The sequence below is a fragment of the Pristiophorus japonicus genome, chromosome 12 (genome assembly GCF_044704955.1).
Source record: "Pristiophorus japonicus isolate sPriJap1 chromosome 12, sPriJap1.hap1, whole genome shotgun sequence".
Lineage (NCBI taxonomy): Eukaryota > Metazoa > Chordata > Chondrichthyes > Pristiophoridae > Pristiophorus > Pristiophorus japonicus.
This window is the reverse complement of record NC_091988.1, coordinates 21,839,633-21,911,721: the sequence shown is the minus strand read 5'-3', so window position 1 is coordinate 21,911,721 and position 72,089 is coordinate 21,839,633.

The following is a 72,089-nucleotide window of genomic DNA, read 5'->3' as shown; positions in this document are numbered from 1 at the left end:
ATTGCTAACTAATAACAAAGTAAGAATATCTCAAATTATTTCAGGATCATCGCTTGTTAATAGATGAGATCAGGTTAAAAACATTTTAGGAGGCATTTCTCAGATGGTAGTAAATTTATGTAAAGTAAAAGGTCAAGTTGGCAATCCGATTACATTATTAATTTTAAAAGCTAACTGAATGTGAACTGATATTGCTGCAGACAAAATAACTGCCACAGAGCATACTTGTCGCATGGCCAATGTGGCAACAGTTTTTTTAAGTGAGCCATTCCAGGAATTGAGCCTTCCCAAAATCTCTTTAACTCATTAACTCCATAAACTTTATTGAAACTAAGCAGAAGGGCATGATGCAACATAACATCTAGGTTCTCTGGAAGGAAAAGAATGTCACACTAACAGAAACAGGTAAAAACTAAAAGAAACTTTGATAATGAGGAAACAAATTCAGTGAGCTTTGAAATATAAATGTTTATCTTTTCTGGAGTGTTGTGGTAATTAAGTGGATTTAATATTGCAAATCCATGCTATCTTTACCACAAGTTTAGAATTTCCACTCTGTTCCAGTCACTGTCCATGTTTACTCCCAGAACAATTTAACTTCTAATGCATGGGCAGAGCAGTAGGAAAATGTTACTTGTAATTTTACTGATAACTTACAGCAATAATGACTTCCTGTAGTGTAAAACTCCATTCAAATTGCTTATGTTACAGATGCTGCAAATCAACAAGATGATGATAAACCATAAAAGAATGACTTGCATTTATATCGAGCCTTTCCCAACCTCAGGACGTCTCAAAGCACTTTACAGTCAGTGAAGTACTTTTGAAGTGTAGTCATTGTTGTGAAATGACCAATTTATAAGTTCCTGGGAATTGCCATGGCTCACTTGGAAAGCAATGTACAATAATTGTTAGTTTTAGTACGACATTTGGAGTTTATGTTTAAGAATTGCATAATGAGTTAAATATAATTTCTACTATTTTTCGGTTATCCTCAATGTACCATCAGCCAATAATTGATGTGTTATAAAGGCATTAGTCACATAAATGAGAGAACGAGAGGGAGACGAATAATCTGTCACATTGCATGCCAGTCCTAACAGTGAAAATACTTCCACCATGGAACACCTTGGATCCTGGAACTCCTGTCCAGAAGATAAATTATTTCAATTGAAAAAAAATAAATGGTGATAAAACAACTGTGAAGTGGAGTTTTGAAACTATTTTATTTGATATACAATAAGGGTTATAGAAAACTAATTATATATTTTTTAATAATGTGGCAAGATAGGTGATTGTACAGTGTTGGGTGGAAGTATCAGAGTTGACCAAAGTCACACTTGAGACTGCTTTGGCATTCCCTCCTGGAAGGTCATCTGATCAATTATGGATATACTTATTGGCAACATAGTTTAGATGGGCGGGCTAAGATGTCCTGTAGGAATCCAATTCAGTCAGCATGCTAACCAGTAATTCAACATATTTGCCTATTTGTTCCCAGTGAGTTTGCAAGGATGCATGCATCTCTTCCAAGGTGTTGTCCAACTGCATGCAAACTGTTTACTACTTTTCTGAGTTTCATGTCATAGAAGTCTGTACTTCTTCCATAACACAAAACTCAGAAAAGTAGTAAGGAGTGAAGAAGATATCAGCAGACTTCAGGAGGACATGGACAGATCTGTGAAATTGGATAGTTCTTTCAAAAACCGGCATGGGCCAGATGGCCTCCTTCTGTGCTGTATGAGTCTATGATTCTGTGAACCATAATGTGGTTAGAATTTCTTGCCTTCTGGAGGATTACATATCTATTACCAAAGTCATAACAACGCCTGCCTAAGTAGCTAAAATGCCCTTTTCTTAAGTAACTTCACAATGCAATGCTGATATTTACATACTTATTTCAACCTGGAGATTTCTTCTACTGATTCACCCCCCATCAGTCTGGTTACATCTTCATAGTGCTCTCACATCCCACAACTTTCCTGCCATTCTTCTGGAACCTTTCTCACATTTCCAATACTCCCACACCCCATGATCCCCACTCCCAATCCCAGGATCATCCTCTCAACACTACTAATCCACACTCACCTCCTCCCCACTAACTCGCTACTACCGCTACACATTGTGCCTATAAGGTACCTACCTGAACTTGGAATATCTTCCCTCCAATCCTCCTGTGTGTCTTGAACTTTTAAAAAGCATCTAATTGTCACACACGAGACATCATACTTTGGAACAGATGAAAAACAGTCTTAAAGGAAAGAGAGACGGCCATTAATCTGGAATGAGAAACTTGAAAGTAGTTTCCAATCTACAAAATTCTATGACCAAACAACAAGTAAACTCTGATTGTAAAATTGAAGAAATTAAACTTTAAATATTTCCCTTTTGTTGCAGACATGACCCTGTATTTACCTAAGCTCACAATCGTTTACCCATATGGTTGCATGTGTATATGTACAAACATTTGCACATAGGGGGGCCAATTTCATCAGCCCACTCCCACCGACATTCCTTGCAACGATCCGCCCAGTGCCTCTTTCGGGGTGGCCTGGAGTGGGCGGGAGGGGAGAGACGCCGGGAAGCGCCCGCTGACATCAGCGGACGGCCGAGTGGCGCAACTGAACTCCCGCCCGCCGAGCTCCCAGATTCCTGCGGGCGGGAGTCGGCGGGACCTGGCGGCAGAACGGTGGTGTTCACTTACCTTTTTTTCCAGGTTTTTCAGACTTATCCCCGACGATAAGAACCTGAAAAAAAGGTAAGCGAACATTTTAAAATCTTTTTTTAACAGCGACTTACCTGCATGGGATCCCCTGAAGGTCTTCGGATAGTTTTTGTATTTTTTATTTGTTAATTTCTTTTCAGCTCTTCGACCCTCCGTGGGCCCGACTCCATCCTCGACGGCACTTGGGCGGCAAGCGCCTCTGCCACTGAGAATGAGACCGCCCGCCCGCTGCCGCCCAGATTGGCGGCGTACATCTTCCATTTGCCGCCCGCCGACCTTCGAGGGACCTTCTTCGTGAATATCCCGCCCAAAGTACCGTCCGCTACCTCGACGGCCATTGGAGGCACTTTGGGCAGCACTTGGGCGGCCGGAGGCCTTGCTGAAAATTGGCCCCAGGGACTTTAAAAACAATTTTTGGGTTAAAATTCTTTTTAAATTTTCATTTTAATTTCCTTCTGTACATTGACTATATGCTACTAAACATAAGGACATATTGCTCCCAAATTTACTCATCATTGTTGGTGAGTTTGTGGCTCAAAATGAGCGCACTGGTATTTTTTGAGCTGTAACTCGTTTCCAGCACATAATGAGAGTGCTGAAGTTTCCATTGTCATCTGGAGCTTTCTATGGGAGGGCTTGCTGATGCTGCTGGGAACTCATTAGGTTGAGGAGGAGTGTGGTGTTGGAGTGCCCAAATCCATTACATCCTTTAGATCTTATATATGGGCCAGAAATTCGGCGACTTTGCGACCGGGTTTTTGGCAATATTTCACCATATTCGGCGGGAACTTCGGGCACCTTTATGCGATGGCACTTTCCACGTACCGCTGGGCGAGGAGTGCAGTCATGCAACAGTCGAAATAGCGTTTTCGCCTGAAATCTGGCTCTCTCCGCACCCGTATTCTGCGCCCAGAATATCGACAGGGTAAAACCTATCGGTGCAGCCCTGCCAGCAGCAATAATTATGAAGACATGCAAAAAAAAGTAAGTTAAAGTTTTTATTTTTTGATTATTTTTTAGCGATTTAGTAGGCAAGGGTTTTATGAATGTTTTGTGAATTTATTGTTCCAATTTTTTTCTGTGTTTTTTCCCCCCTCCCAAGGCCTCTCTCGCTATTGGCCTAGAGTTGCCGAAATTCACAGCTTGCGCCGCAAATCCTCGTGCAACGCCGATTTTTACCGCTGCACAAATTAAAGGCTGAATATCTGGCCTACTAACAGTAGCGAAGCAAAAACGGTAATTTTGGCAAAAAAATACTGTTTTCGAAAATCGAATTTCTCACCCTATGAATCAATTAGGAATCGAGGAACATAATTTTATAAGATTTGTCACACTTTTCAGGCTATTGCAAACTATCAGATAGGATAAACAATTGTCCAAAAATTAAACTGATCTGCCGCGATTTTTCATCAGAACTAGTATATCATACCAACAAGACTGGTCCCTAACTTAGCTGTACTGTTCAAAGTCACTCCTTCCTATAGGGACTGAGACATGGTAAGTTCCCAGAAGCTACAGAAGTCACTGATTTATATATGGTAATAAGTATACTAAAACAAATGTCTTTACAGCAACTTCGTGTCTCAGCACATAGATACAGTGATAACGGTAATTAAACATCTGTCTGTGCAGTTAAAATGCATCGGTATTAAAATATACTTTTATATAATTAAAAGTCTTTCCTATAGCACTTATTAAACTTTATGAACTTGTCAGACTGCTTGTCTGACATCCAGTCTTGGATGAGCAGAAATTTACTCCAGCTAAATATTGGGAAGACTGAAGCCATTGGGCCCGAAATTGCCCCTTAAGGCCTCTTAACACCGGAAATCAGCGGCCACGCTGCGGAGTGCGATGGCCACTGACTGTTCATGTAATGGCCGCCATTATCAAAATTCCGTTCCTGCGGTATCCTGTCGGTGACCCGCTTTTGCCCCGCACAGCTGCTGCCAATCCGTGCTAAGTGTGTCATCACAGTGTGCACTGCCGATGTCCCCCCGCACCCCCAACGGTGGAATTCCGCCATGAAAATCTTCCTCCCGCCGATGCCAAAAGCTGCTTTTCTCAGGCGGTGCAGTGAGACTGTGGCCTAAAATGGCGGCGTGGCTCCCATTAAAGGGAAGGACACACTGCCGCTGCCAACAAGTTTTTTTTTTGTTGGCCAACTGCTGTGTCGGGCCAGCAATTATGCCCCCGGGGTCGGCCAGGCCGCCAACAGGCAGCATGGCACGCCTTCTTGGGTGCCAGGCCACTGGCCCGGCCAAAACCCTCCCTGGTGGCCCAGTGGACTGAACTTTTAGAAATCATACATGCTCTCCCCTTTAAGTGACAGGGAGAGCCGTGGTGAGGCGGTGCCGTGATGACATCATCAGTGCTACACTGATGACTGACAGCGGTGGCTGCTCCGCACCGACCCTCTCGTGTGCTCAACGCCGCACTTCTGTGCCCATTACGGGCAACTTCGGGTCCACCTGAAAACAAAGCCAAAGAGCGTAATTTTGCTCAAGAGGCCACCTCAACCACCGTGGCGGTAAAAACAGTAGAAACGAGGTGCGTGCACCCCGTTTCCAGCGGGGGGCAATTTAGGCCCTATTGTCTTTGGCCCTGTTACAAATTCTGTTCCCTAGCCACTAACTCCATCCCTCTCCCTTGCGACTGTTCGCAACCTTGGTGTCATATTTGACCCTGAAATGAGCTTCTGACCACAGATCCATGCCATCACTAAGACCACCTATTTCCACCTCTGTAACATCGCCCGACTCCGCCCCTGCCTCAGCTCATCTGCCTCTGAAACCTCATCCATGCCTTTGTTAATCTATAGACTTGACGATTCCAGCGCACTCCTGGCTGGCCTTCTGTCATGTATCTTACATTATTATATATAACTGTATCCCAACATGCTATACATGACTGTAATAAGAAATGACCTGTTACCACCAGCATACCTTACCACCGGGGGTGCACTTGCAAGAGACAGGTATATAAGCACAGGTCTCAGGCAAGTGCAGCATTCCAGAGCTGTGAAATAAAAGGTGCAGGTCCAGAGTGACCTTGACTTCACGACATGCCTCGTGTGAATCTGTACTGAGGGGACAGGACTTTACACCTTCCACATTCTACCTTCATAAACTTGAGGTCACCCAAAACTCTGCTGCCTGTGTCCTAACTCGCACCAAGTCCCGCTCATCCATCACCCCTGTGCTTGCTGACCTACACTGACTCCCAGTTAAGCAACACCTTGCTTTTAAAATTCTCATCCTTGTTTTCAAATCCCTCGCCCCATGGCCTCGCCCCTCCCTATCTCAGCAACCCTCCGATATATCTGCACTCCTCCAATTCTGGCCTCTTGAGCATCCTCGATTTTAATCACTCCACCATTGGTGGCCATTCCATGAACTGCCAAAGCCCTAAGCCCTGGAATTCCCACCTTAAACCTCTCTGCCTCTCGTTCCTGCTTTAAGATGCTCCTTCAAACCTACTTCATCAGGCCTAATATCTCCTTATGTGGTTCAGTGTCACATTTTGTTTGATGACGCTCCTGTGAAGCACTTTGGGATGCTTTACTACGTTAAAGGCGCTATATAAATAAAAATTGTTGTTATGGTATTTATACCATGCCATTCACAGACATAGGGCATCCCAAAGTGCTTTGCAACCTATGCATTACTATTGAAATGCAGTCATTGTTACTATATCAGCATTTGGGATGTGACTCAAGTTACCCAAAGCGTATCTTTGTCCTGGTGGAAGGAAGGTCCTCCTATACATATGTAAGGATGTCCTGAGAAAGAGCCGTATACTTTCTTTTTCAGTGATTAAGCTAAGTAGCTTAAAAGCTAATCAAATTTGTTGATGGTTTGAGAAGATGCTGGGGTGGAGGTGGTGGGACTGGTGACATAAAATAGATGTCATCTGCATAGAGGATTATTTTGTACTACACTTTGTCATATATTTCATCATCTTGCAATGACTATAGGTATGTAACTGTAACTCATGCATACTGTATCTGTACCCTTGTAATGCACACCCTGACCACAGGGAGTGAGCTCCTCACCTGGGCTTCCAGGTATAAAAGGGGAGGTCCCACCCAGGATCAGCACTCTTTAGTCCTGGGAATAAAGTGAAGGTCACAGAGTGACCGTGTCTGATATATCTATGTCTCGTGTGAGTTTGTAACAAGGTGCAGAGACCCAACATCTGGCGACGAGAAACGAGAATCACCGAACCACGAGGATGGCCACCGGCAGCACAGAGGAACGCTACTGTGTGGTTGAGGACTGGGACGACGTTGTGGAAAAACTCCAGCAGAGCTTTGTCACAAAGGACTGGCTGGAAGAGGCAGCGGCTGACAAGCGGAGGGCGCATCTACTGACCAGCTGTGGTCCACAGACGTATGCGCGAATGAAAGACCTGCTTGCACCCCAAAAGCCAGCGGACAAATCCTTCGAAGAGCTCAGCCAGCTGATCAGTGAGCATCTCAAACCGGCAAGTAGCGTATACATGGCCCGGCACCGGTTCTACTCTCACCGGCGTCGGGAGGGTCAAAACATCTCGGACTTCGTGGCGGAACTGCGCCGTTTGGCCAGTCTCTAAGTTCTCCAATGCCTGCAGGGGGGAGATGTTAAAGGACTTTTTCATCGAGGGCATTAATCATGCCGGCATTTTCAGGAAGCTCATAAAGACTAAGGATTTGACTTTAGAAGGGGCGGCGTTGATAGCTCAGACCTTTATGGAATGGGAAGAGGAGACCAAGCTAATTTACGCACACAGCCCTGGTTTTAAAGTTGCGTTGAACCATGGAATCAATGTTATAAATATGACACAGAACCCCACAGGCAGGCAAGGGCAATTCGACACCACCCAGGTAGCAACAAGCTCCTGGCAACAGGGACAATGGAAAGGGGATCGGCAATTCACGCCATCACGAGGAACAATACATCCTGTGATGGGACAATTAACATCCCTCATCAGAGTGCTTAGAAACAGCCAAAAGGGCCATCAGAGCAGAATGCCTGGGAATAGTCCTTTTGTTAACAGCAATCTCAGCTCATGTTGGAGATGTGGGAGCAGGCACACTGCAAAAATCTGCAGGTTCCAACTTTACACCTGTCGGAGGGACACCCAACGCCAAGGGACACCCGGCCAGGATGTGCAAAAAGGCAGTAGCGAGGCTAGTCTGCGAGACAGAGGAACCAGACGAGGGGTCTGCAATGCAGGATGAGACCTGGGGGAACAACCATGGATGCTGAAGTTCAGAGAGTTCATGTGGCTGACGTCCACAGCTCATACACCAAAACGCCACCCATGATGATGAAAGTCTTACTGAATGGCATCCCGGTGCACTTGGAGCTGGATACCGGAGCTAGCCAGTCACTCATGAGCGCCCAACAATTTGAGAGACTATGGCCACACAGAGCTAGCCGGCCCAAATTGGAACGCATTGAGACGCAGCTACGTACGTACACCAAAGAGATCATCCCAGTGCTGGGCAGTGCAAACTTGGTGGTAACGCATAATGGATCACAGAACCGGCTGCCACTCTGGATTGTTCCGGGAAATGGCCCCGTGCTCTTGGGGAGGAGTTGGCTAGCTGAGATGAATTGGAAATTCATCCGTGGAGCGAAGTTCATGCTTGCAGATATTGCAAAAATTCGAGTCACTCTTTCAACCCGGTGTCGGAACGTTCAAAGGCACCAAAGTAGTGATACACATCACTCCGGATGCCAGACCAGTGCACCACAAAGCCAGAGCGGTGCCGTACGTGATGCGTGAGAAAATTGAATGTGAACTGGATAGGCTGCTCAGAGAGGGCATAATTTCGCCCATTGAATTCAGCGACTGGGCAAGTCCCATTGTTCCCGTCCTCAAAGCAGATGGCTCAATCAGGATTTGTGGCGACTACAAAGCCACCATCAACCGAGTGTCGCTGCAAGACCAATACTTGCTCCCGAGAGCGGAGGACCTTTTTGCCACGCTGGCAGGTGGTAAGCTGTTCACGAAGCTGGACCTCACTTCGGCCTACATGACTCAGGAACTGGCTGAAGAATCCAAGTTATTGTTTACAATAGGTGCCCGTTTGGCATTCGTTCAGCAGCAGCTATCTTTCAGCGAAACATGGAAAGCTTGCTCAAGTCCATTCCTGGAACGATCGTTTTCCAAGACAACATCCTTATAACGGGTCGAGACACTGAGGAACACCTCCGCAACCTGGAGGAGCTGCTACGCCGATTGGAACGAGTAGGTCTGCGGCTGAAAAAGGCCAAGTGCGTGTTTTTGGTCCCAGAGGTCGAGTTCCTGGTCAGGAGGGTTGCCGCAGACGGGATCCGGCCCACTGAATCAAAAACTGAGCCGATTCGCCGGGCGCCCAGGCCCGGCAACACGTCGGAGTTGCGATCATTCCTGGGACTCTTGAACTATTTTGGGAACTTCCTGCCGAACTTAAGCACATTATTGGAGCCGTTACACATGCTCCTCCATAAAGGTTGTGAATGGTCTTGGGAGGATTGTCAAGAATGGGCTTTCAATAAGGCAAGGAATCTGCTGTGTTCCAACAAACTGTTGACTTTGTATGACCCCTGTAAAAAACTGGTTTTAACATGCGATGCGTCATCCTACGGGGTTGGGTGTGTTTTGCGGCAGGGTAACGATGACGGCCGACTCCAACCAGTGGCTTACGCCTCCAGGTCGCTCTCCCAGGCAGAGCGAGAATACGGTATGGTCGAGAAGGAGGCACTCGCGTGTGTGTACGGTGTGAAAAAGATGCACCAGTACCTTTTCAGTAGACGGTTCGAGCTAGAGACGGACCACAAGCCGTTAACATCCCTGTTGTCCGACAGCAAGGCTGTCAACGCTAATGCGTCAGCTCGCATACAGTGATGGGCCCTCACGCTGGCTGCGTATGACTACACCATATGGCACTGGCCAGGCAGTGAAAATTGCGCTGACGCGCTTAGCAGGCTCCCACTGGCCACCACCGAGGGGGCGTCGGAGCAGAGCCGTTGAGGTTTTTGACACTGCGGGCTCCCCCATCACAGCCCGCCAGATTAAACTCTGGACCAACAGAGACCCCCTCCTATCCATGATAAAGAAACGTGTCCTGACTGGGGATTGGGCGCCCGCACACAGAACGTGCCCCGAGAAAGTCAGGCCGTTTCAGAGACGGATGGATGAACTCTCCATCCAAGCCGATTGCCTGTTATGGGTCAGCCGGGTAGTCATGCCCCAGAAAGGAAGGGAAGCGTTCATCAGGGAACTCCACAGCGAGCACCCTGGCATCGTGTTAATGAAGGCCATTGCCCGGTCACACGTGTGGTGGCCGGGGATTGACTCAGACCAGGAACACTGGGTTCGCGGGTGCATGACATGTGCCCAGCTGGGCAATGCCCCCAGGGAGGCCCACTCAGCCCATGGCCCTGGCCCACCAGGCCATGGTCACGTATTCACGTGGACTATGCGGGCCCGTTCATGGGAAAAATGTTCCTGATCGTTGTCGATGCATACTCGAAGTGGATCGAATGCATCATATCGAACTCGTGCACGACATCCATCACTGTGGAGAGTCTGCGTACGGTTTTCGTGACCCACGGCTTGCCGGACATCCTGGTCAGCGATAATGGCCCCTCTCTTACCAGCCATGAATTCCAGGAATTTATGTCGGGCAATGGGATCAAACACGTCTGGACAGCGCCGTTCAAGCCGGCCTCCAATGGCCAGGCGGAACGGGCGGTCCAAATCATAAAGCAGGGCATGCTACGCATCCAAGGACCCTCCCTTCAGTACCGCCTATCGCGCCTCCTGCTGGCCTACAGGTCCCGGCAACACTCGCTCACGGGAGTCCTGCCAGCGGAACTCCTCATGAAATGCACGCTCAAGACGCGGCTGTCCCTCATTCACCCAGCCCTGGCAGACATTGTTGAGGGCAAGCGCCAGTCCCAAACCGAGCTCCATGATCGAGGCTCAAGGGGGAGGTGTATAGAAATAGATGACCCGGTATTTGTTCTTAACCATGCTTTGGGACCCAAATAGCTTGAGGGCACCGTAATTGGCAAAGAAGGAAACAGGATCATGGTGGTCAGACTAAACAATGGGCAATATGCCGCAAACACTTGGACCAAGTTAAGACAAGGTTCAGTGCAGACACGGAGGAACCGGAAGAAGAGCATGATGAGATAGCACCCACACCACTGCCAGCGTACGAGCAGGAAAGACAGCCCTCAGCATGCACAGTCCCTGCGGCCAGCCCAGACAGGCCGGAATCACCTCAAGTGACAGAGACGCGTGCTGAGGCTCAGCCACCAGAGCCACAACTGCGGCGCTCCACGAGAGAGCGTCGACCACCCGATAGACTTAACCTCTGAAACTAAAAGACCTAAGGGGGGAGGTGATGACATGTATTTCACCATCTTTCAATGACTATAAGTATGTAACTGTAACTCATTCACACTGTACCTGTACCCTTGTAATCCACAACCTGACCAAAGGGAGTGAGCTCCTCACCTGCGCTTCCAGGTATAAAAGGGGAGATCCTACCCAGGATCAAGACTCTTCAGTCCTGGAAATAAAGTGAAGGTCACAGAGTGACCGTGTCTGATATATCCATGCCTGGTGTGAGTTTGTAACAAAGTGCAGAGACATTACACACTTCATCAACTATCTTCCACTGCTTCAGTGTGAAAGGTAACTGTTTGTTGATGGGATTACTTTGTAGGTTCTGTGAAGAACCATTACATCTGTCCATTCTTTCTTAAAATAAATCAAGATTTCTTTCTTCCTTTAGGGATACTATTTTAACATCCGCCCTATTGATGGTAAGTTTGATTTATCATGATTGATCTGGTTTATGAGAATCCCGCAGATCCAATGACCAGGCCCTTAGGGCAAATGCCCCTTAACTGGGGCCTCTTGGCATGTTTTAGTCTTTTGTTCCTCGCTTTGCTATTCCCCTCTATTCTGGATGCTGGGCCCCTTGTTGATTTGCCTGAGTGCCTCTATGAGTGCAAGCAAGTGTTTGTTGATCTCAAGAAAGCATGTGTAGTTGATTCTCAGTCTCTCTCTCCTTAACTACACTTATCTGTGCTACATGCCTAGGTGTGGGACTCTCTCCTGAATGCTGGGCAATGGAAAGTTATCCACTTTTGTTCAGTTCTCACCCATCTATCAATCTGATACAGGTAGTGGGCTGATGCATATATGAGGGCTTGAAAGTGACTAATGGGACATGGGGACCCCAGCCAACATTGTTATTTTCTGTCACCACATATGAGTTTACACAGAGATGTGGTTCGATCTTACCCTCAGGACACATTCAAATATTTTCTCTATAATGTAAAGAGTTGTCAAATCAGGCATTATTCAGTGTGTTTCTATGTCAGTCAGCAGTATCAATACATAGGCCAGGATGTTTCACCTTCTCATAGAATGGTTATAGCACAATAGGAGGCCATTTGGCCTGTCGAGCCCATGCTGGCTCTTTGCAAGAATACTTCAGCTAGTCCTAATCCCCCGCCCTTTTACCCTGCAATTTTTTTTCCTTTCAGGTACTTATCTAACTCCCTTTTGAAAGCCATGATTGAATCGACCTCCATCACCCTCTCAGGCAGTGCATTCCAGATCATAACCACTCGCGGAGTAAAAAAGCTTTTCCTCATGTCGCCTTTGGATCTTCGACCAATCACCTTAAATCTGTGTCCTCTGGTCTCGACCCTTCTGCCAATGAGAACAGTTACTCTCTATCTACTCTGTCTAGGCCACTCATGATTTTGAACACCTCTAGCAAATTTCCTCCTAACCTTCCCTGCTCTAAGGAGAACAGCCCCAGCCTCTCCAGTCTATCCCCGCAACTGAATCCCTCATCCCTGGAACCATTCTTGTAAATCTTTTCTCTACCCTCTCTAAAGCCTTCACATCCTTCCTAAAGTACGGTGGCCAGAATTCGACACAATACTCCAGTTGTGGCTAAACTAGTGTTTTATATAGGTTCATCATAACTTACTTTTGTACTCTATGCCTCTATTTATAAAACCCAGGATCCCGTATGCTTTTTTAAACCACTTTCTCAACCTGACCTGCCACCTTAAACGGTTTGCGCATATACCCCCAGGTCTCGCTGTTCATGCACCCCCTTTAGAATTGTATCCTTTGGTTTCTATTGTCTCTCCTTGTACTTTCTACCAAAATGTATCACTTCGCACTTTTCTGCATTAAATTTCATCTGCCACGTGTCCGCCCATTCCACCAGCCTCTCTCTACTGATTCCTGGATGAAACTGGGGTAGAAAATATGTCACTGGAAATGTTCATGCCTTTATTCCTGCATGAAGTGAGGGGTGATGTGCAGTACATTCACCCATATATGGGTGGGTGAATTGAAATTAGATTCAAATGGCAGAAATACATTGTCGGGTCGATTGGTTATACAGACCACAGTGCCAAAATGAAAAGAAAAACTTCCCAGGGAGTCCACCAAAAATATTTAGAGGATCCCCAAACCATAAGGTCAGTCGGGCTCAGGGCTCTTCACTGTGTTGCCATGCGATAGGTACACCACTATTCCAGAAAAGTAGAATATATGGGCCATTAACTCACCAGATGGTAGTAATGTATAAAACATACCATGATATATTTTGTACTAGGAATTAGAGCATGTGTACCTTTTTAGTGACCAGTTACATAAAGGAAAAAATAGTGAAACAGAACAATTGAGCAAAATAAGATACCACCTTAAGCAATTTTCTCCCAAATAATTGCTAAAAGTTGTTGATAGATGACAAGGTATGTCAGTGCAGCTCAAAGTGTTCTTAGATTTCCCTCTTGTTTCACTAGATCCATGCTTGGTACTTCTTCCTATTCCCAAACATCAAAAACTCATTATGTGGATTGTAATTGAGCACAATTCCAAACTATCTGGACTGTCTTACTTCTCCATTACTCAAATATCAGTGCTGGGCTCCTACTGTGTAGATCATTTTCTTTGCAGACCATCTATTAAAAATTGTGCTTTTTAATAAAAGGTATACATTCTTATTCCAAAAAGTATTTTAAAAACATGTTTGCAGAAGAAAGCTTTTAGTTTTACTATTATTGAAGGAAATTGAGATAGTTACTTTCATGAGAGCATGGACATATTATAAATTGAGGCCAAGAAAAAGAAACAATAACGCATCAGCTTTGCAGCTTTTGAACTTCTGCCACATTTGGGACCAAGGGGAGCAAAGACAGGAAGTAATTGTTGACCAGTCCTGTTCTTGTGGCTTTTTTGGTTGAATCTAACAAGTGTTCATTCAGTATTTCTAAGGTCTAGATGTCAAGGCTTGCATAGTTGCAGGAAAATACTTCTTGTAGAAAATTAATGATTTACTTAATTTTTTAACCCACTTTACATTTTTGTTTTCTGCTTTCACTAACTCATTAGCGTCGTATTCAGGTTAATGTTGTAATAAGTACGTTTTTTCTAATTATCCAAGTAGGTGAATACATAGTGAATTTGTGATCTGGGTTATTCCAATTTTGATCTGTAATGGGCACCAATTCTCTGTGAGGAAAGGAATGTTTTGCAAGAGACGAGTAGATAGAATAGTTGCTTTACTACACACTGCAGCCATTATTTCTCTCCATGGTGAATCAGTGCACATAATTACACCAATATAATGTTACAGGCAAAACTTGGATTCCATAATTTTACTTTAGATGGCAACGATAAAGCAATAGTGTGCGGATCTTCATCTCCTATACTGAACTCCAACTGGTCATTGGCGATTTTATTACTGATTCTCTAGCTATTTTCTTTTTTAAACCATTTTAAACTTCCGCTAATATAAAATTATGACCTTTTTAAATATCCTTGCAGCACATATTAGTCCTATTAATGTGTATTTCCATAATCAGTCTTAATTTAGTTCAGGTAAGTAAGCATCTAATGCAAGTAGCTCTGCAACCTGGGCTCCCAACAATAAGAAAAGGTTTAATCTTACTTTAGGATTTATCTTACATGTATTTAGTTTGAAAGAAAATCATTATCCAATCTCTGTCCTGAAAGTAGTATTTTATTATTATTTCTATTGAAAGAATTATAGTTGTTTAAAAAAGATTGCAATTTGTGCAGTGTTCAAACGGACTTACAAAGTCGAACCCCCAATGATGACCCTCAAGCAAAAAAAACCTCAGTTGTTAATATCCGACTGGCAGATTTGACTGTCAGTCAGGGGAGAAAAGGAGCCACTGAATTTGAAGAGGGTGTCTCTCCTACTCCTGCCTGAATCAAGCAAGAAGAACTCAGCATTTAGAATCCTGCCATGACTGAAGAAAACAGCTGACTGGCCATTCAGGGTAGGCACAGAGAGTCCGTGATAAGAACTAGTGGCTACGATGAGGATGCACATTTATGTTAAATGGGTTAAAATAATGCCAATTGGAAAATCTAGACTGTGACCTCCAAACATGACACCATCAAGAATAGACCTACTGCAGGGGTAGCGATCTGCAGAAATTACTTCCGTGGTGAGCCCCCGAACATTGAATCCACGTATGTAAATACCCCACAAATGCTCCCAGTCATCCAATGCTTCCCAAAATACAAAAACCCACATAGCCCCAAGCGTGACACGAAGGGTGGAAGGGCAGAAAGTAACCTTAACTAACTACAAAATCCTACTCACATAATTTCAAAAACTCAATGAAAACATCCAGAATAAAGACATACAAATGGAAATCAGTAAATTTTGCAATGCAAACACTTGGGTGAAACACCATATAAATGAGCTCAAGAGCCATGTCCATGAAAATGAAATAACAATAATTCAGATCCATCAACCTAACTCAATGGCTGGAATCTTACCAGCCCTGTGAGTGTGAGTCTGGAGGCGGGCCTGCTGTCAAAATGGCCATAATTGACAGCGGGGCAGAAGTCTGCTCTGAACCTGCCTCCATGTGAATTTACAAAGTGCTGGCTCTGCCTGTGGTTTGCAGACCCGGCACCAAGCAGCGTGTAAGGCAATTGAGATAGTTAAGATCTTTAAGCAGCATTTTACCGGGTCTTAACCACTTTACCAAGTTTTTTGTGAGGTTCCTGTCCCTCGGGGATCACGTCAGGTAAGTGTATCGGGTTCTCAACAACTCTGGATTAATTTGACTAGTTAACAGCTGCAGAAATGGTATAAAAACAACCATTTCACAGCTCTTCAATACCAATCAAAGAAGCTGGAGCCTTCAGGATTTGGAATGCACTTTTCAGCTTTATGGAGGTATGAGGTGTTTGCAGTGAACTCTCCATCCAGTGTTATCTCCATTGACCGATTGCTTCTGTCATCTAAACTTCATCTGCCATCTATTCCATCAGCACGGTGCCCTTGAAAAATTCTCACCCTGGTCCTCAGAATCCCACCACGATCAGCCTCAACACCAACATCACTAGGCACACCGACAACACCAATCTTCTCCACAATCACCTGATGGTGCACAGGACACAGGGCATCAGCATCCGACCACATTGCTGCCCGGGAGGCCAGGGAGGCCTCACCAGGGTTACATTTATTTCACTTGATGCTGTACACCCTGGCTGCCACATGATGTGCCAGGTTGGCACCACCTCATACCAACACCATAAAGCTACAATGACCAAGCCATTCCTTTCACACTCATCACCATGGGCGGACAGAGGGTGGTTACTGTTATGTCTGACCATTCACTGAAACTCACTAAGCCACTTTCAAAAGTGCACACAAATCTGTCCAAGATGTTGAACACAAAGATTTCAATGTTTGACAGCACATTTGCAGAAACATTACATCAGCATTGGTGATAACACTCAAGTGGCGACCCTTGTGTTTAATGATTGGACAAGGATAAGGGTGAGTGTGCGGGGTAGCTAGTGAGATGGAGATATGATAATGTAGATAGAGAGAGTAGGATAGGTGGAGGTGCATGGTAAGTTGGTGTGAGTAAGTATGCGCAGGAGTAAGGTAGGAAAGGCAGAGTGACGGGGATGTGATGAGTGGCACAGCAAAATAAGGTTGAGTGTGGCTTTGCAGTAATGTTTCATGATCTACTGAGATCATTGAAAGGTTTGTGCCATTGACGACATCCCTGCTTGTGCCCTCCAGTACAACGTGCAACCAGGCTGCGTTGGTGTCTTGGAGAGGTCTCATTCCGCTCATTGGAAGGGAAGAGAACCTCCCTGCGTGCTGTGACTTCCTCCATAAGCATCTGGAGGGAGTCATGGGGGAGCCTGGATGCAGCTGTGCACATTTCTGCAGTGTTTGTCAGTGTTTGCAACACCTCAATGCTCCAGAACACTGACAGAACAACTGTCAAACTGTATGTAGCCATGGTCCCTTTAAAGAAACTGGCTGATGACATGTCATCAGATGACATCATCAGACCTGCTTCATTTTAATTGGCTAGGAACCTCACAGGGCGGGCTTAACAAGCCCAGCCATGTAAAATCACTTGGACCGAGGTAGATGAAGAAGGGAGTGAGGTTCCAGCACGCACTCGAAGTCACCCGCTTCACTCCCAACCCAGTATGAAAAATCATGGCCAGTAGAAAAAGTGTAGGAAAAAGACCAACAGGATAATATTGCTAAGGTGAGGGCAGTTACCTAGACAAGAGTTCATGAATACATGATGGCACGTGTCATAAGAAATAAAACAAGTGAGTTGGAAGCAAATATTCAGCTTAAAGAATGGAAATTTCTGGTAAGTATTGGGTAGGTAGAAGCTGTACACAGTGAAATCTAGTTTAACATTTTGATTTAAACCTAGAACTTTAAAACTGTAGTTAGCAGAAGTTGCCTGCCAGTTAGTTGTAAGTGTTTGTCTTGAATAGGTGTTAATCACAGAGAATAGGGGAGCTGAGTCAACACTTGTAAATTGGGTGCAGCTCTGAAGAGTATAAAATGTCAACAGTTTTCAGAGCACAGAGTGGTCTTAACTGGTGGTTTATTTGGGAGTTTGGAAAGAGTGGGAATTAAGAGAAGTGCGGGAAGAAAGAGGGGAAGACTGGAGCAGCGGCAGCAGCGAGCAGGCGGAGAGCCGATAGCAACTCAACACAGAGTGACGTCAGAAACCAAAAGTGACGTCAGCACAAGGGAAGGAGCTGAGTGCGAGAGTAGGATCTGAGCAGCGGGGATAAAGGAGCTAGCTGCTGGGAGCTCGGAGCCGGAAGCAGCACGAGAGGAGCGAAGAGGGGGACAAAATCAAGCAGGTAAGTGATTGGCTGGTTGGTTGATGAGTATTTCTCTATTTCTCTTTTTTTTAAAGCTTGGGCATTGGTGTAAGTTAAGAGCCCCAATTAAAAAGTAAACATGGATAAGTGATATTTCTCATCTAAAAAAACCCTAATTAATTAAATCAGCTGATTGCTGAGTAGATGCTGGGTGTGTTTTGCTATGTTTTAGAATTTATTTCTGCTCAATAGCTCTGAATCTATTAACGAGAGGCATGGCAGGGCAGCTCAGTCCCCTGGAGTACACATCCTGTGGTATGTGGGAAGTCCTGGGTGCTTCGCGCAGCCTGGACGACCACGTGTGCTGGAGGTGTCTCCAGCTGCAGCAACTCAAGCCCCGCGTTTCAGAACTTGAGCAGTGGCTGGAGTCACTGCTGTGCATCCGCGACACTGAGAATTTCGTGGATAGCATGTTTCTGGAGGTGGTCACCCCGCAGCTTAAGAGTGTGCAGGCAGAGAGGAAGTGGGTGACCACCAGACAGAAGAGGAGTACTAGGTAAGAAGTGCAGGGGTCCCCCGAGTCCATCTCACTCTCCAACCAGTATTCTGTTCTGAGTACTGGTGAGGGTGATGGTGCCTCTGGGGAGTGCAGTCAGAGCCAAGTACATGGCACCACGGGTGGCTCAGTTGCACAGGGGGGAAGGAAGAAGAATGGAAGAGCAATAGTGGTAGTGGATTCAATAGTCAGGGGAGCAGACAGGTGTTTGTGGCTGCAGACATGACTCCAGGATGATATGTTGCCTCCCTGGTGCCAGGGTCAAGGATGTCACCGAGTGGCTGCAGGACATTCTGGGGGCAGAGGGAGAACAGCCAGAGTTCATGGTCCATATTGGTACCAATGACATATGGAGAAAGAGGGATGAGGCTCTGCAGGCAGAGTTTAGGGAGCTCGGAGAGAGATTAAAAAGGTAGTAAACTCTGGATTACTGCCAGTGCCACATGCTAGTGAGTACAGAAATAGGAGGATAGAGAAGATGAATGTGTGGCTGGAGAGATGGTGCAGGCGGGATGGCTTTAGATTCCTGAGGCATTGGGATCGTTTGGGGGAGGTGAGGCCTATATAAGCCGGATGGGTTACACCTCAACAGAGCTGGGACCAGTATCTTCACAGGAGGTTTGACTAGTGCTGTTGGGGAGGGTTTAAATTAGCTTGGCAGGGGATGGGAACCAGAGAATAGATTCAGTGGGGAAGAGAAGCAAAGCTGGAATTGGGCAGCAGAGAAGTAGAAGTAGAAAGTGAATTTGGAAGACAGAGGAAACAAGGGCTGGAAAATAGACAATAAGGGAGTTTGGCACCACTAAATGTTATATACTTCAATGCAAGGAGTATAGGGAATAAGGCAGAGGAGCTGAGAGAACAGATAGACACTTGGGAGTATGATATTATAACTATTACTGAGACATGGCTGAAAGAAGGGCAGGTATGGTAGCTCAACATTCCTGGTTACAGGGTTTTCAGACCGGATAGAGAGGGGGGCAAAAAAGGAGGGTGGGTCGCAGTATTGATTAAAGAAACAATTACAGTTGTGAGAAGGGATGATATGTTAGAAGGGCCATCAAATGTGGCCATATGGGTTGAATTAAAGAACAAAAAAGGGGCGATCACACGACTGGGAGTGTACTATAGATCCCCAAGCAGTCAGAGGGAGATAGAAGAACAAATATGTAGAAAAATTACTGCAAAGGGCAAAAACTATAGAGCTGTAATAGTGGGGGATTTCAACTACCCTAATATTAGCTGGGGAAAAGGGTAGTGTGAATGGTACAGAGGGTGCAGAATTCCGAAAATGTATTTAGGAGAACTTCTTTAGCCAGTATGTAACAAGAGAGGGGACGGTTCTGGACTTGGTTTTGGGGAATGAAGAGGGGCAGGTGGAAGGGGTAACAGTGGGAGAGCATTTTTGTGCTAATGATCATAATTCAGTAAGATTTAGGGTAGTTATGGAAAAGGACAAAGGGGGACCAGGAATAAAAGTTCTCAATTGGGGTAAAGCCAATTTTGCTGAGCTGAGATGGGATTTGGCCAAGGTGGACTGGAAACAGCTACTTGATGTTAAATCAGTGTCAGAGCAGTGGGAGACATTCAAGGAGGAGATCCTGAGGGTACAGAGCAAGTATGTTCCCTTAAAAAAAAGGGTGGGGATAACAAATCTAGAGCCCCCTGGATGTTAAGGGACATACAGCTTAAGACAAAGAAAAAAAGGGAAGCTTTAGAGGAATATAAGAAGTTTAGGGTTGCAACTAAAAAATATATCTGGAAAGCAAAGAGCATGAAAGAATGTTGGCAAGTAAAATCAAGGAAAACCCCAAGATGTTTTATAAATACATTAAGAGCAAGAGGATAACTGGAGAAAGAGTGGGGCCTATGAGAGACCATAAAGGAAACATAGAAACATAGAACATAGAAAATAGGTGCAGGAGTAGGCCATTCGGCCCTTCGAGCCTGCACCGCCATTCAATGAGTTCATGGCTGAACATGCAACTTCAGTACCCCATTCCTGCTTTCTCGCCATACCCCTTGATCCCCCTAGTAGTAAGGACTTCATCTAACTCCTTTTTGAATATATTAAGTGAATTGGCCTCAACAACTTTCTGTGGTAGAGAATTCCACAGGTTCACCACTCTCTGGGTGAAGAAGTTTCTCCTCATCTCGGTCCTAAATGGCTTACCCCTTATCCTTAGACTGTGTCCCCTGGTTCTGGACTTCCCCAACATTGGGAACATTCTTCCTGCATCTAACCTGTCTAACCACGTCAGAATTTTAAATGTTTCTATGAGGTCCCCTCTCATTCTTCTGAACTCCAGTGAATACAAGCCCAATTGATCCAGTATTTCTTGATATGTCAGTCCCACCATCCCGGGAATCAGTCTGGTGAACCTTCGCTGCACTCCCTCTGGGGACTGGGAGAAATTTAGAACTCAGCAGAGGAGGACAAAGGGTTTGATTAGGGTAGGGAAAATGGAATACGAGAAGAAGCTTGCAGGGAACATTAAGGCGGATTGCAAAAGTTTCTATAGGTATGTAAAGAGAAAGAGGTTAGTAAAGACAAACGTAGGTCCCCTGCAGTCAGAATCAGGGGAAGTCATAACGGGGAACAAAGAAATGGCAGACCAATTGAACAAGTACTTTGGTTCAGTATTCACTAAGGAGGATACAAACAACCTTCCGGATATAAAAGGGGTCAGAGGGTCTATTAAGGAGGAGGAACTGAGGGAAATCTTTATTAGTCGGGAAATTGTGTTGGGGAAATTGATGGGATTGAAGGCCGATAAATCCCCAGGGCCTGATGGACTGCATCCCAGAGTACTTAAGGAGGTGGCCTTGGAAATAGCGGATGCATTGACAGTCATTTTCCAACATTCCATTGACTCTGGATCAGTTCCTATCGAGTGGAGGGTAGCCAATGTAACCCCACTTTTTAAAAAAGGAGGGAGAGAGAAAGCAGGGAATTATAGACCGGTCAGCCTGACCTCAGTAGTGGGTAAAATGATGGAATCAATTATTAAGGATGTCATAGCAGCGCATTTGGAAAATGGTGACATGATAGGTCCAAGTCAGCATGGATTTGTAAAAGGGAGATCATGCTTGACAAATCTTCTGGAATTTTTTGAGGATGTTTCCAATAAAGTGGACAAAGGAGTACCAGTTGATGTGGTATATTTGGACTTTCAGAAGGCTTTCGACAAGGTCCCACACAGGAGATTAATGTGCAAAGTTAAAGCACATGGGATTGGGGGTAGTGTGCTGACGTGGATTGAGAACTGGTTGTCAGACAGGAAGCAAAGAGTAGGAGTAAATGGGTACTTTTCGGAATGGCAGGCAGTGACTAGTGGGGTACCGCAGGGTTCTGTGCTGGGGCCCCAGCTGTTTACATTGTACATTAATGATTTAGACGAGGGGATTAAATGTAGTATCTCCAAATTTGCGGATGACACTAAGTTGGGTGGCAGTGTGAGCTGCGAGGAGGATGCTATGAGGCTACAGAGTGACTTGGATAGGTTAGGTGAGTGGGCAAATGCGTGGCAGATGAAGTATAATGTGGATAAATGTGAGGTTATCCACTTTGGTGGTAAAAACAGAGAGACAGACTATTATCTGAATGGTGACAGATTAGGAAAAGGGAAGGTGCAACGAGACCTGGGTGTCATGGTACATCAGTCATTGAAGGTTGGCATGCAGGTACAGCAGGCGGTTAAGAAAGCAAATGGCATGTTGGCCTTCATAGCGAGGGGATTTGAGTACAGGGGCAGGGAGGTGTTGCTACAGTTGTACAGGGCCTTGGTGAGGCCACACCTGGAGTATTGTGTACAGTTTCGGTCTCCTAACTTGAGGAAGGACATACTTGCTGTTGAGGGAGTGCAGCGAAGATTCACCAGACTGATTCCCGGGATGGTGGGACTGACCTATCAAGAAAGACTGAATCAACTGGGCTTGTATTCACTGGAGTTCAGAAGAGTGAGAGGGGACCTCATAGAAACGTTTAAAATTCTGACGGGTTTGGACAGGTTGGATGCAGGAAGAATGTTCCCAATGTTGGGGAAGTCCAGAACCAGGGGTCACAGTCTAAGGATAAGGGGTAAGCCATTTAGGACCGAGATAAGGAGAAACTTCTTCACCCAGAGAGTGGTGAACCTGTGGAATTCTCTACCACAGGAAGTAGTTGAGGCCAATTCACTAAATATATTCAAAAGGGAGTTAGATGAAGTCCTTACTACTCGGGGGATCAAGGGGTATGGCGTGAAAGCAGGAAGTGGGTACTGAAGTTTCATGTTCAGCCATAAACTCGTTGAATGGCGGTGCAGGCTAGAAGGGCTGAATGGCCTGCTCCTGCACCTATTTTCTATGTTTCTATGTTTCTATGTTTCCCTCAATAGCAAGAATGTCCTTCCTCAAGTTAGGAGTACACAATACTCCAGGTGTGGCCTCACCAAGGCCCTGTACAACTGTAGCAACATCTCCCTGCCCCTGTACTCAAATCCCCTCGCTATGAAGGCCAACATGCCATTTGCTTTCTTAACCGCCTACTGTACCTGCATGCCAACCTTCAATGACTGATGTACCATGACACCCAGGTCTCGTTGCACCTCCCCTTTTCCTAATCTGTCACCATTCAGATAATAGTCTGTCTCTCTGTTTTTTCCACCAAAGTGGATAACCTCACATTTATCCACATTATACTTCATCTGCCATGCATTTGCCCACTCACCTAACCTATCCAAGTCGCTCTGCAGCCTCATAGCATCCTCCTCGCAGCTCACACTGCCACCCAACTTAGTGTCATCCGCAAATTTGGAGATACTACATTTAATCCCCTCGTCTAAATCATTAATGTACAGTGTAAACAGCTGGGGCCCCAGCACAGTACCTTGCGGTACCCCACTAGTCACTCCCTGCCATTCTGAAAAGTCCCCATTTACTCCTACTCTTTGCTTCCTGTCTGACAACCAGTTCTCAATCCATGTCAGCACATTACCCCCAATCCCATGTGCTTTAACTTTGCACATTAATCTCTTGTGTGGGACCTTGTCGAAAGCCTTCTGAAAGTCCAAATATACCACATCAACTGGTTCTCCCTTGTCCACTCTACTGGAAACATCCTCAAAAAATTCCAGAAGATTTGTCAAGCATGATTTCCCTTTCACAAATCCATGCTGACTTGGACCTATCATGTCACCTCTTTCCAAATGCACTGCTATGACATCCTTAATAATTGATTCCATCATTTTACCCACTACTGAGGTCAGGCTGACCGGTCTATAATTCCCTGTTTTCTCTCTCCCTCCTTTTTTAAAAAGTGGGGTTACATTGGCTACCCTCCACTCCATAGGAACTGATCCAGAGTCAATGGAATGTTGGAAAATGACTGTCAATGCATCCGCTATTTCCAAGGCCACCTCCTTAAGTACTCTGGGATGCAGTCCATCAGGCCCTGGGGATTTATCGGCCTTCAATCCCATCAATTTCCCCAACACAATTTCCCGACTAATAAAGATTTCCCTCAGTTCCCCCTCCTTACTAGACCCTCTGACCCCTTTTATATCCGGAAGGTTGTTTGTATCCTCCTTAGTGAATACCGAACCAAAGTACTTGTTCAATTGGTCTGCCATTTCTTTGTTCCCCGTTATGACTGCCCCTGATTCTGACTGCAGGGGACCTACGTTTGTCTTTACTAACCTTTTTCTCTTTACATATCTGTAGAAACTTTTGCAATCCGTCTTAATGTTCCCTGCAAGCTTCTTCTCGTACTCCATTTTCCCTGCCCTAATCAAACCCTTTGTCCTCCTCTGCTGAGTTCTAAATTTCTCCCAGTCCTCGGGTTCACTGCTATTTCTGGCCAATTTGTATGCCACTTCCTTGGCTTTAATACTATCCCTGATTTCCCTTGATAGCCACAGTTGAGCCACCTTCCCTTTTTTATTTTTACGCTAGACAGGAATGTACAATTGTTGTAGTTCATCCATGCGGTCTCTAAATGTCTGCCATTGCCCATCCACAGTCAACCTCTTAAGTATCATTCGTCAATCTATCCTAGCCAATTCATGCCTCATACCTTCAAAGTTACCCTTCTTTAAGTTCTGGACCATGGTCTCTGAATTAACTGTTTCATTCTCCATCCTAATGCAGAATTCCACCATATTATGGTCACTCTTCCCCAAGGGGCCTCGCACAATGAGATTGCTAATTAATCCTCTCTCATTGCACAACACCCAGTCTAAGATGGGAAATCTGTGTGTGGAGGTGAAAGATGTGGATAGGATTCTTAATGAATGCTTTGCATCCGTTTTCACAAAAGAGAGGGGCAATGCAGACTTTGCAATGAAGGAGGAGGCGTGTCAAAAATAGATGAGATAAACATAGTGAGAGAGGAAGTATTGAGGGACTTAGCAGCTTTGAAAGTGGATAAATCCCCAGGCCCGGATGAAATGTATCTCAGGCTGTTAAGAGAAGCAACAAAGGAAAGAGCAGAGGCTCTGACCATCATTTTCCAATCATCTCTGGCTACAGGTGCAGTGCCAGACGACTGGGGGACTGCTAATGTTGTACCTTTGTTTGAAAAGGGAGAAAGGAACAGACAAAGTAATTACCAGCCAGTCAGCCTAACCTTGGTGGTGGGAAAATTATTGGCAAACATCCTGAGGGACAGTTTAAATTTTCAGTTGGAAAGACATGGATTAATCAAGGACAGTCAGCATGGATTTGTTAAGGGAAGGTCGTGTCTGACTAACTTGATTGAATTTTTCGAGGAGGTAACCAGGAGGGTCGATGAGGACAGTGTGTATGATGTAGTGTATATGGATTTTAGCAAAGCTTTTGATAAGTTCCCACATGGCAGACTGGTCACGAAATTAATAGCCCATGGGATCCAGGGCAAAGTGGCAAATTGGATCCAAAATTTGTTTGGAGGCAGAAAGCAAAGGGTAATGCTTGATGGGTGTTTTTGTGACTGGAAGTCTATATCCAGTGGGGTTCCGCAGGGCTCAGTGCTGGGTCCCTTGCTTTTTGTGGTACATATCAATGACTAGGAGTTAAATGTTGGGATATGATTAAGATAGGCTGTGTGGTTGATAACGAAGAAGAAAGCGGCGGACTGCAAGAAGATATCAACGTACTGGTCAGGCGGGCAGAACAAGTTCGAGCGAGGCTAGCTCCAATTAAAGCTAGCCTGCATTGCTTAGAGGCAGTCTGCACCTCTTAAAGGGAGGTGCATTCTGCCTTCAGCAGCTCATCGAACTGGCTGGGCAAGATAGCGAGAGGAGAAAAAACACAATTATGTCACAACAGGGGAGAGAGCGTGCACCAAGGTTCTCCGAGGCAGGGTGTCACAGCAGATGGCTAGGAATGCTGAAGCGCTGCCCCGGGGGAGTGGCAGTGGCTGCATGAAGCACAAACCTCTCTCGGCATAACAGCATTTGTCCTCCCACCACCGACACTGCGCCAGTGTCCTTGCTGCTGCCTCTCAGTCAGACGGCCCAGACTGCTGCCACCCATGATGAGGTGGTGCTGTCATAGCTGGGCGTTCGAGGCCTAGAGCTGCTCAAGGTCATCCTGCAAGGCCATCTGCTGTCTCCTCCAATGAAAGTCAGCAGCCATCCACCAGATTTGCTACAGCCATCGGGGTAGTACTTCGAAGTAAACCTATAGGCAAAGAGTGGGAAGTATTAAAACAAATATTTGGTGCAATACAAAACAAGTATATACCCCTGAAAGGCAAAGGCTCCACTTGTGTAGTTAAACAACCATGGTCAACAAGTGAGGTAAATTACAGTATCAAACTAAAAGAAAATGCGTACACAAATGCAATGAAAAATGGAAATCCAGCAGACTGGGAGAGTTATAAAAAGGGAGACAAAGAAAGTAATAAAATGTGCAAAAGGGAGTATGAACAAAAACATGCATGGGACGTCAAACATAACAGCAACATTTTTTACAAATAAATTATGAAAAAGTGAGAGCGGTAAGGGGAAAGTGAGCCCATTAAAGACGGATGCAAGTAAGACCATAATTGACATAAAGGAAATGGCAGACTTGTTAAATGAATACTTTGTATCCGTTTTCACTTCCTGCTCCCATCCATATAATGTACTGTGCCTCCTAACAGTGTCAACGGGAAACTTAGATATACAACTCTCTATTCCTTCATCCATTTAAACAACCTGATTAAATCATCCCTCAACCATCTAAACTCAAGGAATTACAAGCCAAGTTTTTGCAACGTGTCCTCATAATTTAAAGGAGTGAGGGATATGGTAAAAGGATATAGTTAAAAGGTAGGTAGGTAGGTCTATCAAAATAGATTCTATTCCTAAATAGAATATTTCATAGTTCATAATGACACAATGCAGGTGACATTAAGAGCTTGAATCCATACAAGGAAATTGCATTTGATCAAAGCGAACAAAGTATTACAGTTAGTAGGTTAAAACTGTCTGACCTATTTTTAATAAGTAGATAAACTTGGTAGAACAATTACCATGTCGTAGTTTAAATTCTATTAGTGTAAGGAGTGTCCAGCCAGAAGATTAGAATGTTATGGGACCAGGAATTTTATATGAAATTACAATTTCTACTTTTAGCTGCTTCAATGTATCTCCTGCAGCATAGATTGCTTAAATCATGAGTACCTATTAGTTTCAGACCATTAATATTATGTAGGACAAACAAAAAGATGCTTTGACATTATAGATCTGATGCCTGCTTAAAAAAAAGGGCAATTTAGAAATATACAGACATTTATAATAGGGTTGATTATAACTGCCAGTCAGGCTCAGGTGGGTTGAGGCAGTTCAAACACAAAACGCATTCATTCGCTGGCCCAGATTTCAGACCCGAGCTAAAACCCAATCGTCGTCCCATTGGGACATAATGAGGCCCCAATTAGCATAAATTTAGGAGGCTCCCTCCTGCTTTGGTAGGGTGCATCTGTCACCGAACTACAATGAGATGCTAAAGTGGTAGCCAGCTGATTCCAGCAGGAATGGGGTTGTAAGGCTGTTACCTCCATTTTAAACACCCCCACCCTATTCTGCACGGGCAGGCTCGGTTAAAATTCCCTCCGGCGTGTTGGTTTGTAAAATGTTTTTAATGTTCAAAATTACACGGGTGAGTTTAAATACATAGGAAGAGAAATTAGGGTCATTTGCGCCTCAGGCTAGCGTCCCCAGGGAGCGCTAACGGGGCGCAAATTATTTTTTACCCGGGCGTGGAGCTGCTAACGACTTCCGCTAAATGCCATGGGAGTTTGGCAGCGGTGATAACCGGTAGCACCCCCACTCCGCTGCGCCGACGCTGACAATGTCATCAATGTGCGCAGTGACCAGTTTCTGTCCCGGAGAGAGAATTCGGGAGTGTTCCCTGAAGCTGCGCCGGGCGCGTGCCGGACTGTAGGTTGCTCGCGGGGTGCTAGTTAAAAGGGAGGTGGTGCTCGCAAAGAAAAAATGTGTTCGTGTCAACCCGGCACTCTGCTTGTATGTCGGCTGATGCCATGACATCCCACTCCCCGGTAGTCCAGGTAGGGACCCGCAGATTCGGTATCTTGGCTCTCCCTTTTAATGAAGGAGCAGGCTCCTTCTACGTGGCAGCACTATGCGTCCCAGCGCATGGCGCTGCACCCCTTCCCCTGTGCTTCCGCCCCCCTCGTGCCCCACAGAGCAAATGGAGCGTGTTATTTTGCACTTCACTTGCTGTCGGGGCCAGTAACCCCAATATCGTGAGCGGGGCGGGTCTTCCGCGCTTGGTGGAGGAACTCCCGCCTTGCGGCTATTACCGTCAACAAATGGGCTGCTACACAATTTCCCCCCTAAAGTTCTTTTGATTGGTGTAAACAAAACTGGAACTGCTGAGTGTAACCTGAGGCAATGTTATGTTATCTGTTAAAAGCAGGATTTTACATAAACATTCAACATGTAACCCCAGATCATTTCACATAATTGATATATGAACATATGGAAAGAAAGATGGGAAAAAAACCATCTTGCTCATTAAGCAATTGCATACAACACGTACCCACTCCTGAACTATCGGAAAGGCAACAACGTAAGAAAAAAAGGTGTTACCAACTTAAAAAGAATTCAGGGTATTTCCTATCCAACCCTTTGATGCAATCTAGCAAAGAGACCACATTAGCCCATGAAACATCATCGTACTAGTTAACTAATAACTGGAAACAACCTCTTCATTCAGGAACTTGTCAGATTTTCTTTCAAAGGACAACAGTAAATCTATATCCACCGCATATTTTGGTAGATTATTCCAAGCGTGATGACTCTTTGTGAAAATAAACATTTCCTGCTATCTAAAGACTTTGGGGCCGAAACTGTACTCCACCCCAAACGGGACGCACTTACCATTTTCTAAGTGTTCTGTCTGTCCCAATGCATGGGGCGATTAATCCAGCGAAATTCAGGATTTTACTTTTTTTTTGCAGTGGGGCAGATGTGAGGTCATCAGCGGGGCAGAAGTACGGGCGGGTCGGAATGGCCGTCACTCCAAGTCATCCGTGCCGCTGTGAACTCTGCAGCCATTTTAGTGGCAAACAGGGAGGGTTTCGGCTGGGCCAGCGACCTGGGGCAGCCAGTCCAAACCCGTGGCCACCATTGTCGACCGACCTGGCAGTGGACCGACAATTAAAATGGCGGCCATGGCAATGCGCCCTCCCCTTTAAGGGCAGATGCGCCACCCAGCCACAAGAAGCTTCCCACCGGGGAAAGCTGTCGGGGGCACCAAGCGGTGGCCAATCCGCTCCTGTGGGGCAATTTCCTGCGGGGCAATTTCCCATGCGAGGCAGAAAGGGGGTCGCCGCCAGTCGATAAGGAGTCGGGGCGTGCCTGACGAGATGGGAAGACAGCCGGGGCGGCCCTGTACACCGCTCCAAAAATAAAGGATTGCAACTTTTAAAATGGCGGCCATTCCCAGCGCCAACCAAGCAGTTAGTCCTTAGCGACCCATAGCTGCCACTTTAAGGCAGTCATGACTATTATAGAAAGGAGCAATTTCAACCCCTTTATAGTTATGTTATCGAGTCCTACCATCGTGATTCATCAAATAACCTATCCAACCAGTCTGAACCCTAGCTAAGGGGCTAGAAATTCCATTTTTTGGTCGTAGTGGTATTTTTCCACCAAAAATACCGCTATGACTCCGCTATGATTCCGAGGCCTAATATTCGGTAGAAAATGTGGCAAGCAGTAAAAATCAGCATTGCGTGATGATTTGTGGTGCAAACCACAAATTTTCTGCAACCTTTCACCGAGGCTAATACCGCTGCGAGTTGAGCCTAGGGAGGGAGGAAAACACCCCCTTAAATTCCAAAAATAAAAAATCACAAAACATTCTCAAGATGTTTTTCTATCGGATTGATGAAAAAGAATTTAAAAATAAAAACTTTAACTTACCTTTTTTGCAGATCTTCATACTTACCGCCATTCCAAGAGTTGCAACGTAGGTTTTTTCAGGGCGTTTTTTTCCGTTTGGTCTATGTGTGCGCTGCGAGCCAAATATCCTGCGAAAGCACTTTTTCCAGTCTTGCACGCCGGCGGTCTGCTCCCCAGCGATATTTTAAAAACTCCGGCGCAAGACTTCAGCCAATTTCTCGCCGCACCATTTTCCACCAAAAATGGCGAAATATCGCCGAAAAACCCAGTGCAAGGTTGGGGAATTTCCAGCCCAATCAATCTCTTTAAAAATCTCAATTGTGTCCACCTTAATGCTATGTTTCACTAAAATAAGTGGCCCTAACTCAACTTATCCTGGTAATTAGCTTCTAGAATATTTTCAGTGGTTTTCCCAATTGGCTACTAGCACTTCAATTAGAACCATTGCTTAAATGAGGTTCCTGCTGATCCTCCGCTGAAGTTACAGAAGCTGATCGGAAAATTGACAAGAAAATTCTCGCCATTAAACCTCTAAAGAGAATTATCATTATGGTAGTTAGCCTCTGCAATTTTTACCAAGACTCAATATCCTTTGCCATGTGTGGGGCCCAAAACTGGACATGATATTCCAAGTACATTCCAAAGACCTAACCTAAAGATAATGGCCCAAAATTTGTGGTTGTAATGATGGTAAAACTGTCAGCGTTCGCCGTCATTACTCTATAAAACTGACAGCAACTTCCAGAGTCTGCACATGCGCATTTAAACGCAGAAATCCTAAAGTTGCTGTCAGTGATATCCTGCTCTTCCACAGTCCTTGCAGATAGAAATCAATTAAAATCACTGAATTGACATGATCTTCCATTATTTTTGCTCAAGTCTCGTTGTAAAAACCTTTGGAAAAGTTAAGCCTTGTTGAATGAGGTGTAAATGGTTTTTTAATGACACACTAAGTTATAATTCCTGCTGAACAACCTCTTTGGCCCTGAAAAATGAATTTTTGTAAAACGTCAAATTTCTGGATTCCATGATAAAAATTATATAGATTTTTAAAATAATAGAAATACATTTTTATTTCATTTTTTAAAGTTTGTTTATGATATTTCAGCTTCTACTTTAATACCATGTGTACATCACAATCTTTATTTTGCTTTCTGTAAAATTTTAAAAAGTGAATGATAAAACCTGCTTATTACTTCCTGGTTTGCTGTCTGTTAGAATTCTTCAATATGATTGGCAGCTTAACCTGCCTGATGACATCACTGTTGCTGGATGCCAGAGATCCCCTATAGATAGAACTAGAATTAAATTAATGTTGGGAAAGGTGAAATCCATGCCACAGATGCCCTTTGTTTACGCTTAATGGTTCTTGCAATAGATCCTAAAACTCTGCGATCACAGCTTGATAGTGGAGTACTAATTCATTCACAGGGAATATTGTTTATCAAACCATGGGTTTCCAAGGCCACCTTTTTAGAGATTGGGCTGTATGCCATAATGAAGCCATGATACTTTAATTGCCCAACAAGGTGGAACAATCTGTGTTTGAAAAGTTGCTGTTTGGGGTTTTGTTGACCAGTTTTGTGTCTGACATTGCTAGGACTACTGTTTTAAAGCAGAACTCCAAATAGTTGGGATGCTCCATTATGTATTGGTGTTATGCCGTAATAACATATTTTGAACAAAATATCAAATCATGCCTTTATAAAGTATTAGGTTGCGTTGTTTCAAAATGTTTGGGGTGAGTGTTCCAGTGATACCTTAGTTTAAAGAAACTCAAGGAGCCCAAAATCAAAGCACATAATGCTTTTAAATTGATCTTTTAAAAAATATTCTTCTTTCCCTTTATGCTGCAGATCCAGGATGAGATTTATGCTAACAACTGTCTATCCATTAACCAAGGAACCACAGAAACATCTTTGCTCCATAAAAGAATAAAGAGGTTTGAATAAAACACTGCAACAGTTAGCAATATACTGCAGCAGAGGCAACTAAAATTTGTGTTTGTTTCTTTTGCACACAAATTAAATTCTTAATCATGGTTGTACAAGGGAGAAACACAAAGCAAAGTTCAAAAGCTGCAGACTACCCAATGGGAAAGGAAGAAAAACTGAGCAGTCTCAACTTCCCTTATGTGTCTTCTGGCTGAATACTGGGAGCAGATTTTCCAGCCAACCTCTGAGCCAAGGCATGTGCTACAGCGAGACCTAGTGAAGAGTAAGAAACCCACTGAAAATCTGTAACTAAATTTGCTTATATGAGTTGAGTTTCTCTCCTGTCTCCCCATATGTCCTCTCTGATCTCACCCACGCAACCCACCTCAAGCTTCCTTGAATCCATTTGTACTAAACAGCTGACTATCCGATTTCCCTTCCTGGACCCATGCTAGCTGATATTATCAGTAAAGCAGCCCATTAGTGAGATTTTAGACGCAAACCTTCCTCACCAGAGTCAGCCTTCCAATTAGGGGGTCTCACTATCTAATACATTGGGAACCAATGAAGTGGCAAATATGCACCATATGGCAAATTCAGCAAAAGAGAGACAATTGTATTGGTTGTTGGTCAAATAAGAAGAATTAGCATTAAAAATGGAATATCTTATTGTTGTTGTTCACAGGATATTTCTATGGAACTTAATCCAAACAAAATTGTATAACTCTACTGGTAGGCACAAAGGCTCCAGACTCCTCCATCACCATCCCTGGGTATGTCCTGTCCCACCGGCAGGACAGACCGACCAGAGTTGGCAGCACAGTGGTATACAGTCGGGAAGGAGTGGCTCTTGGAGTCCTCAACCTTGACTGTGGGCCACATAAAGCCTCATGGCATCAGGTAAAACATGGGCAAGGAAACTTGCTGCTGATTACCACCTACCGCCCTCCATTAGCTGATAAATCAGTGCTCCTCCATGTTGAACACCACTTGGAAGAAGCACTAAGGGTAACAAAGGCACAGAATGTACTCTGGGTGAGGGACTGCCATGTCCATCATCAAGAGTGGCTTGGTAGCATCACTACTGACCGAGTTCTGAAGGACATAGCTGGCAGATTGGGGCTGCAGCAGGTGGTGAGAGAACCAACACAAAGGAAAAACCTACTTGACCTTGTCCTCACCAAACTACCTGTCGCAGATGCATCTGTCCATGACAGTTTTGGTAGCAGTGACCACCACACAGTCCTTGTGGAGACAAAATCCTGTCTTCTCACTGAAGACACCCTCCATCGTGTTGTGTGAGCAGCAGGGAGTCCGGGGACGTCGGAGCGGCTTATTAAAGGCCCAGCAGTCGTCCAGGAGACGGGAGTGCGAGCAGCAGGAGTCCGGGGACATCGGAGTGGCCTATAAAAGGCACAGCAGTCGTCCAGGAGACGGGAGTGCGAGCAACGGGGAGTCCGGGTACTCGGAGCGGCGGATAAAAGGCCCAGTAGTTCGAGAGGCTAGCTGGTACAGCTGCAGCAAGGAGAGAAGGCAAAAAAGAAGCAGAAAGAAATCAAAAGGTGACATCACAGCCAAGGGGGTAAGTGACTGGCTGGTGATTGGAGAGTAGTTTTCTTTTCCTTTTCTTTATCAATAAGTAACCTTCAGCATTATTGTGGCCAAATTAAGTTAATCTAACGGTTAAGTCATGGCAGGAGAGTTCGGACATGTGTCATGCTCCTCCTGTACTATGTGGGAAGTCAGGGAAGCTTCCAGTGTCCCTGACGACTACATATGTGGGAAGTGTATCCGACTGCAGCTCCTGACAGACCGCATTGCGGCACTGGAGCTGCAGCTGGAGCATTCACGATGCTGAGAATGACGTGAATAGCACGTTTAGTGAGTTGGTCTTACCGCAGGTAAAGGTTACACAGCCAGATAGGGGATGGGTGACCAAAAGGAAGAGCAGTGGAAGAAAGAGAGTGCAGGGGTCCCCTGCGGTCATCCCCCTGCAAAACAAATACACCGCTTTGGGTACTGTTGATCGGGATGACTCATCAGGGGAGAGCAGCAGCAGCCAAGTTCATGGCATTGGGGTTGGCTCTGCTGCACAGGAGGGCAGGAAAGCTATAGTGATAGGGGATTCTATTATAAGGGGAATAGATAGACATTTCTGCAGCTGCAACCGAGACTCTAAAATGGTATGTTGCCTCCCTGGAGCAAGGGTCAAGGATGTCTCGGAGTGGGTGCAGGACATTTTGAAGAGGGAGGGTAAACAGCCAGTTGTCGTGGTGCATATAGGTACCAACGATAAAGACTAATTTAGGGAGCTAGCAGCTAAATTAAAAAGTAGGACCTCAAAAGTAGTAATCTCAGGATTGCTACCAGTGGCACGTGCTAGTCAGAGTAGGAATTGCAGGATAGCTCAGATGAATACATGGCTTGAGGAGTGGTGCAGAAGGGAGGGATTCAAATTCCTGGGACATTGGAACCGGTTCTGGGGGAGGTGGGACCAGTACAAACCGAACGGTCTGCACCTGGGCAGGACCGGAACCAATGTCCTCGGGGGAGTGTTTGCTCGTGCTGTTGGGGAGGAGTTAAACTAATATGGCAGGGGGATGTGAACCTATGCAGGGAGACAGAGGAAAGTAGAATTGGGGCAGAAGCAAAAGATAGAAAGAAGAAAAGTAAAAGTGGTGGGCAGAGAAACCCAAGGCAAAAAGCAAAAAGGGCCACATTACAGCAAAATTCTAAAGGGGCAAAGGCTGTTAAAAAGACAAGCCTGAAGGCTCTGTGCCTCAATGTGAGAAGTATTCACAATAAGGTGGACGAATTAACTGCGCAGATAGCAGTTAACGGATATGATGTAATTGGCATCATGGAGACATGGCTCCAGGGTGACCAAGGCTGGGAGCTCAACATCCAGGGGTAATCAACATTTAGGAAGGATAGACAGAAAGGAAAAAGAGGTGGGGTGGCATTGCTGGTTAAAGAGGAAATTGAAGCAATTGTAAGGAAGGACATTAGCCTGGATGATGTGGAATCGGCATGAGAAGAGCTACAGAATACCAAAGGGCAGAAAACGCTAGTGGGAGTTGTGTACAGATCACCGAACAGTAGTAGTGAACTTGGGGACAGCATCAAACAAGAAATTAGGGATGCGTGCAATAAAAGTACAGCAGTTATCATGGGCGACTTTAATCTACATATTGATTGGGCTCACCAAACTGGTAGCATGTGTTGGAGGAGGATTTCCTGGAGTGTATTAGGGATGGTTTTCGAGACCAATATGCCGAGGAACCAACTAGAGGGCTGGCCATCCTAGACTGGGTGATGTGTAATGAGAAGGTACTAATTAGCAATCTTATTGTGCGAGGCCCCTTGGGGAAGAGTGACCATAATATGGTAGAATTCTTTATTAAGATGGAGAGTTAATTCAGAGACTCGGTATTCACGAAGGAGGACACGAACAACCTTCCGGTTATAAAAGGGGTCGGGGGGTCTAGTAAGGAGGAGGAACTGAGGGAAATCCTTATTAGCCGGGAAATTGTGTTGGGGAAATTGATGGGATTGAAGGCCGATAAATCCCCAGGGCCTGATGGACTGCATCCCAGAGTACTTAAGGAGGTGGCCTTGGAAATAGTGGATGCGTTGACAGTCATTTTCCAACATTCCATTGACTCTGGATCAGTTCCTATGGAGTGGAGGGTAGCCAATGTAACCCCACTTTTTAAAAAAGGAGGGAGAGAGAAAACAGGGAATTATAGACCGGTCAGCCTGACATCGGTAGTGGGTAAAATGATGGAATCAATTATTAAGGATGTCATAGCAGTGCATTTGGAAAGAGGTGACATGATAGGTCCAAGTCAGCATGGATTTGTGAAAGGGAAATCATGCTTGACAAATCTTCTGGAATTTTTTGAGGATGCTTCCAGTAGAGTGGACAAGGGGGAACCAGTTGATGTGGTATATTTGGACTTTCAGAAGGCGTTCGACAAGGTCCCACACAAGAGATTGATGTGCAAAGTTAGAGCACATGGGATTGGGGGTAGTGTACTGACATGGATTGAGAACTGGTTGTCAGACAGGAAGCAAAGAGTAGGAGTAAATGGGTACTTTTCAGAATGGCAGGCAGTGACTAGTGGGGTACCGCAAGGTTCTGTGCTGGGGCCCCAGCTATTTACACTGTACATTAATGATTTAGATGAGGGGATTAAATGTAGTATCTCCAAATTTGCGGATGACACTAAGTTGGGTGGCAGTGTGAGCTGCGAGGAGGATGCTGTGAGGCTGCAGAGCGACTTGGATAGGTTAGGCGAGTGGGCAAATGCATGGCAGATGAAGTATAATGTGGATAAATGTGAGGTTATCCACTTTGGTGGTAAAAACAGAGAGACAGACTATTATCTGAATGGTGACAGATTAGGAAAAGGGGAGGTGCAAAGAGACCTGGGTGTCATGGTACATCAGTCATTGAAGGTTGGCATGCAGGTGCAGCAGGCGGTTAAGAAAGCCAATGGCATGTTGGCCTTCATAGCAAGGGGATTTGAGTACAGGGGCAGGGAGTTGTTGCTACAGTTGTACAGGGCATTGGTGAGGCCACACCTGGAGTATTGTGTACAGTTTTGGTCTCCTAACCTGAGGAAGGACATTCTTGCTATTGAGGGAGTGCAGCGAAGGTTCACCAGACTGATTCCCGGGATGGCGGGACTGACCTATCAAGAAAGACTGGATCAACTGGGCTTGTATTCACTGGAGTTCAGAAGAATGAGAGGGGACCTCATAGAAACATTTAAAATTCTGACGGGGTTAGACAGGTTAGATGCAGGAAGAATGTTCCCAATGTTGGGGAAGTCCAGAACCAGAGGTCACAGTCTAAGGATAAGGGGTAAGCCATTTAGGACCGAGATGCGGAGGAACTTCTTCACCCAGAGAGTGGTGAACCTGTGGAATTCTCTACCACAGAAAGTTGTTGAGGCCAATTCACTAAATATATTCAAAAAGGAGTTAGATGAGGTCCTTACAACTAGGGGGATCAAGGGGTATGGCGAGAAAACAGGAATGGGGTACTGAAGTTGAATGTTCAGCCATGAACTCATTGAATGGCGGTGCAGGCTAGAAGGGCCGAATGGCCTACTCCTGCACCTATTTTCTATGTTTCTATGAAAGGTAACTTCGATGGTATGAGACATGAATTGGCTAGAATAGACTGGAGAGTGATACTTAAAGGGTTGACAGTGGATAGGCAATGGCAAACATTTAAAGATCACATTGATGAACTTCAACAATTGTACATCCCTGTCTTGAGTAAAAATAAAACAGGGAAGGTGGCTCAACCGTGGCTAACAAGGGAAATTAAGGATAGTGATAAATCCGAGGAAGAGGCATATAAATTGGCCAGAAAAAGCAGCAAACCCGAGGACTGGGAGAATTTTATAATACAGCAGAGGAGGACAAAGGGTTTAATTAGGAGGGGGAAAATAGAGTACGAGAAGAAGCTTGCCGGGAACATAAAAACTGACTGCAAAAGCTTCTATAGATATGTGAAGAGAAAAAGATTAGTGAAGACAAACGTAGGCCCCTTGCAGTCAGATTCAGGTAAATTTATAATGGGGAACAAAGAAATGGCAGGCCAATTGAACAAATACATTGGTTCTGTCTTCACGAAGGAAGACCCAAATAACCTCCGGAAGTACTAGGGGACAGTAGGTCTAATGAGAAGGAGGAACTGAAGGATATCCTTATTAGGCGGGAAATTGTGTTGGGGAAATTGATGCGATTGAAGGCCGTTAAATCCCCGGGGCCTGATAGTCTGCATCCCAGAGTATTTAAGGAAGTGGCCCGAGAAATAGTGGATATATTGCTGATCATTTTCCAACAGTCAATCAACTCTGGATCAGTTCCTATGGACTGGAGGGTAGCTAATGTAACACCACTTTTTAAAAAAGGAGGGAGAGAGAAAGCGGTTAATTATAGACCGGTTAGCCTGACATCAATAGTGGGGAAAATGTTGGAATCAATTATTAAGGATGAAATAGCAGCGCATTTAGAAAGCAGTGACAGGATCGGTCCAAGTCAGCATGGAATTATGAAGGGAAAATCATGCTTGACAAATCTTCTGGAATTTTTTGAGGATGTAACTAGTAGAGTGGACAAGGGAGAACCAGTGGATGTGGTGTATTTGGACTTTCAAAAGGCTTTTGACAAGGTCCCACACAAGAGATTGGTGTGCAAAATCAAAACACATGGTATTGGGTGTAATATACTGACGTGGATAGAGAACTGGTTGGCAGACAGGAAGAAGAGAATCGGGATAAACGGGTCCATTTCAGAATGTAAGGCAGTGACTAGTGGAGTGTCGCAGGGCTCAGTGCTGGGACCCCAGCTCTTTACAATACACGTCAATGATTTAAATGAAGGAATTGAGTGTAATATCTCCAAGTTTGCAGATGACACTAAACTGGGTGGCGGTGTGAGCTGTGAGGGGGACGCTAAGAGGCTGCAGGGTGACTTGGACAGGTTAGATGAGTGGGCAAATGCATGGCAGATGCAGTATAATGTGGATAAATGTGAGGTTATCCACTTTGGGGGCAAAAACACGAAGACAGAATATTATCTGAATGGCAGCAGATTAGGAAAAGGGGGGTGCAACGAGACCTGGATGTCATGGTTCATCAGTCATTGAAAGTTGGCATACAGGTACAACAGGTGGTGAAGAAGGCAAATGGTATGTTCGCCTTCATAGCTACGGCATTTGAGTATAGGAGCAGGGAGGTCTTAATGCAGTTGTACAGGGCCTTGGTGAGGCCTCACCTGGAATATTGTGTTCAGTTTTGGTGTCCTAATCTGAGGAAGGATGTTCTTGCTATTGAGGGAGTGCAGCGAAGGTTCACCAGACTGATTCCCGGGATGGCTGAACTGACATATGAGGAGAAGCTGGATCAACTGAGCCTTTATACATTGGAGTTTAGAAGGATGAGAGGGGATCTCATAGAAACATATAAGATTCTGACGGGATGGGACAATTTAGATGTGGTTAGAATGTTCCTGATGTTGGGAAGTCCAGAACCAGGGGACACAGTCTTACGATAAGAGGTCAGCCATTTAGGACTGAGATGAGGAGAAACATCTTCACTCAGAGAGTTTTTAACCTGTGGAATTCCCTGCCGCAGAGAGTTGTTGATGCCAGTTCATTGGATATATTCAGGAGGGAGTTAGATATTGCCCTTACTGCTAAGGGGATCAAGGGGTATGAAGAGAAAGCAGGAAATGGGTACTGAGGGAATGATCAGCCATGATCTTATTAAGTGCAGACTTGAAGGGCCGAATAGCCTACTCCGGCACCTATTTTCTATGTTTCTATGTTTCTATGTAAGACAAACGTAGGTCCCTTGCAGTCAGATTCAGGTGAATTTATAATGGGGAACAAGGAAATGGCGGACCAGTTGAACAAATACTTTGGTTCTGTCTTCACGAAGGAAGACACAAATAACCTTCCGGAAATACTAAGGGACCGAGGGTCGAGTGAGAAGGAGGAACTGAAAGAAATCGTTATTAGGCGGGAAATTGTGTTAGGGATATTGATGGGATAAATCCCCAGGGCCTGATAGTCTGTAACCCAGAGTATTTAAGGAAGTAGCCCTAGAAATAGTGGAAGCATTGGTGATCATTTTCCAACATTCTATTGACTCTGGATCGGTTCCTATGGACTGGAGGGTAACTAATGTAACACCATTTTTTAAGAAGGAAGGGAGAGAGAAGGCAGGTAATTATAGACCAGTTAGCCTGACATCAGTAGTGGAAAATGTTGGAATCAATTATTAAAGATGAAATAGCAGCACATTTGGAAAGCAGTGACGGGATCGGTCCACGTTAGCATGGATTTATGAAAGAGAAATCATGCTTGACAAATCTTCTAGAATTTTTTGAGGATGTAACTTGCAGAGTGGACAAGGGAGAACCAGTGGATGTGGTGTATTTGGACTTTCAAAAGGCTTTTGACAAGGTCCCACACAAGAGATTGGTGTGCAAAATTAAAGCACATGGTATTGGGGATAATGTACTGACATGGATAGAGAACTGGTTGGCAGACAGGAAGAGGGAGTCGGGATAAACGGTTCCTTTTCAGAATGGCAGGCAGTGACTAATGGGGTGCCGCAGGGCTCAGTGCTGAGACCCCAGCTATTTACAATATACATTCATGATTTGGATGAGGGAATTGAGTGTAATATCTCCAAGTTTGCAGATGACACTAAACTGGGTGGCGGTGTGAGCTGTGAGGAGGATGCTAAAAGGCTGCAGAGTGACTTGGACAGGTTAGGTGAGTGGGCAAATGCATGGCAGATGCAGTATAATGTGGATAAATGTGAGGTTATCCACTTTGGTAGCAAAAACACGAAGGCAGAATATCATCTGAATGGCAGCAGATTAGGAAAAGGGGAGGTGCAACGAGCCCTGGGTTTCATGGTATATCAGTCATTGAAAGTTGGCATGCAGGTACAGCAGGCGGTGAAGAAGGCAAATGGTATGTTGGCCTTCATAGCTAGGGGATTTAAGTATAGGAGCAGGGAGGTCTTACTGCAGTTGTACAGGGCCTTAGTGAGGCCTCACCTGGAGTATTGTGTTCAGTTGTGGTGTCCTAATCTGAGGAAGGACATTCTTGCTATTGAGGGAGTGCAGCGAAGGTTCACCAGACTGATTCCCGAGATGGCAGGTCTGACATATGAGGAGAGACTGGATCAACTGAGCCTGTATTCACTGGAGTTTAGAAGGATGAGAGGGGATCTCATAGAAACATAAAATTCTGACGGGACTGGAAAGGGTAGATGCAGGAAGAATGTTCCCGAGGTTGGGGAAGTCCAGAACCAGGGATCACAGTCTAAGGATAAGAGGTAAGCCATTTAGGACTGAAATGAGGAGAAACTTCTTCACTCAGAGAGTTGTTAACCTGCGGAATTCTCTACCGCAGGGAGTTGTTGATGCCAGTTCATTGGATATATTCAAGAGGGAGTTAGATATGGCCCTTACGGCTCAAGGGATCAAAGGGTATGGAGAGAAAGCAGGAAAGGGGTACTGAGGTGAATGATCAGCCATGATCTTATTGAATGGTGGTGCAGGCTCAAAGGGCCGAATGGCCTACTCTTGCACCTATTTTCTATGTTTCTATGTGTGGCACTACTACTGTGCTAAATGGGATAGATTCAGAACAGATCTAGCAGCTCAAAACTGGGCATCCATGAGGCGCTGTGGGCCATCAGCAGCAGCAGAATTGTATTCCACCACAATTTGTAACCTCATGGCCCGGCATGTCCCTCATTTTGACATTAATGGGAAGTTCAGACGAGCATGCCGGGAGCAGCACTCGGCTTCCCTAAAAATGAAATGCCAATCTGGGGAAGCTGCAATGCAGGACTACATGCTTGCTAAACAACTGAAGAGTTCAGCGATTCCACAATCAATGGATCAAATCAAAGCTCTGCAGACCTGCCACATCCAGTTATGAATGGTGATGGACATTTAAACAATTGATGGGAGGAAGAGGCTCCATGAACATCTCCCTCCTCATTGATGACGGAGCCCAGCATGTGAGTGCAAAAGGCAAGGCTGAAGCATTTGCAACCATCTTCAGCCAGAAGTGCCGCGTGGATGATTCATCTCGGCCTCCTCCTGAGGTCTCCACCATCATAGAAGCCAATCTCCCTCCACCACCACCGCACCATGGCTGCAGTGTGTACCATGCACAAAATGCACTGCAGCCGCTCGCCAAGGCTTCTTCTACAGCATCTCCCAAACCCTCGACCTCTACCACTTAGAAGGACAGGGGCAGCAGACATGTGGGAACACCATCACCTCCAGGTTCTCCTCCAAGATACACACCATCCTAACTTGGAATTTTTTCGCCATTCCTTCAACGTCGCTGGGCCAAAATTCTGGAACTCCCTCCCTCCCAGCATCTTGGGAGTACCTTCACCACACGGAGTGCAGCGGTTCATGAAGATGGCTCACTACAACCTTCTCAAGGGCAATTAGGGATGGACGATAAATGCTGGCCTTGCCAGCAGCATCCACATCCCAGGAATGAATAAAAAAAGTGCAAAGTTACACACATTAGATTAGATGGCGTAATAATACAAATTGTTTTCACAATAATAATTTTGATGCCTTTTTATTTGGAGAAATAAATGGGTCGTACTTTTAATTACAATGTCACATGTAAGTGGTGCACATCATTTGATCATGTATATGTTATGTCTTCATGGTGATAATTGATAGACACCTCATCTACAAAAGAAAAAAGGGGTTTGACTGCTTTCATGAAGACAGTCCCCATAGTTACCGACATTTGTGATGTGCCGCCTTAAAATTTTGTTGTGTCTGATATAAAACATATATATATAGAAAATGCACAGAACATTAATGAATATTTGATAAATAAATCTGACAAATCAGCAAATTTTCAAAAGTGATTTTATATTCCTAATTTATTTTGCAGTCCTGTTCTGTTTCTACTTTTACTTCTCGAAGTTCGGCAGTTCCTCTCTTTTTCAGTCTTTAACCTCAACAAGGATAGACAAAGCAAGACCATGAACTACACAGCTGTGGGAGTAGATTGCAGGTGTGGATGAGTCAGACTCCTCATCCCTGTTAAGATATCTTTGTCACAATTTTCTCTTTCTCCATATCATGCCAATAATAAAAAAATAATATATCATATTTCACTTGGATTAAATGTTAAATGACATTGTTCCTTTAGGGAACAAGATATAAAGACAAATGAAAACAAATAGAGTTTATCTGGAGTAGTCTCAAGTAACTAGTTACACTGGGCTTCATAAATGAGAAAAATAAATGAGGCTTGTGCACAATATTAGAGTTTACATAGAAACACAGAAACATAGAAAATAGGTGCAGGAGTAGGCTGTTCGGCCCTTCGAGCCTACACCACCATTTAATGAGTTCATGGCTGAACATGCAACTTCAGTACCCCATTCCTGCTTTCTCGCCATACCCCTTGATCCCCCTAGTAGTAAGTACTACATCTAACTCTTTTTTGAATATATTTAGTGAATTGGCCTCAACAATTTTCTGTGGTAGAGAATTCCACAGGTTCACCACTCTCTGGGTGAAGAAGTTTCTCCTCATCTCGGTCCTAAATGGCTTACCCCTTATCCTTAGATTGTGACCCCTAGTTCTACACTAAGGAATGGTGTGTAAAAAGTTAATTTTTGATGAGATTTACCTTCTAATGTTCTCTATTCAACAATTTTGATAGTAAAATGGAACAAAGATAAAAAACAATAAAAATATGAGGAAATATTAAGAATGAGTAGGATCAAACAGTGTACATTTTTACGCCATATGGATTCTAGGTTAAGAAAATACCCTGAAATGTTTGCCACTATTAAAAACTAGGGGCTCAATTTTCCCGGGTCATTTGCGGCATCTTTTTGGCAAGCGCCGCTTTTTCTGGCGTAATTATTTAATTCAAAGTATCCCCCTGGAATCTACGCCGGCATAACTGCTTTAGTTCCGATTTTTCTATGTTAGGTTTTTTTGACGTTCCCTCGTGTCTGTGGCAGTTTCCAGCATTTTTCGCAGTTTGCCTCCAAATTTTTTATCCTAGGTCGGCATTTCTGGCCACTCCCGAAAAACCTTCCGGTGAGTTAACAGAAAGCAGTGCACACCGAAAAATCGGCATTGAAAGACGCCATTGTTTTTCATCGAAGGTTTTGGAGGGAGTCTCGAACACTTGAAATATCCATAACAAAGTTCAACTTTTTTTACCTTTCAAAATAGTACATGGAAGTTTTTGGATTTTTGAAGTTTTCATTTTTTGTTTTACTCACACACCACCACCGAACATCTTCAAGCAGGGCTGGTGGGTCGTAGCATCGGCCGTCAGAATCGGCCCCGTGCCCGGACATGAGCTCGGTTGGAAAACAAGCCCGGGGGGGGGGGGTGGCGGGGAAGGGAGGTGGCGATCGGAAGGCTACTGCACTGAACACAAGACTGCAATGAGTTTGGAGGAGGGGGGGGGGGGGGGGGGCAGAAGGGGAGAATTTACAATACTGCGATTATTTGGGGGGGGTGGGGGGGTGGAGGAGTGGGAGGAGAAGTCACAAGGACCTGGGTGTGGTCCATACAGACCTTGGGGAAAGAGAACAAAGAACCTGTCCTGCTTGCCTTCCTGCCATTTTGAGCTTCTTCCAAAGGTAAAATGTAACTTTACCTTTACCTTTGGCAATGCCACATCTTGTGCGAGCCTTTTGCATGATGGTGCTACATAGGAGACAATTGATTCAATGTCATCGCATGAGGAACATCAGAGCCCGTGGGACATAGGCTAAGTGAATGGGCAAAAATTTGGCAGATAGAGTGTAATGTTGGAAAGTGTGAGGTCATGTACTTTGGCAGAAAAAATCTGCCTCGCTGCCCGACACCACTTGAACCCGCAGCCTCGGAAGGTGGGGCCCCTGGGTGTGCCTCGCTGCACCATACCACTGGAACCTGCAGCATCGGACGTTAGGAAACTATGGAATGTCCCAGCAAAACTCAAACCACTAGTCACGGAAGGGGCTGTACTTCTACCAAAGTCAGTAACACAGTGGGGGGGGGGGGCCTTCACCCATCTCCATCCTCTCCCCCTCCCCCCATGCTCTTGGTCTGGTAGGTGGGATTGGAAGATTCTCCTCTTGAGGCTCGTCCTCGTCTGAATTTTCTTCTGCCTCGTCAGGGTCGGCCTCAAGTTCTGCAAAATATAACAGAACAGACAAATGGTCAGCAGCAGAGGAGGGGGCAGGGTGGGTGGCATGTGGAGGCTCACACAGCGCGGGCAGCAGCTCATTGGAAGGACCACAGTGAACTGTAGCACATTGCATCAACCAAAGCACAGCTGACGGAGACATCCCCATGAACCGAAGCATGGCTAGTCCATGCAGTACTTAACATTTAGCAAAGCCCGACTGTGGAATTTGCAGGACTTACCTTCTCCCTCGAGTGTGGGCCCAGCTTGTGCAGTACTGATTGTTTTTCTCCAGGCAGGACCCATCAAAGCAGCGACCCCCTCGTTCAAGGATGTCAGTGGCTGCAGATTTGCCGGGCCTCCTCCTGTTCAAGTTCTTTCCCTTTTATTATGTGCCGTCTTCCTCTGCAAAGATGAAAATGCAACTTTTTAGAGGGAGTGTTTTTCTGCTGGGTGGGACATTTACAGCTGGTCACATTTACAATTGCAGTTCCATTGAATAAATGAAAATACACTAACTACTTGACCAAGGTCCTGCCACTTCTTTTTACACTGGCCTCCAGATCTTGTGGTGGTCACCATTGCACAGTAATCTTCTGCAAGTTGGTTCCAGCGTTTCTTTATTTCTTTGGGTGGAGCTTTTATGTGATCTCTGCTGATGTCCAGCTCCTGCCATCTGGTCTCAATCACAGTAACTAGTGCCTCCACTTCATCCTGTAAGAAATTCTTGGTCCTTGCGCCGCGTTGCACCTTGTATGCTGCAGATCCGATATTTCCAATGCTCTGACACAGCACTCCTTCTCACACAACTGGCTCTTTAAAAATGGCCGATTGCCAACCCCGAGCTGTACTGCGCATGCGCGTCCATTGATATAACGTCAAAAATGTCACTTTTTTTGTCGCGCATGCGCAGAAGGTGCAGCATCGTTTTTCGGTGCAGACGCCAGGTTCCACCCCCCAAGGCGACTGGATGCGCTGCACGCCGCCAAATTTGAATTATACATCAGGAAAACTTTGGCAAAATATTTCTGTCGCATTTCTGGCCTAGAAAAACGGGCGTAACTCTGGCAATACGCCAGAAAACGGGTTTGGGCAAAATTGAGCCTTATATTCCTATTTAATATGAAATTCTTTACATCTCCAATCCTTCTTTGAACCCAGCATTTCTGATCAATTTAATTTGCTTATATTTCACATTATATTTGTTTTTAGGGTCACAATGTATTTTGTGTACAGAATGGAAAACATATTATAATTTCTTATTTTTCTTTGTCTTCTCATTGCCAAACAGTTATTTTTTCATATTTGAGGTCCTATTCTACCTGAATGAGGGAAGAGTACTTTTGTGTACTACATACAATTAATTCAGAATTGGTAAACTAATCCAACAGTTGGTTTCTTCGAAAACTGGACTTCTTGTCACCGTGGTAAAGTTATAATATGCTTTATATTCAAGAAAATATTCTATATTCTCTTATTTGATGAGAAGATATACCTCAAATTTGATAAATGTGAGTGATTGTATTAGAAAGGGTCCGGAGAATAACTTTGCCGCTTATGTAGTCGTGCACTACTGCTGATTATCTGCTAATGCAGACCCTATAAACACTCCAATCGCATGAATGAGTAAGCGTTATTGGTGGTTTTAGCAAAGAACATACAATTCTAAGCATTTGGGTGTGCTTTTCTATGAGCAGCATTTATTATCTTTAGATAGAAATTAGACAGTTACATTACTATAACAACAGCACTACAAACTCCATTGCTCCTAAAACATACAAGTTAGGAACACGATTCCAGATTTGCAGCTTACACCAATGAACCTTTGCACAGTATATTTACAGTAATTACAAACTTTTATTATCTCTTTGAAATGTCAAAAACAACTAAAACCTATCCCCCATGCTAACTCTCAATGAAGAGTGACCCTTGCAACATGGGTCCTGCTTATTACATGGCTGTACGATAACAAACAGCCTTCAGATTAGCTTTGTGCCCTGACAGTCTCAAACTGAGTTAAGTGCAGGCAGGTTAAACACAAACTCTAACCTGCTGTCCATGCCCTGGATTGGAGCTCCAATTGTGGCTGCAGCAGGTGACCGAGCTCTTTGGTGAAGCGCAGCTTCCTCGGATATTGCCCATCTGTGAAGTTGAGGTATGAGTTGTGTTCCCTGAAGACCCACTGTGGGTATGGCCTCCTGCGCAGTCCTCTTCTCCAAGCTACTCCGACTCTCTCTCTTATTCTTAGAAACATAGAAACATAGAAAATAGATGCCGGAGTAGGCCATTCGGCCCTTCGAGCCTGCACCACCATTTAATATGATCATGGCTGATCATATTCTTCGCTGATCCGCCTCCTCCTTCAGCCCCAAGGGAGACCCACAATAAAAATGATCAAGCATGACCTCCCTGTTTGAGATATATGCTGACTTATTATATTTTCAATTTCTAGATGTTTTTCTATTACATCTCCGACCTAGGGTTCCATTATCTTTTCTATCATCGCATTAAGCTAATTGGTCTACAGTTCCCTGGACTTGTTCTATCACCCTTTTTAAATATGGGAATCACATTTGCTATCCGCCAGTCCTCTGATGCTCTGACACTATTTCTTTTTTTAATTAGCTTTTATATATTTTTAATCGCGCCTCTTTTATCTTTTCCCTAAATTCTTTTAGTATGCCGAATGCAATCCATCCAGATTAAGAGTTTTAACCTCTCTAAGTTTGATTAGTTTATCAATTATCGCCCGTCCTTTCTATCTTAAATGTCTTTATGGCCATGAATATGCAGTCGGAAACTTACTTTCGGAGTATGCCTCTGACCAGCGAAATATTTCCAAACTTACCTCCTGGCTTCACACCTATGGAGTGCTCAGGCCTGGGCCTGCACTGTACTTCTTTCCTTCTCTCTTAGACAGTCCCTCGGAGTCGAGGATGACTTGCTTCCACATTAAAAATGAGTTCTCAGGTGACTGATGAGTCCAATGCGGGACCTGACATTGGTGGGGCAGACGGTGGTTGAAGGGATGGGTGGGTGGGGTGCCGGGGTTGTCCGTTGTTTCCGCTGTTTGCGCTTGGCTTCCGCTTGCTCCCGGGGAAGAGACTCGAGATGTTCGGCGCCTTCCCGGATGCTCCTCCTCCACTTTGAACGGTCTTGGGCCAGGAATTCCCAGATGTCGGTGCGGATGTTGCACTTTTTCAAGGAGGCTTTGAGGGTGTCCTTGAAGCATTTCCTCTGCCCACCTGGGGCTAGCTTGCCGTGCCGGAGCTCCGAGTTCAGCGCTTGCTTTAGGAGTCCAGTATCGGGCAAGCGGACGATGTGGCCTGTCCATCAGAGCTGATCGAGCGTGGTCAATGCTTCGATACTGGAGATGTTGGCCTGAGCGAGAACACTGATGTCGGTGTCAATGGATTTGGAGGATCTTGCTGATGTAGCATTGGTGGTACTTTTCCAGTGCTTTGAGGTGCCTGCAGTACATGGTCCATGTCTCTGAAGCATATAGGCGGGTGGGTGTCACTACTGTTCTGTAGACCATGAGCTTGGTGCTGGGTTCGAGGTCTTGGTCTTCAAACACTCTTTTCCTCAGGCAACCGAAAGCTGCACTGGCACACTGAAGGTGGTGTTGGACTTCGTCATCGATGTCTGCCCTTGTTGACTGTAGGCTCCCGATTTTTGGAAAATGGTCCACGTTGTCCAAGGCCTCGTCGTGGATTTTGATAATCGTGGGGCAGTATTATGTGGTCAGGGCAGGTTTGTAGAGGATCTTTGTCTTACGGATGTTTAGTGTAAGGCCCATACTCACGTACGCTTCGGTGAAGGTGTTGACGATGGTTTGGAGTTCGACCTCCAAGTGTGCTCCTATTTCTTAGGTTCTTATGTTCTTATGGTTCCATTGCAGTTATTTCTGAATGGAATCCCCTAATGACATTCAATGGAATCACCAAATGATTAAAACATTTGGAAATGCATGACAAAGTCAGCATGGATTTATGAAGGGGAAGTCATGTTTGACAAATTTGCTGGAATTCTTTGAGGATGTAACGAACAGGGTGGATAAAGAGGAACAAGTGGATGTGGTGCATTTCCAGAAGGCATTTGACAAGGTGCCACATAAAAGGTTACTCTCAAGATAAAAGTTCACGGGGTTGGGGGTAATATATTAGCATGGATAGAGGATTGGCTAACTAACAGAAAACAAAAAGTCTGGATAAATGGTTCATTCTCGGGTTGGCAATCAGTAACTAGTGGGGTGCTGCAGGGATTAGTGCTGAGACTCCAACTATTTACAATCTATATTAACGACTTGGAAGAAAGGACCGAGTTTGCTGATGATACAAAGATGGGAGGAAAAGCAATGTGTGAGGAGGACACTTAAATCTACAAAAGGACATTGACATGCTAAATGTGTGGGCAAACATTTGTCAGATGGAGTATAATGTTGGAAAATGTGAGGTCATGCACTTTGGCAGAAAAAAAATCAAAGAGCAAGTTATTTAAATGGAGAAAAATTACAAAGTGCTGCAGTACAGCGAGACCTGGGGGTACTTGTGCATGAAACACAAAAGGTTAGTATGCAGGTACAACAAGTGATCAGGAAGGCCAATGGTATCTTGGCCTTTATTACAAAGGGAATGGAGTTTAAAAGCAGGGAAGTCTGGCAACAGTTATACAGGGTATTGGTGAGGCCACACCTGGAATACTGCGTGCAGTTTTGGTTTCCATATTTACAAAAGGATATACTTTCTTTGGAGGCAGTTCAGAGAAGGTTCACTAGGTTGATTCCAGGGATGAGGGGGTTTACTTATGAGGAAAGATTGAGGATTTAGAAGAATGAGAGGTGATCTTATCGAAACGTATAAGATTATGAGGATTGATGCAGAGACGATGTTTCCACTGATGCGGGAGACTACAACTAGAGGGCATAATCTTAGAATAAGGGGCTTCCCATTTAAAACTGAGATGAGGAGAAATTTCTTCTCTCAGTGGGTTGTAAATTTGTGGAATTCGCTGCCTCAGAGAGCTGTGGAAGCCGGGACATTGAATACATTTAAGACAGATATAAACAGTTTCTTAACCGATAAGGGAATAAGGGGTTATGGAGAGCGGGCAGGGAAGTGGACCTGAGTCCATGATTGGATGAGACATATTCGTACTAAATGGTGGAGCAGGCTCACGGGGCCGTATGACCTACTCCTGCTCCTATTTCTTAGGTTCTTATGTTCTTATGGTTCCATTGCAGTTATTTCTGAATGGAATCCCCTAATGACATTCAATGGAATCACCAAATGATTAAAACATTTAGACAACTCTCATAAATATAAATATTCTCATTTTCAATTTAATTAAAAGTCCCTTCAATACATCAAATACAATAAAAAAATAATTGAAAAATTTTTTTTTAAAGGTTTTAACCTGAGCCAAAATTTACATAAAGTAATTTTAAGTGTTAATGCATCATTTTTTATTTAACATTTTTACGTTATGATTTATATTAACCCTTACACTGGTGAAAGCAGGCCCTACCTCGGTTTTTACCAGCCACAAGAGATTTGTGGGCATTTGCTTGGCAGTAATTAGGCCAATAGCCGAATTCTGCATCAGCGAAAGTTATTTCTAAGTCTGTTCAGTAAATGTATCAAGGCGTACCTTGACAGATCGAAAGTTTTGGGTTTTCACACATGCCCAGGGAATGCGGAAACCCAGAACTGGCAGGGCCTTTCAGACGGCTTACGACGGCTTACACTGAGCATACGCCATCGTTGGGAGCGCAAATTCCAGACCTATATCTTTTTTGATCCCTTCTAATGACATGGCCATGATGTTAGTCTCTCTGGTAAATACTGAGGCAAAGTAATTATTTAATATTTTTGCCATTTCGCTGTCATTATCTGTTTATCGTTTGTATCCCATGTGGTCCTATCTCTATCCTGATTGTTCTTTTTGTATTTATGTGTCTGTAGAATACTTTACTATTTATTTTTACATTCCTTGATAATTTCACTTTGCCTTCCTACTTGTTTATTTGACTTATTTCCTAACCTTTTCATATTCCCTTTTGACAAACTAACCTTTGTTGTCTGTACACTATATGTATGCCTTTCTAGTTTCAAAGTTGCCCTAATTTCTTCATTCATTCATCCATTCTCTGCCTACTTCTCAATCTGGCTGGCTGTGGGTTCCCATTCAAATCCAGCCCTGCTATTAAAGTCAGCAGGGCCTGTGGGAAACCCGTTCTCTTCATTTTCTGACCATCTCGGAGACCCCTGCCCCAACCCACCTTCTCCATTAAAATTCAGCCCATGGTCGCTACTGTTTGCTCTTGCTTTTTAGTGTAATATATTTTTCCAGGACTCTATCGATCAACATTTTAAGTGTTTCTCGCTGCTGTTCTATTTCCTTTTTCTGTCAGTAAATGTTCCCTAGTTCCATTCCCACCCCCTTAAAATTAACTTTTCCCCTCCAATTTATTACTTGGGTCTTTGTCTTAATTATATCCTTCTCAATCTTTATCTTAAACCTATTGTGTTGTGATCGCTATTACCTAGATGGTGCAGCAGGGAGGGATTCAAATTCCTGGGGCATTGGGACCGGTTCTGGGGGAGGTGGGACCAGTACAAACCGGACGGTCTGCACCTGGGCAGGACCGGAACCAATGTCCTAGGGGGAGTGTTTGCTAGTGCTGTTGGGGAGGATTTAAACTAATATGGCAGGGGGATGGGAACCAATGCAGGGAGACAGAGGGAAACAAAAAGGAGGCAAAAGCAAAAGACAGAAAGGAGATGAGGAAAAGTGGAGGGCGGAGAAACCCAAGGCAAAGAACAAAAAGGGCCACTGTACAGCAAAATTCTAAAAGGACAAAGGGTGTTAAAAAAACAAGCCTGAAGGCTTTGTGTCTTAATGCAAGGAGTATCCGCAATAAGGTGGATGAATTAATTGTGCAAATAGATGTTAATAAATATGATGTGATTGGGATTACGGAGACGTGGCTCCAGGATGATCAGGGCTGGGAACTCAACATTCAGGGGTATTCAACATTCAGGAAGGATAGAATAAAAGGAAAAGGAGGTGGGGTAGCATTGTTGGTTAAAGAGGAGATTAATGCAATAGTTAGGAAAGACATTAGCTTGGATGATGTGGAATCTATATGGGTAGAGCTGCAGAACACCAAAGGGCAAAAAACGTTAGTAGGAGTTGTGTACAGACCTCCAAACAGTAATAGGGATGTTGGGGAGGGCATCAAACAGGGAATTAGGGGTGCATGCAATAAAGGTGTAGCAGTTATAATGGGTGACTTTAATATGCACATAGATTGGGCTAGCCAAACTGGAAGCAATACGGTGGAGGAGGATTTCCTGGAGTGCATAAGGGATGGTTTTCTAGACCAATATGTTGAGGAACCAACTAGGGGGGAGGCCATCTTAGACTGGGTGTTGTGTAATTAGAGAGGATTAATTAGCAATCTCGTTGTGCGAGGCCCCTTGGGGAAGAGTGACCATAATATGGTGGAATTCTGCATTAGGATGGAGAATGAAACAGTAAATTCAGAGACCATGGTCCAGAACTTAAAGAAGGGTAACTTTGAAGGTATGAGGCATGAATTGGCTAGGATAGATTGGCGAATGATACTTAGGGGGTTGACTGTGGATGGGCAATGGCAGACATTTAGAGTCCGCATGGATGAATTACAACAATTGTACATTCCTGTCTGGCGTAAAAATAAAAAAGGGAAGGTGGCTCAACCGTGGCTATCTAGGGAAATCAGGGATAGTATTAAAGCCAAGGAAGTGGCATACAAATTGGCCAGAAATAGCAGCGAACCTGGGGACTGGGAGAAATTTAGAACTCAGCAGAGGAGGACAAAGGATTTGATTAGGGCAGGGAAAATGGAGTACGAGAAGAAGCTTGCAGGGAACATTAAGGTGGATTGCAAAAGTTTATATAGGTATGTAAAGAGAAAAAGGTTAGTAAAGACAAACGTAGGTCCCCTGCAGTCAGAATCAGGGGAAGTCATAACGGGGAACAAAGAAATGGCAGACCAATTGAACAAGTACTTTGGTTCGGTATTCACTAAGGAGGATACAAACAACCTTCCGGATATAAAAGGGGTCAGAGGGTCTAGTAAGGAGGGGGAACTGAGGGAAATCTTTATTAGTCGGGAAATTGTGTTGGGGAAATTGATGGGATTGAAGGCCGATAAATCCCCAGGGCCTGATGGACTGCATCCCAGAGTACTTAAGGAGGTGGCCTTGGAAATAGCGGATGCATTGACAGTCATTTTCCAACATTCCATTGACTCTGGATCAGTTCCTATGGAGTGGAGGGTAGCCAATGTAACCCCACTTTTTAAAAAAGGAGGGAGAGAGAAAACAGGGAATTATAGACCGGTCAGCCTGACCTCAGTAGTGGGTAAAATGATGGAATCAATTATTAAGGATGTCATAGCAGTGCATCTGGAAAATGGTGACATGATAGGTCCAAGTCAGCATGGATTTGTGAAAGGGAAATCATGCTTGACAAATCTTCTGGAATCTTTTGAGGATCTTTCCAGTAAAGTGGACAAAGGAGAACCAGTTGATGTGGTATATTTGGACTTTCAGAAGGCTTTCGACAAGGTCCCACACAAGAGATTAATGTGCAAAGTTAAAGCACATGAGGTTGGGGGTAGTGTGCTGACGTGGATTGAGAACTGGTTGTCAGACAGGAAGCAAAGAGTAGGAGTAAACGGGTACTTTTCAGAATGGCAGGCAGTGACTAGTGGGGTGCCGCAAGGTTCTGTGCTGGGGCCCCAGCTGTTTACATTGAACATTAATGATTTAGACGAGGGGATTAAATGCAGTATCTCCAAATTTGCGGATGACACTAAGTTGGGTGACAGTGTGAGCTGCGAGGAGGATGCTATTAGGCTGCAGAGTGACTTGGATAGGTTAGGTGAGTGGGCAAATGCATGGCAGATGAAGTATAATGTGGATAAATGTGAGGTTATCCACTTTGGTGGTAAAAACAGAGAGACAGACTATTATCTGAATGGTGACAGATTAGGAAAAGGGAAGGTGCAACGAGACCTGGGTGTCATGGTACATCAGTCATTGAAGGTTAGCATGCAGGTACAGCAGGCGGTTAAGAAAGCAAATGGCATGTTGGCCTTCTTAGCGAAGGGATTTGAGTACAGGGGCAGGGAGGTGTTGCTACAGTTGTACAGGGCCTTGGTGAGGCCACACCTGGAGTATTGTGTACAGTTTTGGTCTCCTAACTTGAGGAAGGACATTCTTGCTATTGAGGGAGTGCAGCGAAGATTCACCAGACTGATTCCCGGGATGGCGGGACTGACCTATCAAGAAAGACTGGATCAACTGGGCTTGTATTCACTGGAGTTCAGAAGAATGAGAGGGGACCTCATAGAAACGTTTAAAATTCTGACGGGTTTAGACAGGTTAGATGCAGGAAGAATGTTCCTAATGTTGGGGAAGTCCAGAACCAGGGGTCACAGTCTGAGGATAAGGGGTAAGCCATTTAGGACCGAGATGAGGAGAAACTTCTTCACCCAGAGAGTGGTGAACCTGTGGAATTCTCTACCACAGAAAGTAGTTGAGGCCAATTCACTAAATATATTCAAAAGGGAGTTAGATGAAGTCCTTACTACTCGGGGGATCAAGGGTTATGGCGAGAAAGCAGGAAGTGGGTACTGAAGTTTCATGTTCAGCCATGAACTCATTGAATGACGGTGCAGGCTAGAAGGGCTGAATGGCCTGCTCCTGCACCTATTTTCTATGTTTCTATGTTTCTATGTCTCCCTATTCTTAATTCTCTTATCAGATCTGGTTCATTTAGAGGGTATTTATCCCAGAATCGTATAAGATCTGAAAATATTGGTAACCACTAGCACATAAACTCTAATCTATTCAATAGACTGACTATCTAATGCTGTTAACTTGTCCGCTATCTAAGGAGTTTAATCTTAGATTAATTTCACCAATTTATATCAGTCTTGGACACTGATCTGAACTATAATTTCATAATTAGTAGTCCAGTTAGTGCTGAATTACAGTGATACAGCGAATTGCCTTTAAAACCTGTTATTCAATTTGTTAAGTAACTGTCTATTAACAATTATTGTTCCAATTGCTAGGTAACACTGTCTATAACTATTCCTATCTAGTAACTGTTTGTATACTCAATGATTACTTTTAATAGTTATAATTGTGATTTTGTAGTCAATAAAAAGTTGTGAGTTCCTGACCTGTTGCCGGACATCTTCTTTGATGAATTGGCAAGAAAGCAAATCACTCACTCAGTATTTTGTGGGTATCCTAATTGAGGATTGGTAAGGTAAATTCATATATAATCCAAACTGGGTGATGTAAGACAGTTCAGCAAGCCAAACCTAGGCATCATTCACCTAAGCAGGATGATAAACCAGACAGTTCCTCAGTGAGGGGTTAAGGATTTGTCTGTTTCATTGGCATATATTTGTCAGAGTACCAAAACCCAGTGGTCTTACAATTTCAATGTTGGGGAAAGTTCGCTGGGGCTTGGGACCATTACTATTTCTAATTTACAACAATGACTTAGATTCAATAATTAAATGCAAATTGATCAAATTTGCATCTGATTTCAGACGAGAGGTACATTGGAGTTGAAGGAGCCATTTCAGAAATTATGGAACAAGTTCATCAAAATATATGAGTGGACCAAATAATGGCAGATAAATTTAATGCAGACAAATGTGCATAAGAAAGAAAAATAGGTACAATACATTCTCCATAAATTATACTGAAATAGCTAAGGATGAAGTTGAAAGAAACTTAGGAATCAATGGGGTAGAAATTGCCCCCCGCCTGAAACGGGGCTCACGCACCCTGTTTCAATGGTTTTTACTGCAGCTGTGGTTGGGGTCGCCTTTTGAACGAAATTCCGCTCTTTGTTGTTTTTTTATTCGAATCTGGAAATTGCTCTTAATGGGGGCGGTGACTACACTAAAGGGGCAGAGACACGACGGTAACAACAGCTGAGGAGTGGAAGTTGGGGCGGTGCGGAGTGACCGCCGCGATGACGTCATCACGGCGCTGCGTCACCACGGCTCCCCCCTTCACTTCCTGATTTTAAAACTTCGGTCCACTGGGCCACCAGGGAGGGTTTCGGCTGGGCCAGTGGCCTTGCACCCAAGAGGGGGTGCCAGGCTGCCTGTTGGCGGGCGGGCCGAACCCAGGGGCATAATTGCGGGCCGACCTGGCAGTTGGCCGACAAAAGAAAAACGTGGTGGCAGCCATTGCAGAAGGCCACAGCCTCACTGGACCACCGGGAAAAACAGGTTTTGGCACCGCCAGGCGGGCCGAAGATTTTCAGAGGGGAATATCGTTGTCCGCGGGGAGGTAGATCGGCGGTGTGCACGGTGATTGACGCGCTTAACACAGATCGGCAGCAGCGGAGTGGTGGGGGGGCGGATCGAGGCACCATCGGGAAAACTCGGAAGGGTAATTGGGCCATCAGTGGCCATTCCATGAAAAGTCAGTGGCCACTCCACTCTACAGCGTGGCCGCCGATTTGCGGTGGTAACAGGCCTTAAGGAGAGGGGCTATTTCGGCTCGTGTCCAACTAGTGCAGAGCAGCAATCAACAAGTCCAGCAGATGTTGAAATACACAGCCAAAACAGTAGAATGAGAGTTATAGAAAGTTATGACCAAACTATTCAGTGCTCTGGCCAAACCATGCTGAGTACTTTGTCCAGTTCTGGTTGCTGAAAAACAAAAGAGACCTTTAAGGATGTCGTGCAGAGAAGAGCCAGGAGGCTAATCACTAATGTCAGTGGTCTAATGTATGAGGAAAGAATGAAGATACTTGGGCCGGGAAATTTACGCAGCGTCTGGGGGCGGTAACATCGATGAGGCTGGACTGCCTGCGCCAAGCGCGGGGGTCCCGCCCCACTTGTGAAATTGGGGTTACCTCCCCGAGAGGAAGTGGAGTGCAAAAAGATATGCTCCCCTTCCTCTCTGGGGTGCTAACGGACGAGAGCGAATTAAGCAGGGTGCAGCGCTACACACTGGGCCTCGTAGCGCTGCCACGTAGGAGGGGCCATCCCCTCATTAAAGGGGAGGGCCAAGCTGCAGACTCTGTTCGGTCCTCCCTGGACCACCGGGGAGCAGGGTGCCGTGTCACCAACCCGGCACTCAAGCAGAGTGCCAGGCTGCCAGATCGCGGTACAGACCCCGCGTTCAAGGGGCCGCGACAAGTAAGTCGGCCGATTTGTTATTCACGCGCACGCCACCTCCACTTTAACTAGCGCCCTGCGAGCAGCCGGCCGCCATGTACACGCCCCCTGAAGCTGTCGTTGACATTGCCCGGTGCAGCTTCAGGTGGTGATACCGGATTTTTGTTCCAGGGTGAAAACAGGTCGCGGCACACAGTAATAACATCATCATCGCCGGTGCAGTGGAGCGGGGTGCTACTGGTTAACGCCGCTGCTAAACTTCCATGGAATTTAGCGGGAGTCATTAGTGGCGCCCAGGCAAAAACTGGTTTGCGCCCCCAGGGCGCTAACGGGAGGCACAAAGGACACCAATTTCTCCCCCTTAGACATTTCATCCTGGAAAAGAGGCATCTAAGATGTGATCTTATAAAAACATATAAGATGGCAAATGGTACGGAAAAGATTAATCCAGAATGCTACTTTAAATTAAACTGTGGGAGTAGGACAAAGGGACACAGGCTCAAACTATTAAAAGATCATTGTCGGACTGATATCAGTAAGTTTTTCTTCACACAGAGCGTGATCAGTACTTGGAATGGTCTCCAGACAAAGTGTTGGAGGCAAAAACATTGAAAATATTTCAGAAACAATTCGATGCAAAAATGAGGGGACAATGAGATGCAAAAAAAAATATTGATGGATGAATTAAAATTGTTTTTCTTATCCCCAAGTATCTTCTGATCTTATGGATGAGACACTAAATCAAGGTCCCATCTTCACGTTCCAAGTGGCAGTTAAAGATCCCATGACACTGTTCGAAGAACAATGGGAAATAGTCTTGGTTTTTGTCCAATATTATTCCAACCAGTACCACCGAAAACAACATGAACTGGTCATCCATCTCATTGACAATTTTGAAACATTATTGAAGCAGATTGGCTGTTGCCTGCACTACACATCAAAAGTAATTCATTGTGTGGTGTTTTGATACATTTTTGATCTGACAAGGCATGAATAAATGGAATTTATTATTATGTATGTCAACCAGCAATACCTTATGTTTTGATAGCATTATTTTATTCCTGGCAGACCTGCAAGGGAGGTTGAAGAACAGCCATGATCTTATTGAAGGGCAGAGCAGGCTCAAAGGGTTGTATGGCCTACTCATGCTCCTAATTCTTATCTTCTTATGTTCTTAAGGGAGGGAATGGAACAGAGCTGAAGCTCGGGTACTGATAGTGGCCCTGCAAGGGAGAGAGGAGAGCTTGATAAGTGCTGGTGCCAGGAGGGAGTAGGAAAGTCCAGGCTGGGGCTGCAGGGTGGGATAGGTGAGGCTGCTATGCATACATTGCTCATAGGCCTGTCAGTAAGTGTTGCCTCAGCTGGGCTGGGCTGTAAAGTGCAGGGATGTAGACCTGGTGCTCTCTACTAATGGGCGAGGGATACATCAGGCTGAAGCTACTGATGAAGCCTGAGTGAATATGTGGGTTGGTGTGGAGATATTGTCAGAGTGATTTGAAGGGATGGATAACAGTAGTTATAACTGAATTTCCGTCTGAAAGGTTGAATTTTTTTAAGTGTTCATGTTAGAAATGTTATTTTTGGGGTAGTAGTGAAGTGTGTGGAAACTGCAGCTGTAGCTCAGTGAAACCATTTTGCTGAAAGTGATTGAAGGGGTTTTGTCACTAAAAAGTGATGGCACAGTCAGAATCTGTGGAGACTACAAGGCTACGATCAACAGGGTTTCGAAACAATATCAGTACCCGTTACCGAAGGTTGATGACTTGTTTGCGACGCTAGCCGGAGGGAAGTCTTTCACAAAACTGGACTTGACGTCGACCTATATGACGCAAGAGTTGGTCGAGATGTCGAAGAGTCTTACATGCATTAACACGCACAAAGGACTGTTTATTTACCACAGGTGCCCTTTTGGAATTCGCTCGGTTGTAGCAATATTCCAGAGGAATATGGAAAGTCTACTGAAGTCCGTTCCCAGAACCCGTCGTGTTCCAAGATGACATCCTGTTTACCAGTCGTGACTTCTTGAACATCTGAACAACCTGGAAGAGGTTCTACTGCGTTTGGACAGAGTGGGACTCAGACTTAAACGCTCGAAGTGCATCTTCATGGCACCAGAAGTCGAATTCCTCTGGAGGAAAATCGCCGCTGATGGCATCAGACCTACTGACGTGAAAACCAAAGCCATCAAAAATGCACCCAAGCCGCAGAACTTGACGGAGCTGCGATTGTTCCTGGGTCTACTCAACTACTTTGGTAACTTTCTACCGAAATTGAGCACCTTACTTGAACCACTGCACATGCTATTGAGAAAAAGCAACAACTGGATGTGGGGCACATTGCAAGACAGAGCTTTCGAGAAAGCCACCTATCTGCACCAATAAACGTTTAGTCTTGGCCTGTGACGCATCGTCATATGGAATTGGTTGTGTGTTACAACAAGCCAATGAGTCGGGGAAACTTCAACCTGTCGCGTATGCATCCAAAAGTTTGTCTAAAGCAGAAAGAGCCTACAATATGGTGGAAAAATAAGCTTTAGTGTGTGTGTGTACGGTGTTAAAAAGATGCATCAATACCTGTTCAGTCTGAGGTTCGAATTAGAGACCGATCACAAGCCGCTCATTTTGTTGTTTTCCGAGAACAAAGGTATCAATACCAACGCTTCATCCCGCATCCAAAGGTGGGCGCTAACATTATCTGCCTATGATTATGTCATTCGCCACAGACCTGGCACAGAGAATTGTGCCGATGCTTTGAGCCGGTTGCCGTTGCCCACACCGGAGATGGAATCGCAACAACTGGCAGATTTAATGTTAATCATGGATGCTTTTGAGAGTGAAGGTACCCCTGTCACAGCTCAACAAGTTAAGACCTGGACCAGCCAGGACCCGATATTATCGGTGGTAAAGGGTTGCATCCTCAAAGGGGATTGGTCTGCCATACCTAAGCAAATGTGCGAGGAGGCCAAACCGTACATTCGTCGCAAGGATGAACTGTCTATTCAAGCAGATTGCATATTGTGGGGCAATCGTGTTGTAATGCCCAAGAAAGGGAGAGAGAAGTTTGTGCGTGAGTTACACAGCACACATCTTGGTATAGTGATGATGAAGGCCATCACCAGGTCCCACGTATGGTGGCCAGGTATTGATTTTGAGCTGGAAGCATGCGTGCATCAGTGCAACACTAGCATGCAACTCAGCAAAGCACCAGTGTATGTAGTCGTGGCCATCCAAACCTTGGTCCAGGATCCATGTCGATTTTGCAGGTCCCTTTCTGGGCAAGATGCTTTTAGTGGTGGTGGATGCTTATTCGAAGTGGATAGAATGCATAATCATGTCATCCAGTACATCCCCGGCAACCATAGAGAATCTCAATGTCATGTTTGCGACACATGGTCTGCCTGACATAGTGGTGAGCGACAATGGGTCGTACTTCACCAGTCAGGAGTTTCAGGACTCTGTAAAACTTAACGGCATAAAACATGTAAGGTCAGCACCATTCAAGCCTGCGTCCAACGGGCAAGCAGAATGTGTAGTACAAATTATCAAGCAAAGCATGAGGAGAGTAACCCAAGGGTCACTGCAGAACCTCTTGTCTTACATACTGCTGAGTTACAGGACAAGACCCCACACACTCACAGGGGTCTCACCTGCTGAACTCATGATGCAAAGAAGTCTTAAGACCAAGTTATCGCTTGTACACCCAGATTTAAGTAACCATGTTGAATACAGAAGACAGAGTCAACAAGGGTACCATGATCGCTCAACTGTGTCACTGTCACGCGAGATTTCTGTTAATAATCCTGTTTATGTGTTGAATTATGGTCAGGGTCCCAAATGTATCGCTGATACGGTCATGGCCAAGGAGGACAACAGTGTATTTGTTATTAAGCTCAAGAATGGGCAAACTTGCAGGAAACACATGGATCAAACAAAGCTGAGGCACACAGACGAGCCAGAGCAGTCAGACGAAGAAACCGTCGACGACCAACCAACCTACCAGCAGCCTTCAGTGGACTCAAGGGTCATCAGTGAACCTGGAATTTCCATCACGGACTTGTTCAATAAAAATGGACTTGCAATTCCTGACATGGCCAATGCCACCCCCAACACGTCAGCCATCAAGCCATCAGCCACAACAGACTCCGCACACGCACCCAAGGCCGGAATTGAACTGAGACGGTCAATCCAGGACCGTAAAGCACCGGACCATCTCAACCTGTGAAAGACTGTGATAAGATCTCAGAGGAAGGTATTGTCATGTATGTACATGCTGTTTGTTGCCACCAGATGGCGTCATTGTTGGAGGCCACTGAGCAGCACGCACATGGTGCTGCTCTGGTATAAGAGGCCAGCCATTTTGTGAGTGAGTCACTTTGGGACTAAATAAAGCACAGGCAAGGTCGTACCTTGCTTAGTTAAACAGTACTCAGTTTGAACCTTTATTGCATACATAACAGGTTTTGTGCAATATCATTGGGGAGATAACAAAAATAGAAAACAACCAATTAGAAAACAGAGAACGAGATGGTACATACTCTTAACCAAAAATGTATCTTCAGATAAATAAATAAGAAGAGCAAAAGTGTTTCTTCCAAAATGTCCTCACTCCACTTCCCACTAAATTAATTTGTATGGTGGGTAGTCATCTCTCTCATTGGGGGCTTGCAAAAAATAATCTTGACTTTTTTTTCAGTAGATTCTAACAATAAAAACCTTTTCCAACAATGCAGAAGAAATGTGCTCATCTAGCTTAAACAGCAAGAGGAGTACGTATCAAAACCAACATGTACATTTATAGGTTTGAAGTAAGATTGAGAACTTTAGAGACAACTCCTAAATTACTTCTGAAAGTTAAGTAGACTGTATAATAATGCTAATTAAAAACAAGAGCATATTATAATTACTGGTTCAAATTTTACTGGTGTACAATTTTTTAAATAATGACTGGGTCTTTACAGGATCAATCAGAAGGAATTAGTGTGGGTTAAAACATAAGTCAGCTATCTGAAACATAGTTGAGCAGGCCTTAGTATTTATAATTTTGTTCCAGTAAATATTTAGTGGGTGAATGCTTTTTTTGGCTCTGAATACTGCATATACGCAGTGAACTGGAACTAAGTTTCCTAGAGGCACTTTGTACTTCCAGAGGTAAGATAGGAATTCTGGCTGAGTTTATCCAGCTTTAGAAATTACATCAGACAATTATCAAGCGTTATCCAGCGTAGGTCCTAATCAGAAACTGATGAGCATGATTATCACATTACAAGGCTGCAGAGATTTGCAAATGCATTGCAAAAGAAAAAGAGATTTTAAAACATTACATTTTCTTACAGCAATAGTTCTTTTTAAATGTCTCAGCCTGTGGATGCTGCTGACTCCTGAGTGAGTTTTAGATGGTGACAACAGCTATAATGGGCAAAATGAGTTTCCTTCCAGCTCTGATGGTGATCTGAAGGGTGGAATATGGTAATTGGGAGTGAGGTGATTGAATTACTGGTTCATTTCCCAATTTAAAAACATAGATGGAGATAATACGGGTTGGGGTTGTCCTCAACTCCACATTAAAAAAAATAATATTCCTCTCTTTCCCAAATGGGAATAAGGCTCCAGCTGTGGGCTCAAATGCATGTTGGAGGCATTACAATGTTAATCATGCAGTTCAAACTTCCAGTTACCATTTAGGAGCCACACTGCCAGAACACTGCTGGCTAAATAGTCAACATATTTTAATCGAGTGGATTGTGCTTGATGTAGGAAATCTAGGTGAATTTACTGGCAGGGGTGACCAGTTACTGCCATGCAAAATAAAATCTAGGCCACTGTTGGTATAAACAAAATACTTTGTGAGCTCTCTCAGTGACTGGATATGCGACCCAGTGAACAAATATACCATCCTGAGTGGCACTGAGCCATATAGAGCAGTAAGATCTCAGCTTTGATTTCTGGCCTGTACTGAGTTAACTCATCTCAGCCCAGGTAGTAGTGGGGCACACATTTGGCCTCAACTTCCTTGGGCTAGAGAGGAGAAGGAAAATAAATCAGCCAGGGTTCCCACTGCGATTGCTATCCAGTGACCCCCCTCCTGCAATGTGGGTGTATTGGACTTGATTGTGATGACACCCCACATGAACAGCCTGCTGACACTCAACAACTTGGCTCATACACAAAGAACAGCTACTTGGATGCGGTCTTAGAGGACTGCTGGAAACTGTGGAATCGTGCACTACCATGAGTGATCAGTACGTGAAGAAAGTAAAAATTATGGGGGCTGGGGGGGTGCTGGAAGTACTTAGGGTTCGAAATTCATTACCGCCATTTTTGAGGTGATGTCACCGGCTGAGAGAAATTTTTACCGCCTGGCTTTAGTGGCGGTCCCCAAATGCAAAATTCAGTGTTGCCGCCTAAAGAGTGAATAGCAGCATAAAATCATGGTATTGCACACTTACCTGGAGGTGCTATGCAGCGCTAAGTGGGCCGTTAAGCATGTGCTCAACATCCAGGAGTTAGGCAGCATTTGGAGCTGCGCCACAGACATAATGGCACCACCTGGATTGAATTGAGGCGTTGATTGGGGCTGAGTATCTTTAATTTCAAACATCAACATGCTATGCTCTGACCTCAATCTACACTCTCTGCTCAATGTAGTGTTTCCGAATCCATGCTATAAATGGGTGATGCCACAGTCAAGGTTCTCATTTGCAGCCTCAACCACTGCAAGGGCCTGCATGCACTGTTAACCTTGCTGCTCCGTTCTGCACACCCATCCCTCATGTTATTGACTCCTCAGTCTTCATATGCATGTCAAAGACGGTAGCCTCCCCGTTACTGTTAGGTCCTGTCACCCGAATCCACCATTGCCACAGCAAGTCCACGCTGCGAATGGTAGTTACATCGAGTTGTGAAGACGCTCATAGAGTAGCATGTACTAAAGTATGGAAGGCACTTGGGACAAACTGATAGAAGACCTCTAACTCCATCTTTCTCTTTAACCTTACAGTCAAAGCTCGCACACAACCGGCGGGAGAAAATGCGACTGGTGGAGGAGAGCCAGACCTCCAAGTGCTCACTCCATTGGAGGAGCGGATCGCTGCCCTGATGGGCCTCCAAATTGATGCGATGGCGGTGGGTGCGGCCGACCCCTCGGGACAGTGATGGTGTGTTTGAGTTCCTTTGCAGTGAACTGCAGGACACTTGACCCTCACACCATCAACATGCAGATATTTCCATGAGACTGCCTTTCGCGCTCCTGGCCCCCTCTCCTGAAGATAGCCGCTGTTCTGTGTTTGTGCTTTCAGATGATCAGCCAGATGCACCGGGACCTTTTCGGGTGCCTTTTACAGGTGCAGATGGTGGCAATGACGATGAGGACAAGGAGGAGCAGAAGGAGGACACCTCGTTCAATCTCACGCAGGAGGTTGCGCTGTCTGAGAGCAGGGCCAGCAGTGGTGCTGACCAAGGGGTGTTGGGGGAGGTGGAGGTGGGTAATGCTCTGGGACCCAGTGGCTTCCAGCAATGCCATGCAGGAGGGGAAGCCAAGGGGCCAGCTCCCCAGAGGGTGAGTGCGCGCCTGAGTGATGCTCATCAGCACTCTGATGATAAGGCTGACCTAGAGGTTGTCCCAAGACAATCCCTGCAGTTGCTCAGCGATCTGCTGGGGTGCACTAGCAAGGGTGCCTCAGAGTCTCGATGCACTAGCTGTGAGGATGGAGGAGTCCGCCTCAACTATTACTCATATCTCTCAGCAGCCCACCGAGCCCATCCTTGGTAGATACCAATGGATGCTGGATGCAAACAGTGACCATGGGGTCACAGACATGGTGGCATGGGCTATGGCTGATGTTGCAGTGACCATTGAGCATCAGGCCAATGCTATTGTAGGCCTGCATTTTCAAATGTCTTCAGTGCGTGGTGTTCTGAGTCAGCTCTCTGCTGTACTGCAGTCGCAGTCACTCTTGATGCAGAGGCAAATCGATTCAACGGACGCACTGACTGCTGCCATCCGGTCTGTGGCCCCATCAGTTGGACGGGGACCTAACCTTGCTGAACCAAGGCAGGATTCGGGCCACACCTAGATTTCTGCAGATGTTGATGCTCTGCCCCAGGGGAGTATCAGCCTGTTGGGCCAATTAGAACATGATGTCGTTTCTCAGCACAACATAATTCCACCTTCGCACCTGCCGCACTCTGCACCCCATCTACACCAGAGTGCTGCCGCCCATGCTGAGATGATGCAGTCCACAGCCGGGTCTTCCAGGACCCGAGCTGGTTGGGGACATTCTGCTAGGCCATCATGTGTGGCTGAGGATCTAAGTCAGCAACTGACTACCAGCCTTGCTGCAGGCCCTGAGACCCCATTGAGGAGAAGCAGTAGGCGTGGGAGGGGGGGAGAAGGGAAGGGGTGGGAAAGCCCTCTTCAAGACAAAGCAATGACCTCTGGGAAGGTGACTACATATGCTCACCTTGTTAAGATATGAGCTTTTAAAATTAGTTGCACTTGCATGACCCATGAGATGGCTAGGTTGTTGCAATGTGAACTCATGTAAATTGTTGCACTTGGATGAACGATGCAACAATTGATTGGTACTTGCCAGAGTGGCTACCTTGTTACAAAATGAACTGATGTCAATAGTTGCACTGGGATGTCTCTGAGAATGTTTGAAGGGGTTTTGTGGGTATGTTGACGTATTGGAGATGAAGTAGTTCTCTTGTGCTTATTTTCAGCACACATGATTTATGTTTGTATTAAACCAAGTTTGGATTGTTCACATGATTATGCAGTGATTATTAAAGATGGAAAGCTGCAGGGTGTGTAGTGATGTGTTGAGTTGATGCCCAGGTGAATAGGCTGACCCTTTGACACGTCAAGACTTATTCACTGGAATCGATGAGCGATGAGTCTCTGGCGAGCAGCCCTTCTTACCGCAGCAGTGTCAGGCTGCCTCCTCCATTGGTGAGGCTGCTCGTTTTCCTCCTCATCGGAGTCGTCCTCCTGAGGTGGATCATCCATCCCTGGTGGTAATGGCTGGCCCCTCATAATGGCCAGGTTATGCAGCATGCAGCAGACAACAGTGAACATGGAGCACTGTCAGATGTGTTGCAATGCCCCTCCAGAACAGTCAATGCAACGGAAACGCTGCTTCAGAATCCCGATAGTTTGCTCGATAATCGCCCGGGCTATGGTATGGCTGGTGTTGTAACGCTGCTTGGCAGAGGTAGTGGGATTGTGGAGGGGTGTCATCAGCCAGGGTGCCACACCATATCCTTTGTCGCTCAGGAGCCAGTCACGGCCTTCATGCGGTGGCTTGAAGAGTCGTGGCACCGTGCTCTCCTGCAGGATGAAGGCATCATGGCAGCTGGCAGGATATCGAGCATTTACAGCAAGGATCATCTCCCTGTGATCGCAGTCCAGCTGTACATTCAGGGAGTGGAATCCATTGCGATTCTGAAAGATCTCTCCATTGTGGGGTGGGGCCCTCAATGCCAGATACGTAGAATCAATGTTTCCCTGAACCCTGGTGAAGCCTGCTATCCTGGCAAAGCCATGGGTGCGCTCATGCTGGTCTTCCCTGGACATGCTGAACTTGATGTAATCCATTCATTTGCAGTAGAAAGCATCGGTCACCTGGCGAATGCAGCAATGTGCTGCAAACTGCGAGATGTTGCATATATCGCCTACAGGAGACTTGAAGGAGCCGGGAACATAGAAGTTGAGTGCTACTGTCATTTTCACTGCCACTGACAGCGAGGTCCTGGTGCCGATGTCAGCTGCCAGGTACGTCTGCAGAAGGTTGCAAAGCTCCGTCACCACCTCCTTGCGGAACCTCAGCCTTCTGAAGCACTGCTCCTCGGACATCTCAAGATAAGAGTAATGCGCGCGGTAAACCCTGCGTGTGTACGGCCTCCTGCCCCGCCATCTGGGGTCCCTCCTCTGGGGAGGATCCACATTAGCCCTAAGCTGTCTCTGCAGCCAGCGCCTTTCAAGTCATTGCCACAGGACGACGTGGTGTGCTATCACTGCCCCCATCACTTCGCAGAGGTCACAGCGAAATGAAACTTTCGCATTTTTCCGATATCGAACTCAACAATGTGTCTGCAAGACTAGTACTCAATCTGATGAGTCAACAGCAGGACGAGGTCAACACCCTACTCTCTGTGCAAGCATCAAACGCAGCACTGACCAAGACCTCTGAGCTCCGGCTGCAACTCCCTTTAAATAACTCCCCGGATTAGTTTCTCCACCTCATGCAGTCTTTTTCAGGCGGCATCGACGCCAGCCGTTAAATGAGGCGGCAAAAATCAATGTGGCGAGAAGGGTGCCAAGGAGGCTTTGTACGCATACTGACATCATGATTTCCATGGCGTTAGCCGGCAGGATATTATGGTTTAACACCCTTAAAAAATGACCACCGAATTTTGCAGATGGTGTCAACAGCACCAAGTGCCACTCCCAACTGCCTAACTCCCAGTTAACACCGGCATTAGCAATCGAATTTTGACCCCTTAATAACAGAAGAGGATAATGGGGGGTGATTTTCATCCTTGTTTTCAGGTAGGAATAGAACAGTAATGAGCTAAAAACTGTGGTGACCCGCTTACTGCCCCGTTGCTGCCAACATCTGGCCAACCACAATTTTGGAGTGGGCTAGGAAACAGATATGTGCCCACCTACAATATGCAAATCTAGGTCCGACTGTATTTAGGACTCCAATGCAATTTTGGTGTACTACTGGGTGAAGCATGTGCTCCGCCGAGTGGAAGAGATCATTGAGTGGCTGAAGCAGTGGTTCTTAAAGGGACTAGTACAGGTCACTCAGAAAAATAATAAAAAAAGGTCTTGCCAGTGGGGCCAGAAAATGCACGATGCTCCTTCTCCCAAGCTCTGCAGAGGAGCTGCCAAGTTTCCCGCACCCCTCCCCCAATTGTCGATTTGCCTGTCAGTGCTCATTCAGCACCGGCAGCTTGCCAATATTATTGTAACGTGGCCCCACCATGGAAATGGTGCAGGCCTCACGCTGGCATCATGGGGTGGGAGTTGTGGGTGCCCCCGGCCATCACCTGCCCCATTTACATGCATATTGAAAATTGAAATCTATTGTAGGAATCTTCCTACTACTTCATTTGTTGGTTCCTTTTGCCAATAATGTAACTTTTAATGACCTCAGTCTAAAGTTTTCATTCGTAGTATATCAAAAATGACAGCTCAAAGCAACAATATCTGGGGATAAGAGAATTTTTAATAAAATGCTGCATTTGGCCTAAACCCAAATATGATAAATGGAATATTTCATTTTTTTAAAAACCCAAACATGTCCTTTGTTATTAATTCAGCTGTAAATTGTAAGAAAAACTTATTGGGAGATCTCCTTACAAAAGACTCTATTGAAGCATTTACAGAGTGGTTTCACCAGGAGTAGACCCTTTAAAATAAACCGGTCACAAATGATTATAAGTATATTAAACATTTACTGCATTTGCCTCTTTTTTCCTGTCTGGGCCTGTTGGTATTGTAATGTATTTAATTAAATTGTAACTAGTTTGGAGGTGTTATTGAGCCTGATAATATAATGAAAGTGAATGAACACTGATATACTTAGGATGACAGCATCAATGACTATATTTACTTATGGTAATTCAGCTCCTTCATATTATCTGCTCCAGTAATTCCTCTAAGTCACTTCCTCAAAATCAATTTGAAAATGTGAACTGTTGGAAAAAAACGAGAGGGTATTAAAAAAGGATAATAATGAAGTTTAAACTAATTGTCAAAATCAGTTATATGTTTAAAGCAGTGCAATGTGAATCACTTAATTGGGTTTCTGTAGATGAATGGCCTTTCATATTAAGACTATGTGATTGCTGGTCCAGATGTATCTAATCAAGTTTCTCTGAAATGGATCAGTCAAGGTTCCATTGCCCCTCAGATGCCTAACATAGATTATATTGTTAGCAGTTTTTGTAATGATTTAGGGAGATATTTTCCTCAGGCCAATAATTTTAAGGAAAATGTAAGTGTAAGGAAACAGGTGAGCAGGAATGATAGAAAGCACGAACAGACTTTTCATCCATTATTAATGCTATTCTAAGTCTAGTCCCCATCCTAAAATTGGGGTAAAAATGTATTGTTTTTAAGGACTGTATGACTGTTTAAAGGTTTGTTACAAGCTTATACTGAAAAACTTGTGCAATTACATAAGGGAGATCTACATAAAAAAATTATTGAATTCACATTCTCATATCCTGAATGTAGAAATATGAAGCACAGTTCTCGAGACAAGTGTAAAATCATTAAAACGACTTATGTTATCAATGAATGTATTGACATTCATCTGTTCAAAATAATTGATTGAAGTAAAATAAAATCTCTGCTCTTTCTTGACATAATTCTGAGCTAAAACCCATCAAAACACTTCTTCTTCAGCTAGATGCTCATTCATCAAGTGATTTCTGCTTTAAAGCAATATGAACCAGTAACAATGAATTATACTGCTGGCTCCACACTGCTCTCAAAATCAAGGAAAACCAGAGCACATACAGGGTTCTAGTAAATGACACCTACATTCTGGTGATATTTTTCATGTCAATAAAAAGCCAGTGGGGCAGTTAGCTTGTCACTAGCATTAAAAATGTAAGGATGGAGGAGTTTTCAAGTTTAAAAACCTGGCTTTCTACCAGTTGCAGTTATACTGCAGCCTCTGTGAAGTCCAGGGGGTGTGAGATTACGTCCTGGAGGAAGTCTCACAAATGAACTTGAAATCTGAACTCATGCTGAACTTGGCTGCAGTTATATTACTATACACTTTGTTTTGCTGCAATACTAAAATTGCTTTGCAGTGAAGCAAAATATGCAGTATAACTACCTGATTAAATGTGCCTACACACATAAGATCTTTCACATAATTAACACAAACACAAATAACAGAGCACTAGAGGGAGCTTAAACAAATGAACAAAGGATTTGGGTGATAAAAGAAAGATATATCTGATTAAAATCACAATTAATGAATGTCAATGACCATGATGAAAATAGTTTTCAACTATGTCACATGTATCCCTAAGTAGTCATTTTGGTCACTCCAATAAAATAATTCCCCAGAATAAAGAGCAATCTTTTGCTTGTGTGCAATCGAAGTAAAAATTATCTGATCCAAAAGGGTTGCCGGCTTGCTTGTTCCAGATTGATAGTAGGTGGTTCTGGGGAACACTGCGCCAGGATTTTTCTCCAGCTTTGTTTATAATGTCATACGTTTCTTCATGTGCACATGTGTGACAAAACACAGGACTCTGACAGACCATCAGATGTCTGTACTGCAACAAGTAAAGCTGCGTGCAAACTGCTTTTTAAAGCGTATGTGACTGCTGAAAATACAATTTTTGTATAACTAAAGTGAATGATTTTAGCACCATAGAATCCTGTACAGCCCAGGTAAAATACACCATTTCCTTCTTCTATTTCTTGCTGAAAGTTACACATCTTTAAAAACTTGAAGAACTGACATACCGTATCTGGGTTGCCAGGCATATGAACAAGCAAACTGAGCTTATAACGGGTAAGTGGGGCTGAGGGACTTCAATCTTAGTCTGAGTGTTCCTACACTTATAACTTCCCGAATGAGGAGACAGTCAGTAATCTAAACACTAATTGAATAAACAGTCTAAAATTATGGTAACATTAACCCTAATGATTGCAGGTTCAGTGCCCTGGTCTCAAAACCAAATAATACAGGGCATGCTAAAGGTAACCAAAGACACAGGAAAGTATGCTCCGGTTTCATGTAACAGGCTATATTACAACAGCTGCGGTATGATCAGAATTTGGCAGGTTTCACACTGCAAGCTATTATTAAAAAAATCTCAATATTTGTGTAAAACTAAAATACATCTGTTACTAATAATTAGAAAATCTTATTATGATGGTGGAACGAGTGGGATATGAGTTGTTGATTTATTCACCTGTCCTTCAATCCATGAACATGCAATTTGTCAGCTCAATGACTGCAGTCTTAAACTAAACCTTACGAAGTATCTGTTCTAACTACATACAAGGCTTCTTCTCAAAAAAGGCTTCTAGTTACCATTCATGTCACCCGTATACATGTTTGCAAACATTGATGTGTTAGCCTTTACTGCTTGACAAATTATTTCCATCCATTCACCACTGTATTACTTCTGAATGGGGTAGAATTTCCGACATCCCGGGCCCATCCGAAGTTTCTATGGACCCGGGAAGGCATCGGAAAAGCCGGTTTTCAGCGCGCAATGCGCATGCGCAGAAAACCAGCTTTTCCGATCTGTCAGGCTAGAGCTTGACAGATCGTAGCCAGATCGGGAGTGAGGACATTTGCTTGGGCAAGATTGCCATATTTATGCATATCTTGCCCAGCAAATGTCCTCAAAAATCTTGCGCCTGATAAAAGCAGGCGCATAGCCTACTTTTACAGGCGCAAGTAATTTAAACGACACAAAAACATATTAAAATAAAGTCATGAAAACATATTTTATTGTTTAAAAACCAGCCCCACTATGGTAAGTTTATTTTAAGGCATAATTTAAAAAAACTTTTTAAAAAATTGAGAAAATATATATATTTTTTTTATAAGACTTTAATTTAAATGGATCTTAAATATGTAGGTTTTTTTTCTATTTTTTATTAGTGTTTTGCATATTTTGGGGGGGGGGTTCTCATTCATAATAATGGGAACTCCAACTTACGGAGTTCCCATTATTATGAATGAGAAAACACTGTACCTTGATTGGCTGCCCAGAGCCATGTGACTCCAGCTCCAGCTTACGGACGTCCCTACGAGCACGCGCTGTGACACGCACGGAGGGGGCCTGTGGACCGGGATCTCGAGCGGGCACAGCAGCTTCAGGTAGGTGCGCATTTTTTCTGTAAAATCTAGTCAAATGCCAGCGGGAAGGAGAAAGCGGAATTTCTGTGCCAATTTACCTAGAATTAAACAGTGCATTCAACACTTTACCAACACCTGCCGGTGTCAATTTTGGTCTTCCAGCAGGGAACAATTGAGAGATGGGTGATGGCTGCTCAGAGAAATCAGCAGAGGTTCTATTCCTGTTCCTGCATCATTCCTCGTTTGCACTAGTGAGGTTAGATGTCAGTGTAAAATGTGCTACCTTTGTCAGTTCATAGGAGGCGGGAAATCGAGTGCTACTGCTGGTTCTTAAAGGCTTGCAGCAGCTGAAAGGGTCGGACTTTTTTGTGGCCAAGGCAGGGAATCAACATTGTGGAGTTGTAGAAAGATCTCTGGGAGTAGCAAGAAAAACTCCAGCAATGCCCAAGGTCTTCAGAGACAGATGTGGAGAGGTTGGTGGAGCAAGTTCTGGAGAGGAAGGAAGTCCTCTTCCTCTCGGATGGACAGAGGGCACCAAGGCAAATTAATAAATGGGCATG